Source organism: Pongo abelii, chromosome 1 (genome assembly GCF_028885655.2).
Source record: "Pongo abelii isolate AG06213 chromosome 1, NHGRI_mPonAbe1-v2.0_pri, whole genome shotgun sequence".
NCBI lineage: Eukaryota > Metazoa > Chordata > Mammalia > Primates > Hominidae > Pongo > Pongo abelii.
Window position 1 is genome coordinate 232,686,747 of NC_071985.2, and position 60,948 is coordinate 232,747,694.

The 60,948-nt window shown below is 55.0% G+C and overlaps 5 protein-coding genes and 1 long non-coding RNA gene across 21 annotated transcripts in view; 5 read left to right on the forward strand and 1 right to left on the reverse strand.

Moving 5' to 3' along the window:
• The window catches only part of LOC112135459 (uncharacterized), a 6,497-nt gene extending 676 nt beyond the window's left edge, over nt 1-5,821 (forward strand). Inside the window, exons 2-3 of the long non-coding RNA XR_002916752.3 lie at nt 330-838; nt 3,970-5,821. This is a non-coding gene — a long non-coding RNA (uncharacterized LOC112135459). The remainder of the gene's footprint in view (nt 1-329; nt 839-3,969) is intronic.
• Nucleotides 5,822-6,907: 1,086 nt separating this feature from the next.
• Nucleotides 6,908-9,233, reverse strand: TMEM88B (transmembrane protein 88B). The gene is made up of 2 exons (XM_002811613.3): nt 8,727-9,233; nt 6,908-7,247 (listed from the first exon to the last, which is right to left on the reverse strand). The coding sequence occupies exons 1-2, from the start codon at nt 8,979-8,981 to the stop codon at nt 7,014-7,016; spliced, it is 489 nt and encodes a 162-aa protein (XP_002811659.2). The 5' UTR covers nt 8,982-9,233; the 3' UTR covers nt 6,908-7,013.
• Nucleotides 9,234-13,313: 4,080 nt separating this feature from the next.
• On the forward strand, nt 13,314-17,888 carry ANKRD65 (ankyrin repeat domain 65). The gene is made up of 4 exons (XM_063724124.1): nt 13,314-14,024; nt 14,153-14,358; nt 14,562-15,096; nt 15,249-17,888. Exons 2-4 carry the CDS (start codon nt 14,153-14,155, stop codon nt 15,915-15,917), a joined length of 1,410 nt encoding a protein of 469 aa, XP_063580194.1. The 5' UTR covers nt 13,314-14,024; the 3' UTR covers nt 15,918-17,888.
• An 8,756-nt stretch (nt 17,889-26,644) lies between these two features.
• On the forward strand, nt 26,645-32,268 carry MRPL20 (mitochondrial ribosomal protein L20). Of its 2 annotated transcripts, XM_024255420.2 has the most exons (4): nt 26,645-27,065; nt 27,177-27,287; nt 28,302-28,379; nt 32,050-32,268. In XM_024255420.2, exons 1-4 carry the CDS (start codon nt 26,979-26,981, stop codon nt 32,221-32,223), a joined length of 450 nt encoding a protein of 149 aa, XP_024111188.1. In that variant the 5' UTR covers nt 26,645-26,978; the 3' UTR covers nt 32,224-32,268. The 2 variants fall into 2 exon arrangements, with proteins under 2 accessions (XP_024111188.1, XP_024111185.2); XM_024255417.3 differs by lacking the exon at nt 32,050-32,268 and having other exon boundaries at nt 26,879-27,065; nt 28,302-30,104.
• Nucleotides 32,269-32,403: 135 nt separating this feature from the next.
• CCNL2 (cyclin L2) lies at nt 32,404-57,892 on the forward strand. Of its 11 annotated transcripts, XR_010137056.1 has the most exons (14): nt 32,404-35,309; nt 35,676-35,750; nt 36,003-36,112; nt 38,840-38,960; nt 40,891-40,955; nt 43,471-43,570; nt 43,776-43,880; nt 43,968-44,109; nt 46,007-46,118; nt 46,203-46,295; nt 46,491-46,838; nt 56,695-56,876; nt 56,990-57,114; nt 57,409-57,892. XR_010137056.1 is itself a non-coding variant. In XM_063715881.1 (12 exons), exons 1-12 carry the CDS (start codon nt 34,617-34,619, stop codon nt 47,510-47,512), a joined length of 1,995 nt encoding a protein of 664 aa, XP_063571951.1. In that variant the 5' UTR covers nt 32,404-34,616; the 3' UTR covers nt 47,513-47,583. The 11 variants fall into 11 exon arrangements, 5 of the variants coding, with proteins under 5 accessions (XP_063571951.1, XP_002811661.3, XP_009234210.2 ...); XM_063715881.1 differs by lacking the exons at nt 56,695-56,876; nt 56,990-57,114; nt 57,409-57,892 and adding an exon at nt 47,482-47,583; XM_002811615.5 differs by lacking the exons at nt 56,695-56,876; nt 56,990-57,114; nt 57,409-57,892 and having other exon boundaries at nt 46,491-47,377.
• Nucleotides 57,893-58,178: 286 nt separating this feature from the next.
• AURKAIP1 (aurora kinase A interacting protein 1) lies at nt 58,179-60,391 on the forward strand. 5 transcript variants are annotated; one of them, XM_003775835.5, is made up of 5 exons: nt 58,179-58,285; nt 58,477-58,978; nt 59,341-59,426; nt 59,682-60,127; nt 60,225-60,391. In XM_003775835.5, the coding sequence occupies exons 3-5, from the start codon at nt 59,375-59,377 to the stop codon at nt 60,324-60,326; spliced, it is 600 nt and encodes a 199-aa protein (XP_003775883.1). In that variant the 5' UTR covers nt 58,179-58,285; nt 58,477-58,978; nt 59,341-59,374; the 3' UTR covers nt 60,327-60,391. The 5 variants fall into 5 exon arrangements, with proteins under 5 accessions (XP_003775883.1, XP_054414007.1, XP_063571963.1 ...); XM_054558032.2 differs by lacking the exon at nt 58,179-58,285 and having other exon boundaries at nt 58,935-59,090; XM_054558011.2 differs by lacking the exon at nt 58,179-58,285 and having other exon boundaries at nt 58,938-59,028.
• The last annotated feature ends 557 nt before the right edge of the window (nt 60,392-60,948 follow it).

Genomic DNA, 60,948 nt, shown 5'->3' on the forward strand with positions numbered 1-60,948 from the left:
CCAGGAGCTCTTGAGTCTTGGGGTCTTGGTGAGGCTCAGACTAGAGGTGGCTGGTTGCAGGGGTCGTCCTGAGGGACAGTGGCCCCCAGGGCAGATTTCCCCTGCTCGGGTGGGGCTGGGCTGGCAGTGTCCCCTGGACAGGAGAACCCCACCCCGGCCCTCCCTCGGAGTAGCCATGGCCCTCTTCCAGGGCCTCCTCAGCTCAGAGCTGGGGGGCGGGGAACGTGGGGGGGTGTCTGCCAGGATGTCCCCTCCTTCCCCACCCTCTCCTGGAGGATGCACCGCAGGAGAACGGATGGGGCTCCACGGGCTTCCTTCCTCCCTTTCAGGCAGGTGAGACACCGCGGGGCCATGCAGACGGCCAGCACTCGACTTTGCCTAAAAAAGGAAGCAGCAGGCTGAGTCTGAGGAGCTGGCGGCACGAACAAGGGAGAGCTGTGTCCCCGCCGGCGTCCCCTGCCCCCCCCCGCCAGGGATCTTGGCAGTGGAGGTGTTGGCTGGGCTCCACAGACCTCAGACCTTGGCTGGGACCAGAAATGCCTGCTGCTTCCGCCTGGGCCCGGTGGGGGGACTTTGGGTCCCCAGAGTGCCAGCTGTGCCACTTCGAGGGGCCTCAGACCTCGGCTGGGACCAGAAATGCCTGCTGCTTCCGCCTGGGCCCGGTGGGGGGGACTTTGGGTCCCCAGAGTGCCAGCTGTGCCACTTCGAGGGGCCTCGCCAGGCTCCCCAGCCCCGAGTACACAGGGGCTGCTGTGGAGATGACGCTCAAGGCCGCAGCCGCTGGAGGACCTGGGGTCTGACCGGAAGCTGGCTGCAGACCCTGCGGAGGCACGCCCAGGTAGTCAGGCAGGGAGCTGGGCCGAGGGTCCCCCACCCTGGGGAGGCTCACAGCCAGTGGCCCGCTTGTCCCCCACCCCTGCCCAGCAGGCAGGCCACAGTCACACCTCAGCCTGCCTTGCAGGGCTGACGGGGAAGTTTCCCTCACTTCTGGAAAAAGTGAGCGGGTCTTCTTGGCTGTGACTCAGGCCCTCAAGGAAGCAGCCGCCCTCCTCCCTTCAGCTCGCCATCAGCGGGAGAAGGCACAGGAGGCCTGGCCTCCACCCAGCCTGGGCCGAGCTCAGCCACCTGCCTTGCCCCCAGCCCTGCCTGGAGTCCCTCCAGCTAGGAGACCCTCCCCATCAGCTCTCCCCGTGCCCCTCAGTCTTCAGGACTCATTCTTGTGTCCTACCCTCCACCCGCTGTCTCCACCCCAGAGGAGGGACGTGGACAGAGGGTCCCAGAGAACATGGGGTCAGCCAGAGGTGCAGTGTCAGGGCCTGGGCCGGACTTGAGGCAGACACCGGAGGAAGCACAAATATAACAGCCGGAACCCTCCACTCTCCAGGGAGAAGGGCCCGGGGTAAGAGGCAGAGGCAAGGACAGGTCAGGCCAGATCACAGTGGGTCCTGGCCCCGAGCCCTCTGCCTCCTGCAGGCACAGCCCCTGTCTGATCCTGGTGGCCTGGGGCCCCATGGAGTGGGGAGCAGCCTGGTTTGGCTGTGGCCACCCTGCCCCCACGGTCTGGGCCTGGGCTGTGGGAGTCCCTGTGCCTCACTTCCCGGAGCCAGCCTGCCCTGCCGGTCTGTCTGCAGGCAGGTGGAGGGGGTTCCAGGAAGCTGGGGAGGCTGCTCTCACCCGGGCACCGCCCCTGCCCCCACCCGCCTTTGGGAATGCTCCTTCCTCCGCACAATCCAGGCTTCTGCAGAAGAAGAAGGGCCTTTTGTCCCCAGCTGGCTGTGGTCATGTTTGACCCCGGGGAAAAGGGCAACTCCTGAGGCCTCTGACCCCACCCCTGACCCGAGCTGAGAGCAGGACGCCCAGGCCCGCACCCGGCGCCTTTTGTTGCTGTTTTCACGTGTCTCACAAATGTACTCAAGCATACACAGGAACAGATAGACGGGGCGGTGAGGGGCAGCGGCGGTGAGGGGCAGCGGCGGTGAGGGGCAGCGGCGCGGGCCTGGGGCACTGCTCTGGGGTGTGCCTGAGCCCCGGGACCCCACCCCACAACAGTAAGTGGTGCAGAGCAGGGGTCACCAAGAGAGCAGGACCCACCTAGCTCCTAGACTCAACCTGCTCACTGGGGTGAAGGACAGGTCCTGGGGGCCTCAGGGGTCACTTTTCACTTCCCAGGAGCCCAGGCCTGCCCCTCTGGCCCCAGAGCTGACCCCACTCAGTCCCCCGTGCCAGCAGCAGCTGGGGTGGCGGGTAGACACCTGGCGGGTAGCAGCCTGGGTAGGGGCGGGAGCTGCACCATCTGCGTCTGTCCATCCATCCCTCGTCTGTGTGCCGGGCACAGCCGCACCCCAGCCTCAGTGCTGGGGACACACAGGCGCCGGGCCAGCACTGCCAGGCCAGGAGGGGTGGGCCGTGACCAGCTAGGAAAGATATGGTCTACTTGTTTTCCCTGTGAGAACAAGGGGTCACTGGGGACTCGCACGCAAGGGGTAGTCGAGGAAGAGCCTTCCAGGCAGAAAGAAAGAACCGCGAGTGCTGAGAGCAGCGTGGGGTTGGCAGGAGGCGTCTGCGTCAGGACTGCAGGGGCAGAGCAGGCTGGGGGCCTTCGGGAGGGGTGGCCGGGTGGAGGGTGTTACTGGCCTCGACAGGGGCAGCAGGTTCGTCACAGCGAGAACAGAGCCCAGCCTGGTGGGAGCCAGAGAGCAGCAGGCCTGAATGACGCAGGGTTTCCCAATAGCAGGGCCCCTTCCTTGTGTGGGTCCCCTCACTTTGCCTCTCTGCTGGGACATCCTTCCCTGAAAGGAAGAGGAGGACACATGCTGCCCCTTCCTCAGACACAGTCCAGACAGGCCCAGGCCACAGCCCTGGGCAGACCCAAAACTCCCAGGGGCCTGGACCGGGATAGGGAGGAGGCAGCAGGGAGGGACTGACCTATGTCCACACACCACGAGGGACTCCCAGAGGCGGGCAGGGCGGGGCTGGGAGCAGGGGCCTTAGCCCTCAGACCAGCCCACTCACCCTGCGGGGTTCCTGCCCCACAGCCTGCCCAGCTTACAGGCCTGGGGGCAGGGGCAGGCCAGAGGGACAGAGGGAGCCATATCTGAGGGGTCCCCCAGCTGCTCACACTGTCTGAGGCTGTGCTTGCCAACAACTCTGCTCCCAGGAAATATTTCGCAAATCAGGAAATGACACAAGGCAAGGTGGGAAGCTCACTGCATCCAGTGGGGTGGGGCCCCTTACTGCCCCCCTGCTCTGGCATGAGGCGTGACGGGGACGCAGATGGGACACACACAGCCACACACACACACACACACACACACACACACACTCCGGGCTCCCATTTGGGCAGGGCAGGGGCCCCAGCCACCGGGAAAGAACGCCAAGCGGAGGTCCCCACAGCCACCCTGCAGCTCGGCTCCACCCGAGGAGTTCAGGCCCCTGGGCCAGTGGAGAGCTGTGGTTGAGACTGCAGGAAGAGGGAGGCCGCTCCTGGCCCTCAGGCTGGGGGAAGGGGTGTAGAGGCACCCTCAGGGTGGGGGCGGGCCTGGGGACCCAGGGCCCCGAAGTGGAGGGGTTTCGGTCATGGACGCCATGCTGGGCAAAAGTTGGGAGAGACTGTGGGGTCCAGGTGGGGTCCTGCCCCGGCAGGGGCTAGAAGGGCTGGGCAAAGGCCAACTGTATACCTGGGGCCTTGAGAAGGGGAACCCTGGTCAGGGGCCCCACCTCCCCCTCATTTCATGGAAGCTCCTGGCTTCCCAGATGGTGGCCAATAAGGGAGCTGCTTAGGATCCATGAAAGAGGCCAGGCAAGAACCCAGGGGCCTCGACACGGGGCTCATTCTGTCCTACGAGGTGGGGCCCCTGCCTTCCAACGGGGGGCCTGTTCTGTCCTAGGGGGTGGGGGGGTGGGGGCCCCTGCCCCGGCACATGGGCTCTGGCCTTCCTGAATCACCCCTTCCTTGCTTCTCTTCCGCAGGCCAGGCCTCTGCTCTCCGGGGCTATGGCCTCCCACAGGCACGTTCCTACACCCCTCTGTGAACTGCCCACAGGCCCCCCCACAGGTGTTCCTCTGTGAGCTGGTCGGGCGGCTGGGGCTGGGGCCGGGCTTTGCCACTCAGTGCCTTCAACCTCCCTGGCGGTTTGGGGCCTCAGGGTGGGCCTGGGAAGCTGGAAACACCTTTGGAAACAGCCGTCTGAAGCAGCTGTGGACAGAAGACCCTGCCCAGCAGCCAAGGGAGCTGGCCTCTCCGCTCAGCCTCCCCACCCCCACCAGGCCCAGCTGTTGTTTTCATGGCTCCGGGACCAGGCGGATCCTCAGCCAAGAGCTTCCCAGGAGAGCCCTCATCTTCAACCCCTAGTGGCGGCCAGAGCCAGCCCAGGCAGGACGGGAAGGAAGGCAGCCGCGGCCCCGGGGAAGCCATCCTGGCAGCTTGGCCACTGGCCCGGCTCCTGTCTGACCAGGAAAGGCATCAAAGCCGGACTCGGATGGAGGCTGGAAAACCCCGAGACTTCTGCTGGACTCGACCCAGCCACACACCAGGCTGTACTCAGGGCCACGGAACAAGCCTCGACCCTGGCCCCAGACGGAGCCCAGACCTTGCTGGTCACGGGCTGAGCCCTGCTGGCAATATGATGTACTAGATCCCTTAAAAGGCCTTTCAGCAACAACCAACTTCTGGATGAATTACTATGAGCATACATTTTTAATAGACTGCTGTGTTTCCAAGAAGGTAAATATCTCTGAGGCTCCCCCAAAATTAAACAGCAAAAATAAATGAGGCCAGGTGGGGTGGTTCATGCCTGTAATCCCAACACTTTAGGAGGCTGAGGCGAGAGGATTGCTTGTGCCTAGGAGTTCGAGACCAGCCTGGGCAACATGATGAGACCCCGTCTCTACAAAAAATTTAAAATTAGCTGGGTGTGGTGGTGTACTCTGTAGTCACAGCTACTTGGGAGGCTGAGGCAGGAGGATCACTTGAGCCCAGGAGGGCGAGGCTGCAGGGAGCTAGGGAGCTCACCACTGCACTCAGACTGGGCGGCAGAGCAAGACTGTCTCTAAGTAAACAACAGAGTAGTGTGGAGACCTGGATGATGAAGGGAAGTGGTTGGGAAAGCAGATAACTCCCTGGACACACAGGGACAGAGAGCCAGCCTGCGGCCAGGGAACAAGTATGTCTCTGCCTAGGGGCTGCTAAACCAGGGGTCTCAAGGGTCACTGAGGGGGCCGAGGGTGGTCTCGCCTGGAAAAGGGGAATAATCTCTGGAGGGAAGCATCCCCAAGTGGGACCTCAGAATTGTCACAGATAACAGCTGACAATTAAACATTACCAAACGTTCAGAGAAACACCATGCTACTGATGAGAATCAGCAGAAACAATAGTCACAGATTTAGACCCCCAGAGACTAGGAAATTGGAATTATTTAGTACAGAATATAAAATAACTATATGTGAAATATGTTTAAGAAGTGGAAACTGTAATCTGAAAAGTAAGCATGTACCAAGAGACCATAAAAAATAATCAGACAAATCTAAAACAATGAGATGTAACTTTTAGATATGCTAACCCTTTTTTTTTTTTGAGATGGAGTCGATTCTTGTGCCTCAGCCTCCTGAGTAGCTGGGACTGCAGGTATGCACCACCATGGCCAGCTAATTTTTTTTGTTGTTTTTTTGTGTGTTTTTAAGATGGAGTCTCGCTCTTGTTGTCCAGGCTGGAGTGCAATGGTGTGATTTCGGCTCACTGCAATCTCCGCCTCCTGGGTTCAAGCGATCCTCCTGCCTCAGCCTCCCAAGTAGCTGAGGTTATAGGTGCCCACCACCACGCCCAGCTAATTTTTGTATGGTTTTTTTTTTTTGAGATGGAGCCTTGCTCTGTCGCCCAAGCTGGAGTGCAGTGGCGCGATCTTGGCTCACTGCAAGCTCCGCCTCCCAGGTTCACGCCATTCTCCTGCCTTAGCCTCCGGAGTAGCTGGTACTACAGGCGCCCGACACCAAGCCCAGCTAATTTTTATATTTTTTAGTAGAGACAGGGTTTCACCGTGTTAGCCAGGATGATCTGGATCTCCTGACCTGGTGATCTGCCTGCCTCGGCCTCCCAAAGTGCTGGGATTACAGGCGTGAGCCACCGCGCCCAGCCTAATTTTTGTGTTTTTAGTAGAGACGGGGTTTTGCCATATTGGCTAGGCTTGTCTCGAACTCCTGGCCTCAGGTGATCCACCCGCCTCGGCCTCCCAAAGTGCTGGTATTACAGACGTGAGCCACCGTGCCTGGCCTGCATATGTTAACATAATAATTTAAGATAAAATGAATGAGTTAATCAGATTAGACGGAAGAGAGTAATTTGATGAGGGGGTAAAAGAAAACGGTGAGGATATGGAGAAGGAATTCGTGGTGAAACTGGACATAATTGTTGAGGGATTTCTGGAGCTGATGAACGTTGTGGACCTGTGGCTTACACCAAACAGGGTGGGTGTGAGCTCGGCACAGCTAGGACGAGCTGGTGAGACCGAGGAACACCAAAGTCAGTGAGGAGATCTTAGTGTCATCCAGAGAGAGCCGACCGAGGCTGGCACATGTCTGAATGCGAGCCTGGCCATAGGCTGAGCCCTGCTGCCGCCACCCCTGGGCTTCTGGAACCCTGGGCTTGGCCGAGCGTGGGCGTCTTCTGGGAGCCCCAGAGCTCTGGACGCTGGAGGCCGGGACCTGGGCAGGTGCGGGATGCCTTGGGGCTGGGGCCTGCGCCCCTCCTCTGAGGGCCGCCTGCCGGGCTTTGCCCTGCCCTGCCGTCCCCTCCCCTCCCCTCTCTTCCCCTCCCCTCCCCTCCCCTCCCCTCCCCTCCCCTGCCCTCCCTGGCGGGGGCGGGGCTGCGGGCGGGGGAAGCCGGGGTCGGAAGCCGGGAGCGCTGCGCCCCCAGCCAGGAAGGGGCAGCGGAGGGCGACCCTCAGTTTTCCAGGCGGGGCCACGCAATGGGGTCGCGCGGGAGCTCGGAGGCCTCCCGGGGTTTCGCAGCCGCCGCCGGGTCACACCCAGGCGCAGAGTTGCTCGTCCCCGTCGGGGCGCCCCGGGGGGCGGCGGGGTCCGGGGGTCCCAGCGGGCGGAGGCAGCAGCGGGCGGAGGCGCCGGGCCAGGCGGGCGCGGACGGCCGAGGCGAGTACCAGCAGCGGCGGCAGCGAGAGAAGCCCGAACACGATGAGCGCCGCGGAGCCGTGGTCCGAGAACAGCGCGCGGCACCGGGGACCGGGAGCGGGGTGGACCTGGGGGCCGGGCGGGCCGTCAGTGGGGGGCGGGGCGGGATGATGGAGGGGAGGGGAGAAGAGGGGAGCTGGGCAGGGGAGGGGAGGGGGAGGGGCGGGGGGAGGGGAGGGGGAGGGGTGGAGAGGGGAGCGGCGGGATGATGGAGGGGAGGGGGAGAAGAGGAGCTGGGCAGGGAGGGGGAGGGGAGGGAGCGGGGCAGGGTGATGGAGGGGAAGGGGGTGGAGAGGGGAGCGGGCGGGATGATGGAGGGAAGGGAGACAAGAGGGGAGCAGGGCAGGGTGATGGAGGGGAGGGGGAGGGGAGCAGGGCAGGGTGATGGAGGGAAGGGGGAGGGGAGCAGGGCAGGGTGATGGAGGGGAGGGAGAGAGGAGGGGGGCAGGGCCGGGTGATGGAGGGGAAGGGGAGGGGTGGAGAGGGGAGCGGCGGGATGATGGAGGGGAGAAGGAGAGGGGGCGGGGCGGGATGATGGAGGGGAGGGGAGGGAGGAGGGAGCAGGGCAGGGTGATGGAGGGGAAGGGGAGGCGCGGAGGAGAGGGGGTGGGTGGGTCAGGGTGATGAAGGGGTGAGGGCCGGACGGTGAGGGATGGATGGGCGGGAGCAGGGTGGAGAGGGGAGGGGAGAGAGAGCGGGGTGGAAGAAAGGATGCAGGGCCGCGGCAAAGGGAGATGGAGGGGTGCAGGGCGGGAGAGACGAGTGGGCGATAGAGAAGATGAAAGAGCAGGGGCGGGGCGATAGAGGGGCCGTGGCGGGCTGAGCAGGGCGGGAAGAGGGAGGGGGGAGATGGAGGGATGAAGGATTAGGGCCTGGGCGACGGAGAGGCAGGGCAGGGAGAGGGGAGGGGGCGGGCCGCTGTGGGCCAGGCAGTGCTGAGGAGTGAACAGGAGATCCCGGATGCAGCAGGTAAAGGGCTGAGCAAGGTCCCTTGAGGGGAGGCTCAGAAAAAGCGCCCACTGCCGCTTCTGCCCTCCTGCGCCCTCCTATCACCAGCTGGCGCCAGCCCCCATGCCAGCAGAAAGGGGCCCAGGGCCATCTGCCTAAACCCGGGGCCCCAGACCAGGCCACAGCCCACTCTGAAGGTGGGGAAGCCCGGCGCTGGCAGGAGGGCCTGGGAGGGGCCTTGTGTGTTTGGGGAGGGGCTGGGGGCTGTGGGTTAGTGAAACTTGAACAACATTTTCATCTTCTTTTCCTGGAGCCCCGTTCTCTCCCCACCCCCACCCAGCTGTCCAGGCCCTGGTGGCCCCTGGTACAAGGCTGGGAGGCCTCAGGGAGGGGACAGAGCTGTCCCTTGGGTGAAAAACAAAAGCCCTTCTTTGGCTGTGGCTGGTGGGGGTGCTTGGGAGAAGGGGCTGCCAGGGAGGGGCACACGTGTCTCTGAGGACAAGGGGCAATTCTGGAAGGGGGCACAGTGCCTTCAGCCCCAGGGCACGCCCACTCCCCAGGACCCCAGCTAGTCCCCCGCCCACGGGGCACAGGCTCACCCTTGAGTGGCACAGGAATCCCAGGTAGACGACGGCCGCCGCGGGCAGGAGCACCAGCAGGAAAGCTGCGGCCGGCAGCAGGAGGTGCAGCAGGAGCCCGGCCAGCAGCCGGCCGGGCAGCAGCAGGGGCCCCGACCACCCTGGGCACGTCAGGGCTGAGGCCTGGTGGTCGGGAGGTCCCCAGGGCAGCATGGGCGCTGTGTCGGAAGCACCACCTCCCTCCTCCTCGTCTGTCTCCCTCCCCTGCTCACTCATGCTCCTGCCACTGCAGGCCTTCGGCCCGGGCGGTGCTCAGTGCAGAGTGGTGCTCCCCAGGGCCGCCCTAGAAGACCTTTAACCCCGCCCCATGTTGCAGCCAGTCCACATCCCCCAGCCAGACCGTGGACCCTGGCTAGGGAGGTCCTGCTCTGATGTCTGTCCCAGAGCCACACCCCCACCTCAGTTTCCCCTCTGCCAGGCAGCTGCAGCTCCAGCAGCACCAGTCTCCAGCCCCAGCCAGCTCCTGGTGCTCTGGGCAGGCCTTGCAGGGCCCTTCCCACCAGGGCCGCCTCCCTCCCTGTCCCGGGCGGGACTGCAGCTCCCCCACACAAAGACCTCATTTCAACGGGCTTGATTCTGACAGCTGCCCCATCAGTAGCCGCCACCTGGAGGCCAGCACCCCACCCCCTGTCCCAGCCCCAGCCCCGCTGCTCCCTCATCTGAACACCTTGTCGGTGTCCTCCGCCTGCGTCTCAGAGTGGATAAGAGGGCACCTGGGACGCACGTGAGCCGCAGGGTGTGGGGCCCTTACACGGCAGGCACTCAGCAGGCTGGGCGGGCACTCAGCAGGCTGCCAGGGACCACAGGCACCCTCGCGTCTGAACCCAGCCATCCCGAGCAGAGGAAAGGCAGATTTTCCGGGACAAGAACCTGTGTTCCATCTTTTTTTTTTTTTTTTTTTTTGGAGACAGTCTCACTTTGTCACCATGGCTGGAGTGCAGTGGCACGATCTCAGCTCACTGCAACCGCTGCATACCTGGTTCAAGTGATTCTCCTGCCTCAGCTTCCCTAGTAGCTGGGACTACAGGCACTCACCACCACGACCAGCAAATTTCTGTATTTTTTAAGTAGAGACGGGGTTTCTACTTAAACCCCTCCTGTGTTAGCCAGGATGGTCTCGATCTCTTGACCTTGTGATCCGCCCACCTCGGCCTCCCAAAGTGCTGGGATTGCAGGCGTGAGCCACCGCGCCTAGCCCATCATTTCTAGTCAGGGGCAAAACTTTTCCCATCCAAAACCCCAAGCAGTTTCTCCGAACGTTACTCCCGACTCTGACTTTTTTTTGAGACAGGGTCTCACTCTGTCACCCAGGCTGCAGTACAGTGGTTCAATCACGGCTTACTGCAGCCTTAACCTCCTGGACTCAATCAGTCCTCCCACTTCAGCCTCCTAAATAGCTGGGACTACAGGCACCTACCACCGTGCCTGGCTAATTTTGATATTTTTGGGGAGATGGGATCTTGTCACGTTTCCCAGGCTGGTCTGGAACTCCTGGCCTCAAGTGATCTGCCTGCCTGGGCCTCCCACAGTGCTGGGGTGACAGGCATCAGCCCCCGTGCCCAGCACAGTCCCTGATGTCTGTCCGTCTCCCAGGGCTTTATTGCACATCAGCAGTTCCAGCTCCATTTTGTTTTGTTTTGTTTTGTTTTGTTTTCTTTTTTTTTTTTTGAGGAGGAATTTTTTGCTCTTGTTGCCCAGGCTGGAGTGCAATGGCATGATCTCGGCTCACTGCAACCTCCACTTTCCAGGTTCAGGCGATCCTCCTGCCTCAGCCTGTAGAGTAGCTGGGATTACAGGTGCATGCCACCACGCCCAGCTAATTTTTGTATTTTTAGTGGAGGTGGGTTTTCACCGTGTTAGCCAGGATGGTCTCAAACTCTTAACCTCAGGTGATCTGCCCGCCTCAGCCTCCCAAAGTGCTGGGATTACAGACATGAGCCACTGCACCCAGCCTCCAGCTCCATGTTCATAATTAATTGACAGTAGTAGGTGTCTGTGAGCTGAGCCATTCCCTGTGAGGCCTTCTAGTGGGCTCCATCCCTTCCAACACGTTCCAGGCCTCTCCAGCTCACCTACTTCCTTCAGACGTGTGAACAGGAAGGAGAGTGGTACCATGTGGCGCGTGACGTCTAGCAGGGCAGCAGAGGCCTCCCTGCAGTGTCCCTACAGCGCCGGGCACGGTGGCTCACACCTGTAATCCCAGCATTTTGGGAGGTTGAGGCAGGTGGATCACTTGAGGTCAGGAGTTTGAGACCAGCCTGGCCAATTTGGTGAAACCCCATTTCTGCTAAAAATACAAAAATCAGGCCGGGCGCGGTGTCTCATGCCTGTAATCCCGCACTTTGGGAGGCTGAGGCGGGTGTATGACCTGAGGTCAGGAGTTCAAGGCCAGCCTGACCAGTATGGTGAAACCTCGTGTCTTAAAAATATATATATATAAAACTTAGCCGGGCCTGTAGGCACGTGCCTGTAGTACCTGCTACTCGGGAAGCTGAGACAGGAGAATTGTTTGAACCAGGGAGGAGGAGGTTGCAGTGAGCCGAGATCAAACCATTGCACTCCAGCCTGGGCGACGGAGCGAGAATCCATCTCCAAAAAAAAAAAAAAAAATTAGCCAGGCATGGTGGTGGGCGCCTGTAATCCCAGCATTTTGGGAACCTGTGGAAGGTGGATCACTTGAGGTCAGGAAACCAGCCTGGCCAACATGGTGAAACCCTGTCTTTACTAAAAATACAAAAATTAGCCAGGCATGGTGGTGGGTGCCTGTAATCCCAGCTACTTGGGAGGCTGAGGCAGGAGAATCACTTGAACCTGGCAGATGGTTCCAAGTGAGCTGAGATCACGCCACTGCACTCCAGCCTGAGTGACAGAGTGAGACTCCATCTCAAAAATACAAATAAAAAGTTTTAAAAAGTTGCAAAACCTCTGCTTTCTAAGTGCCCCCCAACCAGGTCTCTCGCTTATTTATTCAACGAACACTGCTGAACTGCTACTAAGTCCCAGGGACTGTCACCGGAAAAGGAGGTCCCGATCCAGACCCCAAGAGAGGGTTCTTGGACCCCACGCAAGGAAGAATTCGGGGGAGTCCACTGAGTAAAGTGAAAGCGAGTTTAATAGGAAAGTAAAGGAATAAGAGAAGGGCTGCCCCATAGGCTGAGCAGCGGCCTGGGCTGCTCCACCGAGAACACTTATTGTTGTTTCTTGATATGTACTAAGCATGGTGTGGATTATTCCGGACTTTTCCGGGAAAGGGGCAGGGAATTCCCAGAAGTGAGGGTTCTCCCCCTTTTAGACCATCTAGGGTAACTTCCCAGCGTTGCCATGGCAACTGTAAACGGTCCTGGTGCTGGTGGGCATGTCTCATGCTAATGTATTATAATCAGCACATAATGTGGAGTGAGGACTGGCTGTCTTGGTTTTGGTGGTTTGGGGCCGGCTTCTTCACAGCATCCTGTTTTATCAGCGGGGTCTTTGTGAGCTGTATCTTGTGCTGATCTCATCTTGTGACTAAGAATGCCTGACCTCCAGGGAATGCGGCCCAGCCGGTCTCGGCCTCGTTTTACTCAGCCCCTGTTCAAGATGGAGTCGCTCTGGTTCGAATGTCTCTGCAGAACCACTCCAGGTTCTTTGGATTCATGGCAAAGGGGCTTCGGCCTCTGCCCCTCCGTACCCCACTGTGTGTGGGTCCTACAAGCATTGCAGAGGCAGCTGTGGCTGCCCCCACTACGGTGGAACCCGGGAGGCGGGAGTCTTGGGAGGGGCCTCCTGGAGGTCCATTCTAGCCTCTGTACCTCTGGGAAGCTGGCGTGAGGTAGTTTCTGTGGCTCCCTGGCCCTGATGAGTACAGGACTTTCCACCCGGCCCCCAGAGCTCCTCGCTTCTTTCCTGATCAGCCTTACAGAGCTTTCCTTCTAGAAGAGGAAGGCAGACATTTAAATGAACACATAGATACTTTCCTGTAGTGATACATGCTAAGAACAAACTAAAACAGGGTTAGAGTCGCACGTTGCCTCAGATCCATCTGTGGTCAGGATCTGGGAAGGTGACGGATGGAGTAGCCTGATGAGGTTTGCGGGGCAGGGTCTGTGTGGCTTGGGGTGCGGTGGGATGGGGCCCCTGGTCCCTTGCCTGGAGACCCTTTGGGCCCTTGGAGAGGCAGTCCTCTAGGGAGTGGGGGAGGCCAGGCCAGGGCCCTCAGGAGACCCTGTCCTTGGGGACCTGGGAGGCTGAAGGAGGCTGGGGTGGGAATGGGCAGCCCCCATCACCTTTCCCGTGCAGCCGCTGGAGGGGCCGGGCTGCTGCAGCCACCCCAGAAAGCCAGGCTCCCTTCTCCTGCCTGGCGCCAGGTACTGGGAGACAGGAAGATGCCCTCAGCACCAGCCCCACCCACCCTGCCCCAGGCCCTCAGGATCCCGCTGCCCCAGGCCTTGCTGGGGCAGAGCTGCTTTTCCAGATGCAGACACACCCTAGCAGGGATTCTCCCCACACTCCCCCCCGCCCCCCGACCCATGCCCCCACCTGCCCAGGCATCTGTCCCTTCCCTGGCTCCAGACTTGCCCCAGCCGGTCCCCAAAGGGTTTTCGTCCCTACCATGCCAGCGCCACCCTCTTCTCCAGGCCACCTGCCTGGAGTCCTTGGTGAATCTTTTGTCCTGTCCAGCATTTACAGAAAGGAAGGCCAGAACCTCGCCCTGCTCTCCTCCCCAGCCTGGAATCGGGAGGAGGGGCGGGCACCCACCCCTGGGTGGGCTTAGCATGGACAGAAGTGGGTGAGGGGGCTGCCTGACGGTGGGCCCCCTGGAGAGGCCTGTGAGGTCTTCCAGGGGCACATCGGGGCACATCCAAGGCTGTGCTTCCTGGGGGAGGTGGCATCTGAACAACTTTTGTCCACAAGCATGTTCCTGCTTGTCCTCCCCAACCGCCCTGGCCTTTATTCCCCAGGAGGGCAGCCGAGCTGGGGCCCTGGCAGCCAGCAGGGGAGGGAGTATGTTGGACAGGGGCTGTGCCCAAAGGCAGGGCCTTCCTAAGTGGCTGAGTAAACAGCGTCAGGTGGCCTTAGCCTGGCCCAGGAGACCAGCTGTGTTCTCCCACCCCCTGCAAGGCTGAAGCTGCCACCTTTCAGCTTTTCAGCAGCAGATGCTCCACCCCAAAGCCTGCAGAAGGGATTCTGTGAAGAGGGTCACCAGGCTTAGCCTCGGCCAGAACCCGTCTGCAGAGGACCCCCAGCCAGAGCAGAAAGCTCCTGAGCCAGCTCCCTTGGGTAATGGAGCCAAGCCCCTCTGAAGGCTAAGTGGTAACTGGAATGGGGGGCTCCAGGTTGGCCTGGGACACTGGGCTGGGGGCAGGCCAGAGGCCTCCACAGTGGATGTAGGAGCCCTGCTCCCCCAGATGGACTCCCAGAGGCCTGAGCCCAGAGAAGAGGAGGAGGAACAGGAGCTGCGGTGGATGGAGCTGGACTCTGAAGAAGCCCTGGGAACCAGGACAGAGGGGCCTAGTGTCTTCCAGGGCTGGGGGCACCTGCTCCAGGCCGTGTGGAGGGGCCCTGCAGGCCTGGTGATGCAGCTGCTGCGGCAAGGGGCCAGCGTGGAGGAGAGGTGCACCTGGGCTGGGGGGTGAAGGGGTCCGTTCTCTGGGTGGGGCAGGATGGGGGTCCCAGCACTGGGTGGGTGGAGGAGTCCCTTCTATGGATGGGGTAGGACGGGGTCCCAGCGCTGGGTGGGCGGCAGGACGGGGTGGGGCAGGGCGGGGTTCTGGTCAGTGGTCCACCCCCGCGCCGACGCCCTTGCCCCCTCCTCAGGGACCACGCAGGCCGGACCCCGCTCCACCTGGCCGTGCTGCGGGGCCACGCGCCCCTGGTACGTCTCCTGCTGCAGCGAGGGGCCCCGGTGGGCGCGGTGGACCGGGCGGGGCGCACCGCGCTGCACGAGGCCGCCTGGCACGGGCACTCGCGGGTGGCCGAGCTGCTGCTGCAGCGCGGGGCCTCGGCGGCAGCGCGCTCCGGGACGGGCCTCACGCCGCTGCACTGGGCCGCTGCGCTGGGCCACACGCTGCTGGTCGCGCGCCTGCTGGAGGCTCCGGGCCCGAGACCGGCGGAGGCGGAGGACGCGCGCGGCTGGACGGCGGCGCACTGGGCGGCCGCGGGCGGGCGGCTGGCGGTGCTGGAGCTGCTGGCGGCCAGCGGCGCGGGCCTGGACGGTGCCCTGCTCGTGGCTGCCGCTGCGGGGCGCGGGGCGGCGCTGCGCTTCCTCCTGGCGCGCGGGGCGCGGGTGGACGCCCGGGATGGCACGGGGGCCACAGCGCTGGGTCTGGCGGCCGCCCTAGGCCGCTCCCAGGTACGTCCCGCCCTCCGCCCGGCAGTGATGGGAGGGAGCGCGGGGCCAGAAGCCCCAGAGACGTGCCCCCGGGGCAGCTGGAGTCGGGCTGGGGGACGGTGTCCGGGCACGAAGGCCCTGAGCGCGACCCCGGCTGTGCCCCTCCGGTGTAGCCCCGTCCCGTGGAGACCAGGGCGGACCCGAGGCCCGGGGCTCGGCTTCATGCTGGTGGCAGCAACAGACTCTCCACCAGCGCCGGGCCTGTGCCTGAGTCCCGCGTTCCCGGGCAGCGGGCAGAGTGTTGGCTGCAGATCCTTGGATTTGCCCTAAGGACCCTTAGGGGGAAAAGTGGACGTTTCCAAGCAGGCCAGCCTTGGGTTCGGCCTCACTTACAACATGAGGAAGTGGTGTCAGGAGAGTCAGGCCACTGCAGGGACGGAAGAGGCCTGGGCTGGGCAAACGCCTGGTGGCTCTGCCCCTCGCCTGCCGGGCTGAGGCCGGCCCCTGCTCTTCTCTCCTCTTCTAGGACATTGAGGTGCTGCTGGGCCACGGGGCAGACCCAGGCATCAGGGACAGGCATGGCCGCTCTGCTCTGCACAGGGCTGCTGCCCGGGGACACCTGCCCACCGTCCAGCTGCTGGTCACCCAGGGGGCCAAGGTGGATGCGCAGGACACCCTGGGCCTCACACCCCTGCACCATGCCTCTCGGGAAGGCCACGTGGAGGTTGCCGGCTGTCTCCTGGACAGGGGTGCCCAGGTGGATGCTATCGGCTGGCTCCGAAAGGCCCCCCTACACCTGGCTGCAGAGCGAGGTCATGGCCCTACCGTGGGGCTTCTGCTGAGCCGAGGGGCCAGCCCCACCCTGCGGACACAGTGGGCCGAGGTGGCCCAGATGCCTGAGGGGGACCTGCCCCAGGCGCTGCCTGAACGTGGAGGGGGGCAGAAGGAGTGTGAGGGCACAGAGTCCACGGCTGAGCCAGACAGCAGGCTCCAGGCTCCACCGCCCCAGCGATTTCCAGGCTCTCTGGCTGAGGCTGCCTGCCTGGAGGGGACATCAGGGGAGAGGCTTCCGGAGGAGGGGGTTGGAGAAAGCAGGAGATGTGGCTTGAGCCGAAGTCACAGGCCTTGGCTGGACCAGGGATGGCCCCCAGCTCCCAGGAGGGCCCACCGACCCTGCAGCTCCAGCCTTCTCCGTACCCCAGCAAAGAATGAGTTGTGGTAATGAGGGAAGAGAGAGACCTTCTCATATTGTTTTATACTCAGTACCTGTTTTAAGAAAAAACAACAAGGAAGTAAAACCAAGGACAGGCAGCCCGGTGCCAGGCCCGAAACCAGGCCTGGGCCTGCCTGGCCTAAACCCAGCGGTTAAAAATCAATTCATAACTTAGAAACTGATGTTATTCATAGATTCCAGACACTGTATAGAAGAACACTGTGAAACACCCTGCCGTCTTCTGTTGCTCTCTGACCACCGGTGCATGCAGCCCCTGTCATGTACCGCCTGCTTGCTCGAATCAATCACGACCCTTTCATGTGAAATCTTTAGTGTTGTGAGCCCTTAAAAGGGACAGAAATTGTGCACTCGGGGAGCTTGGATTTTAAGGCAGTAGCTTGCCGATGCTCCCAGCTGAATAAAGCCCTTCCTTCTACAACTCGATGTCTTGAGAGGTTTTGCCTGCGGCACGTCCTGCTACATTTCTTGGTTCCCTGACTGGGAAACGAGGTACCTGACAGACGACCGAGGCAGCCCCTTAGGCAGCTTAGGCCTGCCCTGTGGAGCATCCCTGCGGGGCACTCCAGCCAGCCTGAGTGACGCGATCCAAAGAGCGCTCCTGGGTAGGAAATTGCCCCGATGGAACACCTCGCCAGAGCAGCACATAACGGGCCCCCGCGGAGGATTAACACAGTGGCTGAACACCGGGAAGGAACTGGCACTTGGAGTCCGGACATCTGAAACTTGGTAAGACTAGTCTTTGGAACTTGCCCCACTCCACCTGAGTAGATGCGTGGCCTGATCACCCATGGCGTGCCTGCATTGGCACCTTTGTTCTGGTTTTGACTTGAAGTAGATTGCGTGATACTTTGGTTTTGGTTTTGACCTGGCTTGGATTTCTGGATACTCTCATTTTGATTTTGATTTTGGTTTGGTGTAAACTGCAAAAGTGTGTGTGTGCCCTTTTTACCTGTTTTTTGTTTTGTGGTGTGCGTGTGGTGTGAGCGTGATGTTTTGTCTCGAAGAAGCGTGGGTCAGGCACAAATAAGCCCACCCCACTAGGAACTATGTTAAAAACAATTTTTCAAGCAAGAATTTAAGGGAGATTATGGTGTTACTGTGTCACCAGGAAAAATTAGAACTTTGTGTGAAATAGACTTGTCAGCATTAGAGGTAGGTTGGCCATCAGAAAGAAGCCTGGACAGGTCCCTTATTTCAAAGGTATGACACAAGGTAACCTGTAAGCCAAGGCACCCAGACCAGTTTCCGTACATAGACAGTTACAGTGGGTTTTAGACCCCCTTTCCCCCCCACAGTAGTTAAGAGAACAGCACCATAAGTGGCTGGCAGAGGCAAGGAAAGACCAGCAGAGAGAAAAAGAGGCCATCTATACCAATTCTAAGTTAATTTAGACTAAACAGGGTCTTATTAATAGCAAAAGATAATTGAAATCCCAAACTTACAAGGTTTTCAACAAAAGTGAAGTTTGCTAAAAGTTAACAGTGTAACATGTTAATGGTAACTTCTAATCTTGTGGCCTCAGACAGTCTAGTCCAAAGACATAAAAAAAGTTTGCTTTAAAAAAGAAAAAAAAAAGGGGGAGGCGGAATTTATGTAAAAAGAGTGTTACGCGGTAAATTCTTGTCCTGAAATAAATTAACTGGTTGTTAAAAAAAAAAAAAAAGTTTGTAATAAGGCAGAAAGTTGAGACATGTTGAAGAATTGTCGGCGAAAGTTGTAAAAGAAAAAATGTTATAAAAATTTATGCAAAAAATGTTGTATAATTTAAAAGTAATAAGGTCTCCTGAGTACTATTTTTTTTTTTTTTTTTTTTTTTGAGACGGAGTCTTGCTCTGTCACCCAGGCTGGAGTTCAGTGGCGCAATCTCTGCTCACTGCAAGGTCTGCCTCCTGGGTTCACGCCATTCTCCTGCCTCAGCCTCCCAAGTGGCTGGGACTACAGGCGCCTGCCACCACGCCCGGCTAATTTTTTGTATTTTAAGTAGAGACGGGGTTTCACCGTGTTAGCCAGGATGGTCTCGATCTCCTGACCTCATGATCCGCCCACCTCGGCCCCCCATAGTGCTGGGATTACAGGCGTGAGCCACCGTGCCTGGCCCCTGAGTACTATTAAAAAAAAACAGTTTATGTGCAAGGTGTACAAGAAAAGTAAAATATACCTTTGGTAAAAAAAATTATAAAGGGGCATAAAAATATGGATTTTTATCTACATTAAAAGGTTAAAAAATTATTGTTTTAAGAGTTTAAGCAAGTTTTAAAACGTAAATTGTAAAGAAAATTCTGTGTGTAAACATATTAACTAAAGTTAAAAAGGTATCATCCAGTTTTTTTGTGAACTGGACATTAAAGTAAAAATGCAACAGGTTTTTCTTAAAGCATCAACCTGCTCTTTAACAAAAATTATAAAAGGTTAAAAAGAGTGTATAAAATCTTACCTTATGGTCAAACATGAAAAATTGGATAAATATGTCTATAAGGTTTTATTAAAATTAAGTTTAACATTAATAACACTAATATAAAGGTAAAATTTAGCTTATCTGGTATAAAAATCATACAAGAAGCATTATTAAATATAAAATGGTGTTTAGCTTTCTTTGGTCTAAAAACTAATAAAAATAGGTGCTAAAGGAAACATTCATTTTACTAGAGGATCATAGAAGTTTAAGACTTAAAACAAACTTTGGCAATTAAGACAGCATGCCAAGATGCAAAATGCCTGGTTGAAATGGATCAGATATTCCATCTGACGTTAAACAAAAGCAATTGTTATGCTTGTGCACATGGCAGGCCAGAGGCTGACTGTCCCCCTTCCACGAAGGTGGTCCCCCAGTCGACCAGGCGTGGGCTGCACGGTAGCTCTTTTCCAGGATTCTACGGCCTGGAGCAGTAAGTCATGCCAAGCCCTCCCTGCTACATTCTGAAGTCCCTGCGGGTCAGCCCCCGAGGGCCATCCAGCTTCCGTCTCCCAAAACTAAGTTCACTTCGTGTCTCTCACAGCAGGGAGGAGACTTAGCAGTCCTTGGAGACCTGAAGGGATGCAGTGAGCTTAAGAATTTTCGAGAGCTTATCAATCAGTCAGCCCTTTTTCATCCCTGAGCGGATGTGTGGTGGACCTTTACTGGGCACTCTGCCGAATAACTAGAGTGGCACTTGTACTTTAGTCCATTTGGCTAGGCCTTTCACCCTGGCATTTCATCAACCAGAGGAGAAAAAAAAAAAAAAAGACATCGTAAAGCAAGAGAAGCCCCTTATGGGTCTTTCAACTCTCACATCTATTTAGATGCAACTGGAGCCCCACAAGGAATACCAGATTGATTTAAAGCCCGAAATCAAATAGTTACAGGATTTAAGTCAATATTTTGGTAGATGATAGTCAACAAAAATGTAGATTAGATAAACTACATCTATTACAACCAACAGCAACGAGCTTTTCATGAGTTAAAAAGAAAAACTCATGTCGGCCCCAGCCCCGAGGCTACCTGACCTGACAAAACTCTTTACACTCTATGTGTCAGAAAGAGAAAAAATGGCAGTTGGAGTTTTAACCCAGACCATAGGGCCCTGGCCAAGGCCAGTGGCCTATCTCTCAAAACAACTAGATGGGCTTTCCAAAGGATGGCCCCCATGTCCAAGGGCCCTGGTAGCAACGGCCCTGTTAGCACAAGAAGCAGATAAGCTAACTCTTAGGCAAAACCTAAAGTCCCCCCATGCTGTGGTGATTTTAATAAATGCCAAAGGACATCATTAGCTAATGAATTCTAGACTAACTAGATACCAAAGCTTGCTCTGTGAAAATCCCCACATAACCATCGAAGTTTGCAAAACCCTAAACCCCGCCACCTTGCTCCCGGTATCAGAGAGCCCAGTGAAACATAACTGTAGAAGTGTTGGACTCAGCTTATTCTAGTGGGCCCAACCACCGAAACCATCCTTAAACATCAGTAGACTGGGAGCTGTACGCGGGTGGGAACAGCTTCGCCAACCCCTGCAAAGTGACTCTGAAGAAGACGACAAGCCCTGCTCCAGTCACACCCGGAAGCTGACTGGTCCACGCACGGCCGAAGCATGAGGAAACTCATCGCGGGACTCATTTTCCTTAAAATTTGGACTTGTACAGTAAGGACTTCAACTGACCTTCCTCAGGCTGAGAACTGTTTCCAGTATATACATCAAGTCACTGAGGTAAGACAAAAGATTGCTACAGTTCTATTATTTTATGGTTATTTCAAGTGTACCAGGACTCTAAAAGAAACTTGTTTGTATAATGCTATTGTTTCCAAGGTATGCAGCCCAGGAAATAACCAACCTGATGCGTGTTATGACCCATTTTAAGCCTCCCATGATCACAGGACTGGTCCTTTTCTAGCTGACACAAGTAAGGTAATAGCTAGAACAGAAGAAAGAGGGGTCCCCAAAAATGTAACCTTAAAATTTGAGGCTTGTGCCGCTATTAATAGTAAGCAGCATGGAATAGGATGCGGTTTTCTAAATTGGAAAAAAAGTTACACAGTAAAAAAAAATAAGTACATCTGTCAAGAATCATATTATGTGAGATGTGTCAATACTGGTCTTGTGTCATTTGGGCTACTTGAAAAGAAGATAAAAAAGATCCTGTTTGGCTCCAAAAAGGAAAAGTCAGCCCCTCCTGCACGAGTGGGAGCTACAACCTTTTAGAATTGATAATCACAAACCCTTCAGACCCAAAGTGGACTAAAAAAAAATGTAACATTAGGCATTGATAGAAAAGGACTAGATCCTAGTGTAAGCATCCTAATAAAAGGAGAGGTTCAAAAGCGCTCTCCACAACCAGTATTTCAGACTTTCTATGATGAACAAAATGTGCCAGTACCTGAGATTCCAGGAAAAACTAAAACTTTGTTTTTGCAATTAGCCGAACATGGAGCCCAGTCTCTGGAAGTCACCTCATGCTATGTTTGTGGAGGAACCGTAACAGGAGATCAATGACCATGGGAAGCCCGAGAATTAGTTCCTACAGACCCAGTTCCTGATGAATTCCCAGCCTAAAAGAATGACCCTGACAATTTTTGGGTTCTTTTTTTGAGACAGACTCTCGCTCTGTCGCACAGGCTGGAGTGCAGTGGCGCAATCTCCGCTCACTGCAAGCTCCGCCTCCCGGGCTCACGCCATTCTCCTGCCTCAGGCTCCAGAGTAGCTGGGACTACAGGTGCCCTCCACCACGCCTGGAGAATTTTTTGTATTTTTAGTGGAGACGGGGTTTCACCGTGTTAGCCAGGATGGTCTCGATCTCCTGACCTCGTGATCCGCCCGCCTCGGCCTCCCAAAGTGCTGGGATTACAGGCGTGAGCCAACGCGCCCGGCCAATTTTTGGGTTCTAAAAGTCTCAATTATTGGACAGTATTGCACAGCTTGAGAAGGAAAAGGATTCACTCATCCTGTAGGGTGGCTTGGTTGTCTTGGGCAAAAGCTGTATGACGGTACCACAAAAACAGTTACATGGTGGAGTTCCAATTACACAGAAAGAAATCCATTCAGTAAATTTCCAAAGTTGCAGACTGTTTGGGCCCACCCAGAATTCCACTGGGACCGGACGGCCCCCACTGGGTTATACCGGATATGTGGACACAGAGCTTATGCTAAGCTGCCTGATCAGTGGACAGGTAGCTGTGTAATTGGCACCATTAAGCCATCTTTCTTCTTACTGCCCGTAAAAACAGGTGAACTTCTGGGCTTCCCAGTCTATGCTTCCCGTGAAAAACGAAACATAGCCATAAGTGATTAGAAAGATGATGAATGGCCCCCTGAAAAAATCATACAATACTACAGACCCACCACTTGGGCAGAAGATGGCTCATGGGGATATCGAACCCCCATCTACGTGCTCAACCGAATCATATGGTTGCAAGCTGTTTTAAAAATTATTACGAATAAAACCAGTCAAGTCTTGACTGTTCTTGCCCGGCAAGAGACTGATGAGAAATGCTAGCTCTCAAAGTAGACCAGCTCTTGACTACTTGCTAGCAGCTGAAGGAGTTTGTGAAAAATTTAACCTTACCAATCGTTGTCTACACATAGATGATCAGGGGCAAGTAGCTGAGAATATAGTTAAAGATATAACAAAACTGGCACACATACCCATGCAAGTGTGGGACAGACTCAATCCAGGAGCCATGTTTAGAAATTAGTTCCCAGCAATAGGATTTAAAACTCTTATAACAAGAGTAATAATAGTAATAGGAACCTGCTTACTTCTCCCTTGTCTGATACCTGTATTTCTCCAAATGATAAAAAACTTAATCGCTGCCTTAGTTCACCAAAATGCTTCAGCACAAGCATACTATATAAATCACTATCAATCTATTGCACAAAAAGACATAAGTAGCAAAAATAAGAGTGAGAACTCCCACTAATAAAAAGTGAGAGTCTCAAAGGGGAGAATGAGGGAAGAGACCCTCTCATATTGTTTTATACTCAGTACCTGTTTTAAGAAAAAACAACAAGGAAGTAAAACCAAGGACAGGAAGCCCGGCACCAGGCCCGAAACCAGGCCTGCACCTGCCTGGCCTAAACCCAGTAGTTAAAAATCAACTCATAACTCAGAAACCGATGTTATTCATAGATTCCAGACATTGTATAGAAGAACACTGTGAAACTCCCTGCCCTGTTCTGTTTCTCTCTGACCACCAGTGCATGCAGCCCCTGTCATGTACCCCTTGCTTGCTCAAATCAATCACGACCCTTTCATGTGAAATCCTTAGAGTTGTGAGCCCTTAAAAGGGACAGAAATTGTGCACTCGGGGAGCTCGGATTTTAAGGCAGTAGTTTGCTGATGCTCCCAGCTGAATAAAGCCCTTCCTTCTACAACTCGCTATCTTGAGAGGTTTTGTCTGCAGCTCGTCCTGCTACAGCAACTGATGCAACTGAAACCTGATGATGGTTGGCGGCACGCACCTGAGACCTGGACGGACCTGGACAGACCTGAGACCTGGACAGACCTGGGACCTGGGACCTGGACGGACCTGGGACCTGGATGCACCCGGGACCTGGATGGCACCTCTGTCTTCCCTTCCTTCCCTGTCTGCACACTACTGGGGAGCCCTTTTCAGTTGCTCTCTGTAGGCCGGGGTGTTCCAACTGTGTTTTCTTAGATTTGTATATGTCACTTTGACAACCATGAATTACATGGCCAAACTTATGGCCACGGCTGTTCTCCTCCCCACTTCCATCCAGAGCCCGTACCCTGACCCACTTCCTCATCTAACTCCTGCACAAGCCGATATGTCCCCTGCCCTGAGTCGCCCAGGGCCAGGAACAGGCGAGAAGGACAGCCCTTGTGCACCAAGGCCAGATGGCATTTTTCTTTTCTTTTCCTTTTTTTTTGAGGCAGAGGCTCGCTCTGTCCCCCAGGCTGGAGTGCAGTGGCGCCATCTCGGCTCACTGCAAGCTCCACCTCCGGGGTTCACATCATTCTCCTGCCTCAGCCTCCCGAGTAGCTGGGACTACAGGCGCCCGCCACCACGCCCAGCTAATTTTTTGTATTTTTAGTAGTGACAGGGTTTCACCGTGTTAGCGAAGATGGTCTCAATCTCCTGACCTCATAATCTGCCCATTTTGGCCTCCCAAAGTGCTGGGATTACAGGCACGAGCCACCGAGCCTGGCCTTTCTTTTCTTTTTTAAATGGAGTTTCACTCTCATTGCCCAGGCTGGAGTGCAATGGCGCAATCTCAGATCACTGGCAACCTCTGCCTCCTGGGTTCAAGCAATTCTCCTGCCTCAGCCTCCCGAGTGGCTGGGATTACAGGCGCCTGCCACCACGCCTAGTTAATTTTTTGTATTTTTAGTAGAGATGCGGTTTCACCATGTTGGCCAGGGTGGTCTTGAACTCCTGACTTCAGGTGATCTGCCTGCCTTGGCCTCCCAAAGTGCTGGGATTACAGGTGTGAGCCACCGCGCCCGGCCAAGATGGCATTTTTCAAGCTGGCCCATTCTGAGCTGCTTACCCCGCCTTCCCTACAGAATCCCCAGCCAAGGCTCTGGCCTTAGCTTTCTCCCCTCTCTCTGCCTCCTGACAAAACACTGGGGCTTCTCATGTTGCCCTACATAGTGTGAGTGTCCCCATCGCTCAGGAAACGGGAATAATAAAAATCTCCAATAACATCAGCTTCTCCATGTCTCCACTCAGTCATGTCCATAAACTGAAAATCCTGCAAGTAGGTCAGTTGTGACTGTAATCCCAGCACTTTGGGAGGCCAGTTTTGAGACCAGCCTGGGCAACATGGTGAAACTCCGTTTCTACCAAAAATACAAAAACTGGCCAGGCATGCACTTGTGGTCCAGCTACTCAGGAGGCCGAGGTGGGAAAATCACTCAAGCCCAGGAGGCGGAGGCTGCAATGAGCTGAGATGGCGCCACTGCACTCCAGACTGGCTGAGAGTGAGACCATATCTGAAAAAAAAAAAGTAGTTTTTCTTCTTCTTCTTGTTTTTTAGACGAGGTCTTGATCTGTCACCCAGGCTAGAGTGCAGTGGTGCGATCTTGGCTCACTGCAGCCTTGGCCTCCCGGGTTCAAGCAATTGTCCCACCTCTCTGGGATTACTGGGGCCCGCCACCACGCCCAGCTGCTTTTTGCATTTTTAGTAGAGATGGGGTTTCACCATGTTGGCCAGGCTGGTCTCGAATTTCTGACCTCAGAAATTCCACCTGCCTCGGCCTCCCAAAGTGTTGTGCAGAGCCACTGCACCCGGCCTCCTCTTTTTTTTTTTTTTTTTGAGATGGAGTTTTGCTAGTTTCCCAGGCTGGAGTGCAACGAATGGCAGGAGCTCGGCTCACCGCAAACTCTGCCTCCTGGGTTCAAGCAATTCTCCTGCCTCAGCCTCCTGGGTAGCTGACCATGTTGGTCAGCCTGGTCATTTAAGGTCAGGAGTGCGAGACCAGCCTGGCCAACATTGTGAAATCCCATCTCTACTAAAAATACAAAAATTAGCTGGGAGTGGCGGTGCACGCCTGTAATCCCAAATACTCAGGAGGCTGAGGCAGGAGAATCGCTTAAACCGGGAGGCAGAGGTTGCGGTCAGCCGAGATCACACCTTTGTGCTCCAGCCTGAGCGACAGAGCGAAACTCCGTCTCAAAAACAGAAAAAAAAAAAAAAAAGACACAACAACAAATGCAGTGCGTCATCCTGGACTGAATCTTCAACAGGGAAAAAAAGGTATAAAAGACATTCGAGGCGAGTTAAATCTGGACTGTGGGCTGGGTCCGGATTTTGATCATTGTACTGTGTGGTTCCTAAGAGTAAATATACAGCAAAGTGTTTAGGTATCTCCAACTTCTCAAATGGTTTAGGAAAAAAATCCAGTATGTTTATATTTATAGAGAGAATGATTCAAAAATGTAGCAAAACGTAACAGTAGGTGAATTTGGTTCGAGAGTATTAAACAAATGGAACAAATGAAAACAGCTGGCACATTTTGGTAGCGAACACTAGGGAGTTTTCCTTGTACTAGTATTCCAACTTTTCTACGATTTAAAAAATATCCAAGTATAATAAAATGTTATAAAGAAACTGCACACCTCCCACCAATTTTTCGGTAATATAGCAGAAATATAAAATTACACATAATATAAAACTTTTTTTGGGGGGGGGGGGACAGACTCTGGCTCTGTTGCCCAGGCTGTTGTGCGGTGGTGCCATCTGAGTTCACTGCAGCCTCTACCTCCAGAGCTCACGCGAGCCTCCCGTCTCAGCCTCCTGAGTAGCTGGGACCTCAGGCGCGCGCCACCACCGCTCCCGGCTAATTTCTTTTTGATTTTTTGTAGAGATGGGGTCTCACTATGTTGCTCAGGATGGTCTTGAACTCCTGGACTCAAGTGTTCCTCCCCCCTTGGCCTCCAAAAGTGCTGGGATTACAGGCATCGGCACCATGGCGGTCACATTTACCATTTCGAAGCTTAGAATTTCGACGCCTGGCGCGGTGGCTCAGGCCTGTAATCCCAGCAGAGGCCAGGAGTCCGAGAGCAGCCCGGCCAACGCAGGAAGACGCCCCCTCTACAAAAAACACTAAAAATTAGCCGGGCGTGGCGGCGCGCGCCTGACGTCCCAGCTACTAGGGAGGCAGAGGCCGCGGCGTGCCGAGGTCGGGCCGCTGCACCCCAGCCAGGGCGACCGGGCGAGACCCCGTCTCAAAACGAGTAAGAAAACAAAGTGCAAGGTTCAGAGGCAACGGGCACTTTCACAGCGATGCGACCATCTCCACCTCGGTTCCTTAACATCCTCGTGGCCCCGGGGGGCGGCCTGGCCCTCCCCGGCCGCGGGGACCCCGACGCGGGTCCGCTGCCCTCACGGCGCCCTCGGAGCCACAGCTGCGGCCAGGGCCGTGCTCCGGAACGGTTCGCGCTGCGCTGCGCTGCGCTGTTGTTTATCCGTCGTCCGCGGATGGCCACCGGCGCTGCGGCCCCGTTCTCCTTTCAGTCCCCGCCGTGGCCCTACATCCGCTTCCCAACCCAAGCTACCACCGCGAGTTCTGAGGCGCAACCCGGCACCCGCGGGTTGACGGGAGGCGACCTTCGCCCCGGAAGTCATCGCAGGCGCTGACCCGGAAGTGCTCGTGACCACCATTTCCGACCCGAGCAAGATGGCAGCGACGCGGCGCGTGCGTTGTTGAGTATCCGGGACGCCGGCCTGCAGGCGCCATGGTTTTCCTCACCGCGCAGCTCTGGCTGCGGAATCGCGTCACCGACCGCTACTTTCGGATCCAAGAGGTGCTGAAGCACGCCAGGGTGAGTGCCGCCCGCCCGGCCTGGGCACTGGGCGCCCGGGGGATCCCGCGGGCCAAGGGGCAGCCGGGGCGGGCCCCGTTGACAACCCTGGTTTCTCGTTTTCTGACCCAGCATTTCCGGGGGAGGAAAAATCGTTGCTACACGTTGGCGGTCAGAACCGTGATTCGAGCCTTTGTGAAATGCACCAAAGCCCGATACCTGAAGAAAAAGAACATGAGGACCGTAAGCGTGGACCCGGGACACCCGCCGGCCAGCGCACTCGCGTCCCCTCCGTCTCTGCCCCGCGACCCACCTAGTGTGCAGCCGCCCGGCCACCCTTAGCTCCTTGCTTTCATACCTCGCTTCGAAACTCCGACAAATTATGTCGCCCCGTAGGCAGACTGCGGGACATCCGTTCTCCCGCCCCCCCCCCACCCCCACTGTCACCCCCTGCTCCAGCCCCTCGCCCGGGCCACTGCAGCCGCCTCCTTGCATCACCAGCCACCGCCCTAGTCGCTGCTGCTCTCATCCTTCCGGTGGCTTCCCTTCTCTCTGGCAGCTGAAGTCAACCCAGCCCCTTGCCAACCCTCCAGGGCTACTATCTGCTGCTGTGGTCCTCTTTGAAGAGACCACGCCTGCTGCCAAGCTCTGCACACCCGGAAACCCCCGCATTTCCGGGAGGCTGGCGCCTCCACTCTGTCCACGTGCCACCTCATTACTGCGCCTCACCGCTCCCGCCTCAGCCTCATGAACCTAGCATCTAACGTACCCCGTTTTTTTTTTCTTACCCCGAGACGGAGTCTCGCTCTGTCGCCCAGGCTGGAGGGCTATGGCGCGATCTAGGCTCAATGCAACCTCCGCCTCCCGGGTTCAAGCGATTTTCCCGCCCCAGTCTCCCAAGTAACTGTGACTGCAGGTGTGCACCACCAAGCTATTTTTTGTATTTTTAGTAGAGACCGGGTTCCGCCATGTTGGTCAGGCTGGTCTCGAACTCCGGATCTGAAATGATCTGCCTGCCTTGCCCTCCCAAAGTGCTGGGATTACAGGCGTGAGCCACTGCACCCAGCCTGGTTTTTGCTGTTTTTAATTTTGAAACAGGGTCTTGATTTCGCTCAGGCCAGAGTGTGATGGCACCATCATAGTTCACTGACTTTGCTATTTACTTTTAGAAAAACATTCTTTAGATCAATTAGAGGCTTTGCTGGGACATAACATCCAGAAGTCATTTTTAAGTATTTTCATGTTTTCTTATTTCAGCTCTGGATTAATCGAATTACAGCTGCTAGCCAGGAACATGGACTGAAGTATCCAGTGCTCATTGGCAATTTAGTTAAGGTATGGGTGAGTATGTGGGCCCCACTGAAATTCTGGACATCTGCAGAAACCATCATGCAGGACGTGGCGGTGCTTCCTGCAGCCCCAGCTAATCAGGAGGCTGAGGCCAGAGGATCCCTGGAGACTGACTTCTGGGCTGTAGTTTGCTATGCTGATGGGGTGTCCATGTTAAGTTTGGTATCAATATGGTGACCTCTTGGGAGCAGGGGACCACCACGTTGCCTAAGGAGGGGTGAACCAGCCCAGGCTGGAAACAGCAGGTCACAATTCCCATGTTGATGAGTGATGGGATTGTGCCTAGGAATAGTGCCAGCAACAGCCTGGGCAACCTAGTGAGACCACTCTACAAAAATATAAAATTTGCTGGGTGTGGTGGTACAGACCTGTAGTGTCAGCTACTAAGGAGTCTGAAGCAGGGGGATCACTTTGAGCCCTCAGGAGTTTGAAGCTGCAGTGAGCTGTGATGGTAGCACTGCACTCCAGCGTAGGTGAGAGCAAGACCCCATCTGACAGAATAAAGAAAGCCATGGCTGGGCGGGGTGGCTCACGCCTGTGATCCCAGCACTTTGGGAGGCTGAGGTGGATAGGAGATGGAGACTAGCCTGGCCAACGTGGCGAAACCCTGTCTCTACTAAAAATACAAAAATTATCCAGGCGTGGTGGCGGGCACCTAGAATTCCAGCTACTCTGCAGGCTGAGGCAGGAGAATCGCTTGAATTTGGGAGGTGGAGGCTGCAGTGAGCCGAGATCACGCCACTGCACTCCGGCCTGGGCAACAGAGCAAGACTCCATCTCTAAATAAATAAATCAAACCCTCCCATCAGACCTGGCGCAGCCTGGTAGCGGTCCATGCGGCAGAGGCGAGGGGTGCCACTCCAGCTGCACTGTAGCTGCACTCTGTCTCGGTGTGGGGTTCTGGCATGACTGGGAGCTTACCACACTGGCTGGCAGCAGAGCAGAATTGGAAACAGGGCATGTGTTTCTGGGATGTAAATCCTGATGTTTCCCCATTAAGAAAAAAGAGGCCGGGCACGGGGGCTCACAACTGTAATCCCAACACTTTGGAAGGCCGAGGTGGGCAGATCACGAGGTCAGGATATCGAAACCATCCTGGCTAACAGGTGAAACCCCATCTCTACTAAAAATACGAAAAATTAGCCGGGCATGGTGGCCGGCGCCTGTAGTCCCAGCTACTCAGGAGGCTGAGGCAGGAGAATCGCTTGAACTTGGGAGGCGGAGGCTGCAGTGAGCCGGAGGCTGCAGTGAGCCGGAGGCTGCAGTGAGCCGGAGGCTGCAGTGAGCCGAGTTCACGCCACTGCACTCCAGCCTGGGCGACAGAGTGAGACTGTCTGAAAAAAAAAAATTGTGTAGAAAAACTTGACTTTAACTTCAAAATTTAATTTAAAAGTTTAAACAGGCCGGGCGCGGTGGCTCACGCCTGTAATCCCAACACTTTGGGCGGCTGAGGCGGGTGGTTCACAAGGTCAGGAGATCAAGACCATCCTGGCTAACACAGTGAAACCCTGTCTCTACTAAAAATACAAAAAAATTAGCCAGCTGTGGTGGCAGGCGCCTGTAGTCCCAGCTACTCGGGAGGCTGAGGCAGGAGAATGGCGTGAACCCGGGAGGCGGAGCTTGCAGTGAGCCGAGATTGCGCCACTGCACTCCAGCCTGGGTGACAGAGTGAGACTCGTCTCAAAAAAAAAAAAAAAAAGTTTAAACAATGAGGCTGGGTGCGCTGGCTCACACTTGTAATCCCAGTACGTTGAGAGGCAGAGGCGGGCTGATCACCTAACGTCAGGAGTTTGACACCAGCCTGGCCAATGTGGTAAAACCCTGTCTCTACTAAAAATACAAAATTAGCCAGGCGTGGTGGTGGCATGCGCCTATAATCCCAGCTACTCGGGAGGCTGAGGCAGGAGATTGGCTTGAATCCAGAAGGCAGAAGTTGCAGTGAGCTGAGATCACACCAGTGTACTCCAGCCTGGGCGACAGTGCGTGACTGTCTCAACAACAACAAAAAGTTTTAATAATGAGTGATTTCTGATGACATAGCAGGTGAAATAGGAACTTACAGAAAGGAAGGGGAATGTTTTGGAGTAAACGGATGGTTTATGCAAGTGTAGTAAAATCTTGGTGATTACTGAATCTGGTCATTATGCTAGTCCCTCTGCTTTTGTGTACGTTAAGTTTTTCCTAAAAGGTTGAGGGGTTGGGCATTTTGCAGAAGGCAGTCTTTGGTGCTTTACAAAGATCTTCAGGGTAGGCTTAGGAGGTTTGACTTTCCTATTTTACTCAGGGAAGTGTAGTTAAGAAAGGAGACAGACTTGGCCGGGCATGGTGGCTCACGCCCGTAATCCCAACACTTCGGGAGGCTGAAGCGGGTGGATCACAAGGTCAGGAGATCGAGACCATCCTGGCTAATATGGTGAAACACCATCTCTACTAAAAATACAAAAAATTAGCCAGGCGTGGTGGCAGGCACCTGTAGTCCCAGCTACTTGTGAGGCTGAGGCAGGAGAATGGCATGAACCCTGGAAGTGGAGCTTGCAATGAGCTGAGATCACACCACTGCACTCCAGCCTGGGCGACACAGTGAGACTCTGTCTCAAAAGAAAAAAAAAAGAAAGGAGACAGACTTTGCACAAAGCATACAGGTCACAGGTAGTACAGTTAGGCCACTTTGTCCTTGATAGCCGATTTTGTGGGGTTTTTTTTTTTTTGATACAGTCTCACTCTTGCTCAGGCTGGAGTGAAGTGGCGCAATCTTGGCTCACTGCAAGCTCCGCCTCCCGGGTACACACCATTCTCCTGCCTCAGCCTCGTGAGTAGCCGAGACTACAGGTGACCACCACCATGCCCAGCTCATTTTTTTGTATTTTTGGTAGAGACAGGGTTTCACCGTGTTAGCCAGGATGGTCTTGATCTCCTGACCTGGTGATCCGCCCGCCTCAGCCTCCCAAAGTGCTCAGACTACAGGCGTGAGCCACCGTGCCTGGCCTTGTGGTTTTTTTTTCTTGTATTTTTTAGTACAGACGGGGTTTCTCCATGTTGGTCAGACTAGTCTCGAACTTCCAACCTCAGGTGACCTGCCTGCCCTGGCCTCCCACTGGGATTACAGGCGAGACACCGTGCCCGGCCTTGGTAGCTGAATTTAATGCTCAAAGAGATGGCGCCCCTTCTTTTCTGCTCCTTAAACTCTGGCATTGTTCACTAGCTTCTGAAATCCTCTGCAGTTCTTAGCTCTCTCGAGACAGCCCCCGTTTCTGCTCCTTAAACTCTGGCATTGTTCACTAGCTTCTGAAATCCTCTGCGGTTCTTGTGGGCACTTCCAGGTTGGCTTAAAGGGTTACCCTAGGCCAGCAGTCAGCTCAGTCAGGGTGGTGACCAAGGACCCTGAACAAGGTGTTTGGTTCCCTGGGCTGACATCAGGACTGGACTCCAGCCTCCCTGCAGATTCCACAGGTGCCTCCCTCACCCTTATCCACATTTTTCCTTCAGCATCCTGCCTGGAAGTCCTCTGCTGTGCCACCCAGATAGGATTCTCCTAGGCCTTCCCTCCCCCCAGGCGAGTGTGCAGCTGGGTTCTTCCTGAGCCAGCGCCGCGACCACACAGAGCCGGAGTGTGTGTCTCACACTGACTGCAGGTTCTGATTCATTCTTTTCCCAGTGCCAGGTGGAGCTCAACAGGAAAGTCCTAGCGGATCTGGCCATCTACGAACCAAAGACTTTTAAATCTTTGGCTGCCTTGGCCAATAGGAGGCGACACGAAGGATTTGCTGCTGCCTTGGGGGATGGGAAGGAACCTGAAGGCATTTTTTCCAGAGTGGTGCAGTACCACTGAGAACTGTTGCTGTATTGATTAGGAAAAGACACAGAGTAATTTGCAGTTTGTTTGATTTGTACTTTTGTTTATCTACATCCCAATAACAGACATGAGGATGGCCCGGTCTCTCTGGGACAGAGCCTCACAGATGACGTCCATGTTTTGTGTGAATGAAACTCAAACACTCTTTAGTTTTTAGAGTCATTTTCTGGTATCGAGCGAGCACACCACGGAGCGCACCCTGCTTCCAAGGCTGCTGCCTTCTGCACACGGTGGGGGATCCCCACCCTGGCTCCTCTCAAGGGCTGCGTGCACAGTGCCCGCTTTCCAGTTCCCTGACCCACCCTGAGTCCCTACTCCACTCTGCTCAGGGCTGACCTCAGACATCCCCTGTGGCTCAGCTCTGTCACCACTCAGAACGCCAGCCTCAGCTTCCCTATGTCCCCCAGATTCAGCAGCCCAGCAGGGATTGGGGGAAATGCTCCCACATCAGGTGGGTGGTGGCCTGGTCCCTGCAGACTGGACTGGCTTTTCAGCCATCTCCAGGAAGGAACACCTAACAGACAACTGTCCCTTAACTCCAAGGGTGATGCACACCTCTCCCCTGGTCTTTCTGCCCTAGGAAGGCTCTTGAGACACTGGTTATCAGCTGCTGTCTACCTCCTGATGCCCCCTACATTTACACAGCAGTGCACAGACCCCTGCCGCAACCTGCTTGTCTTGCTGACCCTGCTGTAGGAACGTCTAAACTGAGTGCCCATCTCCCCTGGCTTGCATCCTGTGGGAACGTGCCCTTCACCCTTTGCCAGCAGTTGCTGGGGAGTCTTTCTGGCCCCTTTCTCAGACTCACCACCTACCTTCTACCTGCACAGAACAATCAGCGTCCTGGCCATTTGCTAGAGATGTTTTCAGGCGGACCACTCCATCCTCACTGCAGGCCTTCATTCTTTCTGGCTTCCATCACTGCATGGCCCCCTAAGAGGTCCCCCTCCTGGCCCTCGTCACTGTGCCTCATGACAGCCACTACGCCCTAAGCCTTTGGAAGCCAGGGACCAAGTCTCGTTCACTGTCCTTTCCGCTGCACGAGTGCAGTGTCTGGCTATGTGCACGGGGCACTCAGTGCCTGTCAGCCCTTGGTAAACAGTCCTGGACAACAGGGGTCAAGGACAGAGCCCTGGGCGGCCACATTCTGTGCGTGCTGCTGTGCTGTGGCAAAGCTGCCTTTTCTGCATTTCATGTGAGTGAAGGAAGACACGGATGCGGCAGAGCACTGTGGGTTGCTCCCATCACTAACTCGGTTTGTGCCATAGTCCTGTTCCCAGGCAGTCCCAGGGCCTGCCCCTGATGGGCTGGAGGCACCACCAACCTCCCACTCCTCTGGCAGTCACAGCTCAGGGAATGGGCAAGCACCACCAATGAGAAACCAGCTGTGTGGTGGGGTGTCCAGAGAAGAGGAAATTCCTTTTTTCCTGGAGAGTGTGCAGCTGTAACTCACAGACAAGACATCCCTGAGCTACCAGCCTGGGGACAGAGGACATGAGTAAAGCTGTAACCATACCGTGTTACCCATAACAGGCGGTGAGGAGAGTGGGTTTTGGTTGGCACTGTTTGAGCTGCAGTATCAAGTCATGGCAGAGCTAGTGGACAGCTGACCTGGGGGTGGGAGTGAGGAGCAATGGTAGCTTCTGAATTTGAGCCCGTTTGAGCTGGGCAGTCACTGGCAGCTCAGTGTGTGAACCTGCAACCACTCAGGCCTCTGCTGCCCTTCCCTCTTCCTCCTGCCTCACCGTTCCCTGCCCCACGCAGGCTTCCCCACCATCCTCACTCGTGGTCCTGTACTAGTCCTGGCAAAGGTTCCGGTAACTGCAGCAACAGATACCTCCTGCACAGCTGTGGTCGATCGCAGGACAGCCGCAGGTGATGAAAAACCGTGAACCCAGGACGGGCAGGGCGTGAGACCGCCTGCGGGAGGATCAGCGATGTCAAGACGTTACAAACGCACGAACCCCCTCACCGTCTCCCTGGCGTTTGTGGGGTCCTGTTCAAGCTCCTTCACACGTAGAGCACCGGGCCTCGCTCCTCCGACTCCTTCCGTGGGCCTGAACCTTGAGGTACTTAGGCCTCCCCACGCTGGAGGGGCTCTGTAGGGACGTCGAGGCCACGTTTCCAGTCATCCCTCCACCCGTCTTTCCCCAGGAGCTGAGTTTTGAAGGCAAGACTTTGCGGGAGTCTGGCGTTAATACGCATCCCCAAAGTCTGGAGTCGATAAGGACTAAAGACACGACGCCGACGGCGGCCGGGGGACAGCGGGCACGCTCGTCTCATCCAGGGCGAGGCCGAGCGGAGCCTCTGATCCTGCCCCGCGCCCAGGGTTCAGCAGTGGGGGTCGTCCCGCCCCAGATCCCACCGAGATGGCCCCCCTTGACCCACAGGCCTTTCGAGACGCGAGCTTCCGCGATCCGGGGTCTCTGTGCGAACGTGGGCGTCTTGGAAGAGTTCCAGCCCCGCTCGGGGGGCATAGGCAGCCGCTCTCAGCACGGCACCAGCGCCTCCGCGGTCGACAGACATGCTTCCGGATCGGCCGGCACCGCGGAGCCCCCTGGGTAACGAGCCCGCCCCACCCGCGCCAGGTTCCGGCGTCGGCGTTAGGCGCGTTGCTGACGGGCAGGTTGCGTAGCCAATTGCGGCTAGGCGGCGTCGCGCTTGTCGCGGGCCGAACCAATGGCACGCGACGGGGCGGGGCGGTGGCGGCCGTGGAGCTTCGCGGGGAGCCGCCCTGCGGGAAGAAGCCGAAGGGGAGTCGGCGGCACAAAATGGCGGCGGCGGCGGCGGCGGCGGCTGGGGCTGCAGGGTCGGCAGCTCCCGCGGCAGCGGCCGGCGCCCCGGGATCTGGGGGCGTACCCTCAGGGTCGCAGGGGGTGCTGATCGGGGACAGGCTGTACTCTGGGGTGCTCATCACCTTGGAGAACTGTCTCTTGCCTGACGACAAGCTCCGTTTCACGCCGTCCATGTCGAGCGGCCTCGACACCGACACAGAGACTGACCTCCGCGTGGTGGGCTGCGAGCTCATCCAGGCGGCCGGCATCCTGCTCCGCCTGCCGCAGGTGAGGGCGCGGCCGCGAGCCTCGGTCCCAGGTAACCGCTGGGTCGGCAGCCGCCCTTTGTTGGCGGCGAGTCGGGCCCGCACCGCCCCCGCCCAGACCCCGCCAGCTCTGCCCCGACCCCAGCCCGGGCCCCAGTCCCCAGCCAGCCCATGCCCCAGTCCCCAGCCAGCCCATGCCCCTGACCCGGGGCCTCCCCGCCGCCAGTGCGCTGGATCCCGAGACGGCGGGACGCGAAGAGCCTTTGTGGACGTGGGAAGCGTTTCAGTGTTTGGTTCTGCGTGGGGAGTCCCACGTTACTCGATGACTTTTGGCCGCGAAGGCTTTGAATGGTGCGTTTGAAAATACACAAACTTTCTTCTACTCTAGGTGGCCATGGCTACCGGGCAGGTGTTGTTCCAGCGGTTCTTTTATACCAAGTCCTTCGTGAAGCACTCCATGGAGGTAAGGCTTCCTCCTGCACTTCATTCCCAGCGAAGTATGTTGAGGGTAAAACGGTTTGTTACTTTGCCCGGTTACTCAGGGGAGTGAGTACTTGCCCCCCAGTCTGAGTCTGTGCCGGAGGGTTCTGTTTCTTGACTTTTTTTTCCCCTGGGTGCACTTCCGTTTTGGTCTGAATAGCCCTCAAGCTTTGGCGGCCGTCAGGACGCCGTGGCTGGGGACAAACATGGGCGTGTTGCAATGCTTCCGCTTCAGCATGTATCAATGGCCTGTGTCCACCTGGCTTCCAAGATAGAAGAGGCCCCAAGACGCATACGGGACGTCATCAATGTGTTTCACCGCCTTCGACAGCTAAGAGAGAAAAAGTGAGTCGGTCAGAGCTGTCTAGTCTGTCATAGATGTCTATTTCTTTTTTTCTGATTAAGCTACAGTAAGGCGTGTATAACACAAGTACAGGCCTGAGGTTCTAAACCTGTGGGATGTTCATGAGCACATTCTCAAGTTCCACGAACAGGGCCTGCTCAGAGGCATCGGCAGATGCTGTTTAGTGATGGCAGGGGCTCCAGTGAGGACAGTGCACTGTGGCGGGTCGCGCTGGGGCTGGCTTCCTGCTTTACCCATGTCAGTGCACGGCCCTATTGCTGCTTCTGTCCCACAAGTTTCTGAGCGCTCTAGAGCAGGGAGTCTTAATCTCAGCACTATTGACATTTAGACTGGATAATCTTTTTTTTCTCCTGAGACAGGTTTCCTGTTGTCCAGGGCAGAGTGCGGTGGTATGATCATGGCTCACTACAGCCTCAACCTCCTAGGCTCAAGAGTTTCTCCTGCCTCAGCCTCCTGAGTAGCTGGGATTATAGGAGCACGCCAAACATGCCAGCTAATTTTTATTTTTTATTTGGTAGAGATGGGGTCATTCTGCGTTGCCCAGGCTGGTCTCAAATTCCTGGGCTCCAAGGATTTGCTGGCCTTAGCCTCCCAAAGCACTGGGATTACAGATTTCAGCCACAGCATCTGGCTGGGTAATCTTTAGTTGTTGGAGACTCTCCTGTGTGTTGCGGGATTCAGCAGCATCCCTGGTGTCGACTGACTGGATGACAGGAGTACCCGATGACAGGAGTGCCCACCTTAGACGTGACAGCCAGAAATTCTCTCATACCAGGTGCGGTGGTTCACACCTGTAATCTCAGCACTTGGGAGACTGAAAAAGGAGGTTTGCTTGAGGCCAGGAGATTGAGGCTGCAGTGAGCTGTGATGTCACCACTGCACTCCAGCCTGGACGACAGAGTGAGACCCTGTTTACAAAAAAACCCAAAAGTCTGTTGATGTTGCTTCATGGCCCTGGAATAGTAAAATTTCTCCAGCAGAGAACCGCTGCCTCCGACCTTAGCTCAGGGTTTATGCACCTGAAGTGAATGGAAGTCCTTTAGAAAACACAGCCTCTGGCCGGATTGGCCTGTAATCCCAGCACTTCGGGAGGCCTAGGCAGGTGGATCACGAGGTCAGGAGATCAAGACCAGCCTAACCAACATGGTGAAACCCTGTCCCTATTAAGAACACAAAAATTGGCCGGGCACGGTGGCTCACGCCTGTAATCCCAGCACTTTGGGAGGCTGAGGCGGGTGGATCACGAGGTCAGGAGATCGAGACCATCCTGGCTAACATGGCGAAACCCTGTTTCTACTAAAAATACAAAAAAGTTAGCCAGGCGTGGTGGCGGGTGCCTGTGGTCCCAGCTACTCGGGAGACTGAGACAGGAGAATGGCGTGAACCCGAGAGGCGGAGCTTGCAGTGAGCCAAGATCATACCATTGCACTCTAGCCTGGGCGACAGAGCAAGACTCTGTCTCAAAAAAAAAAAAAAAAATTAGCTGGGTGTGGTTGCAGGTGCCTGTAATCCCAGCTACTTGGGAGGGTGAGGCAGGAGAATCCCTGGAACCGGGGAGTTAGAGGTTGCAGTGAGCTGAGATTGTGCCATTGCACTCCAGCCTGGGCAACAAAATGAAACTCTGTCTCAAAAAAAAAAAAACAGCCTTGCCGAGTGCGGTGGCTCACGTCTATAATCCCAGCACTTTGGGAGGCCGAGGCGGATGGATCATCTGAGGTCAGGAGTTCGAGACCAGCCTGACCAACATGAAGAAACCCCATCTCTACTAAAAATACAGAATTAGCTGGTCGTGGTGGTGCATGCCTGTAATACCAGCTACTTGGGAGACTGAAGCAGGAGAATTGCTTGAACCTGGGAGGTGGAGGTTATAGTGAGCCAAGATCACACCACTGCACTCCAGCCTGGGCAACAGAGCGAGACTCCATTTCAAAAAAAGAAAAAGAAAACATGGCCTCATCGGCCTCCCAAAGTGCTGGGGTTACAGGTGTGAGCCACTGCACCCAGCCCCTTTTTTTTTTTTTTTTTTTTTTTGGAGATGGACTCTCACTGTGTCTCACCGTGTCACCCAGGCTGGAGTGCAGGGATGCGATCTCGGCTCACTGAAACCTCCGCCTCCTGGGTTCCAGTGAATCTCCTGCCTCAGCCTCCTGAGTAGCTGGGATTACAAGCACCCGCCACCACGTCTGGCTAATTTTTGCATTTTTTTAGTAGAGACAGGGTTTCACCATGTTGGTCAGACTGGTCTCGAACTCCTGAGCTCAGGCAGTCTGCCTGCCTCGCCTCCCAAAGTGCTGGGATTACAGGTGTGAGCCACCACACCTGGCCCATCTGTATTTAAATAATTGTGCTTTCATTGGTTCTATGGTTATTGAACCGTGAATATGTACTTCCCTATCGTGAGTCACATAAAGTGCTTTTAGCATTTGTGCCATGAGATTCTAAAACTTGCTGTGTTCGGTCTGTGCTTGTGCACCAGAAGCTGTTGATCTATAAGGAAAAGCAGGGAGGGATCGTTGGGAAGGGATGAGTAGGTTGGCACTGGGCTGTGGGGAGCGGTTTGCAGTTTTGTTCATCAGAGGATGTGGACTTCGTAGCGATGTTGTGTTGTGGGGTTTGCGTTAGGTGCTCTTAATTGGAGGTAATGACGGGATCTCAGAAGCCGTGCTCTGCTTGACTGTGATGCAGACCCTGTGCTCTCTCTTTGGCAGGAAGCCCGTGCCTCTACTACTGGATCAAGATTATGTTAATTTAAAAAACCAAATTATAAAGGCGGAAAGACGAGTTCTCAAAGAGTTGGGTTTCTGCGTCCATGTGAAGCATCCTCATAAGGTGGGTGTGTGGCTCCTGCCCTGTGAGCCTGCCTAGGCCGCTGCTCCAGCCTGGCCGCCTCTCTCCGCCTCAGTGCAGTTGAAGGCTCTGAAGAGGACTGAGTGCATCTCTGACTTGGCTTCCCAGTTTCTATCTATAATCTCAAGAGTAGTTCTTGACTCATTTGTAGTGTCAGCTGTTTATTTTAGTAACACATTTTTAGGAGTTTTGGAAATGGCATTATTTAAGTTTGGGCTTTCAAAAATAGTGGTGAGTTTATAAAAGTTGAATTTTAGTTTATGTTTTCCTTTCTCAACAGTTAATTTTTTTTTTCTTTTCTTTTTTTTTTGAGATGGAGTTTCACTCTGTCGCCAGGCTGGAGTGCAGCGGCACGGTGGCAGTGGCAGTGGAGGCACAACCTCCACCTCCCGGGTTCAAGCCATTCTCCTGCCTCAGCCTCCTGAGTAGCTGGCACTACAGGCACGTGCCACCACACCGAGCTGATTTTTGTATTTTTAGTAGAGATGGGGTTTCACCATGTTGGCCAGAATGGTCTTGATCTCTTGCCCTCGTGATCCTCCCACCTCGGCTTCCCAGAGTTCTGGGATTACAGGCGTGAGCCACCGCGCCTGGCCTTTTTTTTTTTTTTTTTTTTTTTTTTTGAGACGGAGTCTTACTCTGTCATGCAGGCTTGGAGTGCAGTGGTGCAATCTTGGCTCACTGCAACCTCTGCCTCCCAGGTTCAAGTGATTCTCGTGCCTCAGCCTCCCGAGTAGCTGGGATTACAGGCGTGTGCCACCACGCCTGGCTAATTTTTATATCTTTAGTAGAGTCGGGGTTTCGTCACATTGGCCAGGCTGGTCTCAAACTCCTGATCTCAGGTCATGCACCCGCCTCGGCCTCCCAAAGTGCTGGGATTACAGGTGTGAGCCACTGCACCCAGCCTCGACAGTTAGTTTTCTACAGTTGCTTTAGTGATAGCTTTACTTCCTCTTATGGAGAAATTAGGGGAATTCTGGCCCCTTTAGTCTGAAATGACTGGCGAGTTTTGCGGCATGTACTGACTGAGGACCATGGCCGCGACACGGTCCCTCACTCCCAGCGTTGTGGGTGCCTTCTGTGTTACACGGAAACAAAGCACTTGTTTTCCCAAACAGTTGTTTCCATCTTTGATTCGATCTCCTTTTTATTGGTGGGTTTCCTCATTTGCTTGTTCGACTTTCTGCCATCTGTTCAAATTGTCCATAAATTGCCCACCACAGATTGAAGTGCTTTTTTTCTTCTTTTTTTGAGATGGAGTCTTGCTCTGTTGTCCAGGCTGGAGTGCAATGGCGCAGCCTCAGCTCATGCTGCCTCCGCCTCCTGGGTTCAAGCGATTCTCCTGCCTCAGCCTCCTGAGTACCTGGGATTACAGGCATGCACCACCATGCCCGACTAATTTTGTATTTTTAGTAGAGACCGGGTTTCTCCATATTGGTCAGGCTGTTCTCGAACTCCCGACCTCAGGTGATCTGCCCGCCTCAGCCTCCCAAAGTGCTGGGATTACAGGCATGAGCCAGTGTGCCTGGCCTGAAGTGTTCTCTGTTTGCTGAAAGTATGTTCATATTGTGTTTTGGTGAGTTGTTAACTGGGGTACAGGGACGTGTAGGACAGGCCAGCCTCACTGGTGGAAAGGCATTGAAGACGAGAATGAAACCAGCCCCGTGAAGAACGAGGCCTGTGCCATGGGTTGTGTGGCTGGGCTCACGGGCATGCATCCTGCCTGGCTGCCAAGGCAGACAGCAGGCGCATCCACAAAGCTCCTTCCAGCCGAGCCGTCCGCCAGACGTGTGGCCAGGAGCCACTCCTGGGATCTAGCTTGAGGCTCTTGTTTGCTGCATGGACACCCACAAGATCTGAATTCTGGGCTCTTAAGGTTCTTGGTAATAACTGCCTGACCCGTATCTTCCAGATAATCGTTATGTACCTTCAGGTGTTAGAGTGTGAGCGTAACCAACACCTGGTCCAGACCTCATGGTGAGTTGAGCTTCCTTGTTTTATGAGACCAGCAAGGGCAGTGCAGGAATGTGTTGACTTGAGGCACTTGGGCAGTGGGTAGGCAGCCCAGTGACTTGGTTGTGGGCTGGAGTTGTCCGAGTGCCCAGTGCTCCTGCTGTATAAATTCCAATCAGACTCCCATAATGGGCACTGGCAGTCAACGGTAGGTGGCCTGTCCCCTCCCTGCAAGCCTGGACTTCCTGTGTCCCCCACCCTGAAGAGAGCAGTCAGTGGGCTTCCTCTGGGAGCTGTTGACTTGGCGCAGGGGGACCTTTTCCCGGGGAAGGTGGAGGGACAGGCTAGTGTAGACTTAGTCTGTTTCTCCGCTGACATTGGGAGAAGGGCAGAGAAGGTTCTGGGGCCGATTTTAGCAATGCATGTGCTAGAAAGGAACCCTAAAGTGCAATTTAGTATTTGGGGGATTCTGGGGATTCTGGTGAATTTTTTTCCCATGGAGTTAAGTCTGTAAGGGTCATATTTTTGCTGACTGAATTGTCTGGTGCTATGACATGTTTAATAGAGAACCTATTTTGACTTTTCTTTTCTGTACTCTTTCAATCAAAGGGTAGCCTCTGAGGGTAAGTGACTAAGACTTCTCCTCTGCTGTCCAAGCGCTTTGGTGCAGGGACAGCGGCGTCTTCAGCCAATCCAGTGCAGGCTCTCCACCGAAGGCTGGCTCTAGACTGGTGGTACGCACATAGCATAGCCATGGCCGACTCCTGCTGTGGTTCTCTGATGATTGTGCTTCTTGTTAATCCTCTGTCGTGCTTTGGTAATTGTATTGATTAGAGTTGATAACTGTCTTGACTTGAATTTTGTCCCTTTAAAACTGCTGTACCTGTATGATAAAGATGCAGTACCTTTCTCTTAAAAAAAAAATGGTATGGAAAGCTGTGAGAATTGAAGAGACAAATTGGCTGTGTCAGTGTGGGGTTATGTCATGATTTCTAGAAGCCCTGAAGTTGCTCTTTTCAGCAGCTTTGCGTGACACGCTCTAGTAAAAGGTGTGCATCTTTAAATTATTTCATGAATACTTTAAAAAATATTGTATCATTTCAAATACAGCAATAAGTTTATATGTTCTCAAGATTTCATTTGTTTTTAAGAATTTAAAGTTCATGGATTAATATCACTACTTTTGAATACTGAAAGTTGTTGATTAGACACCGAAAGGTTACTGATTGTGGAGTGTATCTGTGTTAGAGCTGTGCACTGGCACGCTTGCATCAGGGGGTGCTGCCACACGGCCGCCACACAGATTCCCCTATGATGCCTGGAGCTGCTTCCAGAGCCAGGTGCCTCCAAGAGGCACCTGTAGGACTTCCCATTTAGAAATCACTGAGTGGGTTTGTATGTTACCTTCTCTAAGGTTTATTTAGGACAGAGATATTGCGGGAGGGTCGTGGGTCAGATTCCAACACGACCCACCTTGTCTGCGGGTGCAGCCCCACTCCAAGACTCACCGTTATTGGGGTATGTGAGGAGCAGTAAATATAAAACCAGTTCACCTGTCCTCATGGAATTACCCTTTCTGTTTTTGCAGTGTTCATAAAGCTAGTATAAGGTTTGATTTTAGTCTATTAAATCTTAGAGATCTAAAGGAAATGCTCAAAATGTAGCCAGGTTTTAAATGCTTTAACTTTTAAAAAATGTAAATTTTTGTATATTTATAGCTTCTAAATATGAAAGTTAATGTACTGTGATGAAATGTTCAGTATTGTGTTGCTTCTCAGTATTGTGTTGCTTCTCAGTATTGTGTTGCTTCTGATTCTATGAATGTTCATTTTAAGACTCCTTTTTGAAATGGGACAGTTGGCAGCGGCTCTGGTGAGCCCGAGAAGAGGCCTGCCCTTGGGTGCGGAGCCTCCCTCCGCACGATGCTCCCACGCGTCCAACTTGCACCCAAGGGGCTTTTCCCTCTTCCAAGTGGACTCCTTCAAGGAAGCTGCAGCTCGGTCAGCAGAGAAGGGGCCTGCCGCCAGCGCCCTGGAGGAAGAGGAAGAGGAACCCAAGAGGATGGCTTGTCTCCCAGCAGCCACACCGGCTTTGTGCTCAGCCAGTTCATTTGAGTTTGCATGTTTCTCTGCACTATGGATTTTGAGCATTTAGATTTCTTTAATCAAAAGCGTTTTAGTGACTCCAGTAGACATTTTCTTTCTGAGGCATCGTGCTTTGCATGAGAGCAGGTCAAGGTTGAGGGGAAAAGTAAAGTTAAAGTCGGTTCTCTTTCATAGCAACACGTATTGTCTGACATTCAGCCAGCTTTTTTTTTTTTTCTAATAATTTCTGTGCCTTCCTGTCCTGTATTTAGAAAAAGCAGCTAGAATATTTCTCCATTAACTCTTGAGATTCACAGGACTGTCTAGCTCTGAGTCCTAGCAATAGACTCCTTAGAGGAGTAGTAAATTTATCTAGACTTTCTCTAGATAATGCAGGCGGAAGACCTGTGTTCCCGGGGTGGGGCATTGCAGTTTTTCCTGTGTTTGGTTTCCAGGAATTACATGAACGACAGCCTTCGCACCGACGTCTTCGTGCGGTTCCAGCCAGAGAGCATCGCCTGTGCCTGCATTTATCTTGCTGCCCGGACGCTGGAGGTCAGTGTGTTGCTACTATGGAGAGATTCTAGTCTGATTTTTTTTTTTCTCCAGCCTCCAGTAAACTTTACTGTGTTATTCTTCAAATTACTCTAATCTGGACCAAAGCATTTTCGTGACCAACAGGCTGTTTTTTTTATTGTCCTGAGTCTTGCTGGCTGTGAAGTTGAGGAAAGTGTAACGATGATGGTGTTTGTTTTTACAGATCCCTTTGCCCAATCGTCCCCATTGGTTTCTTTTGTTTGGAGCAACTGAAGAAGAAATTCAGGAAATCTGCTTAAAGATCTTGCAGCTTTATGCTCGGAAAAAGGTTCTTTGGCATTTTTTCATGTAACGTATGCGTTTGTGTTTGGTCAGAAACACCTGGTTCTGAACGGACGTCTTCTGGCTTTTGCAGGTTGATCTCACACACCTGGAGGGTGAAGTGGAAAAGAGAAAGCACGCTATCGAAGAGGCAAAGGCCCAAGCCCGGGGCCTGCTGCCTGGGGGCACACAGGTGCTGGATGGTACCTCGGGGTTCTCTCCTGTCCCTAAGCTGGGTGAGTCTGTTAGAGTGCAGGAATCCACTCCTCACAAAGGCAAAGACTGGTGACTCTCCCATGCCTTCATTCTGGGGTATGTGCTCCTTCCAGCCTTTTTTTTTTTTTTTTTGGGAGACAGGGTCTCTGTCACCCAGGCTGGAGTGTGGTGGTGTGATCGTAGCTCACCGCAGCTTCCAATTCCTGGATTCAAGTGATCTGCCCGCCTCAGCCTCCCAAAGTGCTGGGATTACAGGCGTGAGCCACCGCGCTGGCTGTGCTTAGCTAATTCTTTATCTTTTTAGTTGAGTCTGGGTCTTGTTATGTTGGCCGGGCTGCTCTTGGATTTCCTGGCCTCAAGTGATTGTCCTGCCTCAGCGTCCCAGAGTGCTAGGAGCATAGGCACCTGGCCTTTCTGTTGATTAGCAGGGAGTATGACAGGCTATCTGAAATGCTTTTGTTTACCCTGCTGCCCAGGTAGCTTGTCATCTGATGAAGGTGTTACAGTGTGGGGCCATAGATGATATACGTCATCAGACCTAGAGTTGAGTGTGATGCAAAGGGCCTGTCTGCAGTTCTTTTTTTTGAGACAGGGTCTCGCTCTGTCGCCCAGGCTGGAGTGCAGTGGCGCAATCTCGGCTCACTGCAAGCTCCGCCTCCTGGGTTCACACCATTCTCCTGCCTCAGCCTCCCGTGTAGCTGGGACTACAGGCGCCTGCCACCATGCCTGGCTAATTTTTTGTATTTTTAGTAGATATAGTGTTTCACTGTGTCAGCCAGGATGGTCTCGATCTCCTGGCCTCGTGATCTGCCTGCCTCGGCCTCCCAAAGTGCTGGGATTACAGGTGTCAGCCACTGCACCTGGCCTGCATTTCTTTTTTTTTTTTTTTTTTGAAACAGTTTCTCTCTTGTTACCCAGGCTGGAGTGCAATGGCACTGTCTCAGCTCACTGTAACCTCCGCCTCCTGGGTTCAAGCGATTTTCCTGCCTCAGCCTCCCAAGTAGCTGGGATTGCAGGCACCCGCCACCACACCCAGCTAATTTTGTATTTTTAGTAGAGATGGGGTTTCTCCATGTTGGTCAGACTGGTCTTGAACTCCTGATCTCAGCTGATCTGCCCGCCTCCCAAAGTGCTGGGATTACAGGCATGAGCCATTATGCCCAGCTTTTTTTTTTCTGAGTCAGAGTCTTACTCTGTTGCCCAGCCTGGAGTGCAGTGGCGCTATCTGGGATCACTGCAAGCTCCGCCTACGAGATTCTGGTGAGTCTTGTGCCTCACCCTCCCAAGTAGGTGGGATTACAGGCGCCCACCACCACATAATTTGTGTGTGTCTATATATATGTATATATATGTGTGTATATATATGCGTGTATATATATGTATATACGTGTATATATACATATATATGTATATATATAGACACATACACGTTTTGGGGTTTTTTTGTTTTGTTTTGTTTTTCTTGAGACGGAGTCTCGCTCTGTTGCCAGGTGAGTACTGTGGCGTGATCTCGGCTCACTGTAATCTCCGCTTCCCGGGTTCAAGCGATTCTCCTGCTTCAGCCTCTGGAGTAGCTGGGACTACAGGTGCGCGCCACCAAGCCCAGCTAATTTTTGTATTTTTAGTAGAGATGGGGTTTCACCATGTTGGCCAGGATGGTCTCAATTTATTGACTTTGTGATCTGCCCACCTCGGCCTCCCAAAGTGCTGGGTTTACAGGCATGAGCCCCAGCGTCCAGCCCCATCTGCATTTCTGTGATGTCTTTGTAAGTTCTGGGTCCCAGGCTGGGAGCCGGAAGTTACAGTCTGCTTGCGTCGCTTTTCGACCTGTAGAGGGGACTTATCTTGCTCTACAAACTTTTTTCTTATTGGGAGAGTTTTTTGTGATTGGCTTTTAACCTCTTGTTCTGCTTCTAGTGGAATCCCCCAAAGAAGGTAAAGGGAGCAAGCCTTCCCCACTGTCTGTGAAGAACACCAAGAGGAGGCTGGAGGGCGCCAAGAAAGCCAAGGCGGACAGCCCCGTGAACGGGTAAGATCCCAGGGCTGCCTGGGTGGCTGTCGGGGTTGGCTGGAGGGACTTCTGCTCTGTAACTGGCTCCTGTCCTGTTCACAGCTTGCCAAAGGGGCGAGAGAGTCGAAGTCGGAGCCGGAGCCGTGAACAGAGCTACTCAAGGTCCCCATCCCGATCAGCGTCTCCTAAGAGGAGGTATGTGCCTCGGGGCGCACCCGGGAGGCCGATAACCGGGGTGGGGCTGTCCCTCGGGGTAATCATTCTCACCCTGAGGTGGTTTCTGGTTTCTCTAAACCTAGAGCTTGTGTGTCTTGTCTGAGCTCCTGTGGGTGTGTGGGGCCCGGCCGGGCCAGATAGTCACACGTGTGGTGGTGCTGTTCTTCCTCCCAGGAAAAGTGACAGCGGCTCCACATCTGGTGGGTCCAAGTCGCAGAGCCGCTCCCGGAGCCGGAGTGACTCCCCACCGAGACAGGCCCCCCGCAGCGCTCCCTACAAAGGCTCTGAGATTCGGGGCTCCCGGAAGTCCAAGGACTGCAAGTACCCCCAGAAGCCACACAAGTCTCGGAGCCGGAGTTCTACCCGTTCTCGAAGCAGGTCACGGGAGCGTGTGGATAATCCGGGAAAATACAAGAAGAAAAGTCATTACTACAGAGATCAGCGACGGGAGCGCTCGAGGTCATATGAACGCACAGGCCGTCGCTATGAGCGGGACCACCCTGGGCACAGCAGGCATCGGAGGTGAGGCGGGGTTGCAGTGACTGGCGGCCGCAGGCCCTTCCCTGGGGGGTACCTGATGGCTGCCCTTTGACCCCTGGGTGTGCTCTCTCAGCGCAAGTGGCCCTAGAGCAGGATTCTTTTTGGAAATGTCTGTCGACTGGACCTTGGTGGATTTGGAAATGGAACTGAGGGACCGGTGACACGTGCTTCAGACCGGGTTGGGGTGTGGCGCACACCTGGGCCCGTGCAGGGCCCAGCTCGGCAGCAGCTCTGAGGGCAGCTCAATGAAATAGTGAATGCACACGCCCTTGTTGGTGTGGCCTGGCATGGCCTGGCGTGGCCTGGTGCTATCGGCAGCCGCTCTCCACTCCCTGACTGATACTCAATTACGTGAAGCCAAGAAAGACGATCTTTAGAACCTTTGCCTATATTAGGTTGTACTTATGTACATATTTTGCAGTGTTTCACAGGAGAAAATGGCCTTAATTGCCCCTTATTCTCTCTCCACGTTGTAAATAAACATGTGTTTAATACAAGTTAAAGCTATATATGAAAACTCAGAACTTGAATCCTGTCAGCTTAAAACTTGTGTAGGGAATCCTGACTTTTAAAATGTGAGGGTATTTGGATCTGTGTTGAAAGTCATATATTTTTATCTGTGCAGTGCTGAGTGCAGGCCACCAGCTCCTAAATAGAGGTTCCCTAAATGCGCGTATGACATGGTGAATAAACACAACTCTCTCCACTCAGGACATCTGGAACGTTATGGACATGGTAGGTGGTCGTTCTGTGTGCTTGTGAAAGTGTCCAGGCGTGTGCACAGCCAGTGCGCCCACTCTAGGGCTCCTTGCTCCCTGCTCTACTAGAGTTTTGGATTTTGCATCCAATCCTGTGTGCCTGCCCTTCTGCTGAAGGCTTGTGAGGGGCCTGAGTCCTCTGCCCATCAGGATGACAGGCTCCTTCCTGCAGGGCCATAGGAGGGAAGTTTTGGAAACATAGAATGATTCCAAAGTGCTCTCGTTCCTGAGGGGGACTGGTTTGTAACCCATGACATCTGTGGGCGTGAGAGGCAGCTGGGAGCAGGACACTTGGAGGGTCACCCCATGGGGGTGGCACCTGCACTCTGAGTGCCCCCCACTGTCATCAGCTGCCTCTTACCGTGGACACAGGTTTGGTTTTGGGGACTAGGGGGCACCACTCCTGGTGGTACGGTTTGGACTTACTAGGGCAGTGGGGCATATAGGCCGGGGCTAGTGGGATAACGGGGAGTTGTGCCTGATGACTTTTTTGATGGAATCCTGCATTACAGAGCTGGTGGGACCCCCCCTCAGAATTGGGGAACTGAGGAGACTCCAGGGAGGGTGTCCTTCCAGGGAGAACAGCTGTGAGGGGCCCCCTAGCTTCCTGTGCCTGGAAGTAAGAGAACCGGTAAAGGGCCATACACGCCTGTACCCAAGAGACTGCTCTCCATTTGCTTTCTTTTTTATTGAATAATTGTAAAATATTATTATGACATAAAGAACCATTTAAGGCCAGATTTTATGTTCTCCCAATTTGCACTGGGCCCAAATGGTGTTGCAGTAGAAAATGAGTTTTGGCTGGGCGCAGTGGCTCATGCCTGTAATCCCAGCGCTGTGGGAGACTGGGTGTGGTGGCTCACATCTGTAATCCCAGAACTGTGGGATTCACTTGTCTTCCCTTTCAGATCCCCACTTTCTGCAGAGAGGTGTGAATTTGGGTGGCACAGAAGTGGATTAGAAGCATTTGTCCATGGATGGAATACAACAACAAAAGAAGAACTTTTTTCTCTTTTTTCTGTTTTTTTTTTTTGAGACGGAGTCTTGCCCTGTTGCCCAGGCTGGGGTGCAGTGGCGCAATCTTGGCTCACTGCAACCTCTGCCTCCTGAGTTCAAGTGATTCTCCCATCTCAGCCTCCTGAGTAGCTGGGACTACAAGTGCCTGCCACCATGCCTGGCTAATTTTTTTTGTATTTTTAATAGAGACGGGGTTTGACCACATTGGCCAGGCTAGTCTCGAACTCCTGACCTTGTGATCCACCCACCTCAGCCTCCCAAAGTGCTGGGATTACAGGTATGAGCCACCGCGCCCGGCCCTGTTTTGTTTTCTTTTTTTTTTTGAGACTGGGTCTTGCTCTGGTGCCCAGGTTGGAGTGCAGTGGTGCAGTCACGGCTCGGCTCACTATAACCCCACTCTGGGCTCAAGCGATCATCTCACCTCAGCCTCCTGAGTAGCCGGAACTACAGGAGTGTGCCACCACACCCAGCTAGTTTTTCTATTTTTTTTTTTTTTAGAGATGGGGTCTTGCTATGTTGTCCAGGTTGGTCTGGAACTCCTGAGCTCAAGCAGTCTACCTGCCTTGGCCTCCCAAAGCATTGGGATCACAGGTGTGAGCTGCAGCACCTGATCACAAGAAGTACTTCTATTAAGCAAAGTGTAGAAGGGAAAGCATAAAGTGACTATAAGAAGGGTAAAGCTGGCCCGGGCACGGCGGCTCACGCCTGTAATCCCAGCACTGTGGGAGATCGGGCGCGGCAGCTCACGCCTGTAATCCTAGCACTGTGGGAGGCTGGGCGCGGTGGCTCACGTCTGTAATCCCAGCACTGTGGAAGGCTGAGGCAGGTGGATCACGAAGTCAGGAGATGGAAACCATCCTGGCCAACATGGTGAAACATCGTCTCTACTAAAAATACAAAAATTACAGTGCTGCATCCCTGGAATCCCAGCTACTCAGGAGGCTGAGGCAGGAGAATCGCTTGAACCCGGGAGGCAGAGAAATTGCAGTGAGCCGAGATTGCGCCGTTGCACTCCAGTCTGGCGACAGAGCAAGACTCCATCTCAAAAAAAGAAAAGGCTGTTACCAAAAGCTATAATTTTAGGTTTTAGGGCAGTAAGCAAGAAAAGGCAAGAATAAGAATCCGCTAGGGTGTGCCTCCAACCTGCAATCTTAGAAGAAATGTCAGTGCCAAAACCTGGGCCATCCAGAGGGTGACCAATAACACGAAATGCCAAAACCCTGGGGTTCCCAAGTGTTGGCCAATGAGGGTCCACACACCAAATGCCAGAAACCCCAGAGCAGGTGGAAGGCAGCCAACAGTGTACCCCAAAGGCCAAGCTGGGGCCACAGAACGTGACTCTGGCATCCCAGGGTCAACACAACAGGACCTCTCACAGCCAAGTGTCCTGCCTTAAACAGTTGCCCTAATACAGTTACTGGGGAGTAAGAGCAAAAACCATGAATGAAGCGTACATTTCAGGACAGAAAATAAAATGGGCTGGGCACGGTGGCTCACACCTGTAATCCCAGCACTGTAGGAGGCTGAGGTGGGTGGATTGCTTGAGCTCAGGAGTTTGAGACCAGTCTGGGCAAAATAGTGAAACCCTATCTCTACTAAAGATACAAAAAAATAAAGGGCTGGGTGCAGTGGCTCACGCTTATAATTCCAACACTGTGGGAGGCCAAGGTGTGTGGATCACAAGGTCAGGAGATCGAGACCATCCCGGCCAATGCGGTGAAACTGTGTCTCTACTAAAAATACAAAAATTAGCCGGGTGTGGTGGCGCATGCCTGTAGTCCCAGCTACTCAGGAGGCTGAGGCAGGAGAATCGCTTGAACCCAGAAGGCGGAGCTTACAGTGAACCGAGATTGCGCCACCGCACTCCAGCCTGGGCGACACAGTGAGACTCCGTCTCAAAAAAAAAAAAAAAGACAGCAAAGGGGTGAGCAAGAGGCAGGGAGATGGAAGATGGAAGTGGCTGGCAGCGGAAGCAACATGAGACGGCGAGACGTGCCGCAGTGGGCGATCAGCGCTGCCACACGAACCAGAGGCTCTTTTCAGAACCATCCTCTTTCCGGGCCTGTGGTGGAGCCGAGCAGTGGGCGACAGGCACAGCACCGCCACCTCCTGTGAGGTCCGTGCTCCGGCCAGGTCCCAAGTCCGAGGGCCTGTTCTCTCACAGCAGCCAAGTAGTGGATTTGGATACCCAATTGCTTGGCCACCCTGGACAGAACCACATGCTTCTCATCCTTTCTCTTGGTTGATTCTCCTCTAACCCCAATTTATTTTTGTCAGCCATTTTACTTTATTTCTGAGACAGTCTCTTATCCAGGCCGGAGTGCAATGGCAATCCCGAGTAACTGGGACAACAGGCACCCGCCACCACGCCCGGCTAATTTTTTGTATTTTCAGTAGAGACGGGTTCGCCGTGTTAGCCAGGATGGTCTTTATCTCCTGACCTCGTGATCCTCCCGCCTCGGCCTCCCACAGTGCTGAGACCACAGGCGTGAGCCCCCGCGCCCAGCCTCCCACAGTGCTGGGATCACAGGCATGAGCCCCCGTGGCCAGCAAGCCCCCAAATTAGGGCCTAGCCCACGAGGGTTCTTGTCTTCACCCAGGGAAGAACGCGGGTGGTGGTAGACAGCAATCTTTTTTTTTTTTTTCTTTTTTTTAATCGGAGATGGAGTCTCACTTTGTTACCCAAGCTGGAGTGCAGTGGCACAATCACAGTTCACTGCAACCTCTGTTTCGCAGGCTCAAGGAGTCCTCCCTCCTCACCTTCCCTCTTGCTGGTGGACATTGTGGGAGTCCACTACTGCACCTGGCCCACAGCAATCCAATAGTCTTGCTCTGTCGCCTGGGCTGGAGTGCAGTGCTGCAATCTCAGCTGATTGCAACCTCCTCCTCCTGGGTTCAAGTGATTCTCCTGCCTCAGTCTCCCGAGTAGCTGGGATTACAGTAGTCTGCCACCATGCCTGCCTAATTTTGGTATTTTTAGTAGAGATGGGGTTTTACCATGTTGGCCAGGCTGGTCTTGAATTCCTGACCTCAGGTGATCCGGCCACTTCGGCCTGTGCTGGGATTACAGGTGTGAGCAACCGCACCTGGCCCACAGCATTCCTTTTATTGAACTGGAGCTAGTTCTCATGGGGCAAGGATAATGCGTAGACAGTGGGCCCAGAGCTGCACTTGAGGGCTGTTGGCAACTGTATTTATATGCACGTTTACTTACATTAAATTAAGGGATGAGTTACCAGGACTTCCTGCGAAAGGGGTGGTAATGTCTGAATTGTTACCGGATTGTTTGGAAAGGGGTAGTAATGTCTGAGTTTGGAAAGGGGTGGTAAAACCTCTGGGTCGTTGCCATGGGCTTTGTAAACTGTGAAGGCACTGGGGGGACAGCTCATACCAGTGCGCAATGAGGGCCCCCAGGGATCACCTTCCTGGCCATCTGCCCCTTCCTTCTGGTTTCTTTACTTCATTCTGTCTGGACTAGGAAGACCGTCCTGCAGGTCTCTCGTCTCCCTGCTGCAGTGTGCCGATGGGACCAGGGGATCCCTGGTGGTCCCCAGCTGGAGACTGGCTGGCTTAGGAGAGGGCACGTGGTGGCTGCCTCCAGTGGTTCCCCAGGAGCCCCAGCATGGTGGGCATCTCCTTGCAGTCACCGCTGCAGAGACGTCCAAAGCACTGACCCGCCCTACCCTGTGTGAAGGGTCGTTTCTGCCTGTCCACGAGATGACTGGCCCTGCAAGGCTGCCAAGAGGGGGAGTGCAGGCATCAGGGTAGCCCGTCCCTGCGACTCCATGCTGCCTGCGTCTCAGCTTCTGGGCCACCATCTGGAGGAAACTGATGGGTGCTCCGGGGGATCAGGCTAGGGGGACACGGCGGGGGTCTGAGCTCAGGACGCTACTCAGCACGCTGAGTGCACAGGACAGTTCCCAGGCGTCAGCTGTGCCAAGGTGGAGAAATGTGTGTGGGGAGAAACGTGTGTGGGACACGCCCCAGAGGACACAGACAGGGCCCATTGTCCCCCAGAGCCTCCAGTCCCACAGCTCTGGCAGTTCCCAGCTTCCACGCAGAGTGCCTCTACTGCCTGAGGCTTTCCGGAGCCCATTCTGGAGAAAACCAGATGGGTGGGCCAAAGTGAGGGTCTGCCCCAGGTCCTTTGAGGGTCCACGGTAGCTGCGGGGCCCCACAGGCTCATTTCTGCCTAGGGACACAGCAAGGGGCACGGCGCCAGCTCCTGGCACGGGTGCCCCGGAGCTCTGGCAACTGGAGCCTGGTTCGGCATCCGGAAAGTGAGGGTCGCCAGCCACAAGGCAGGGATGGGTTCGGCCTCTGCTCCCAAGTGGCTCAGGTCCCGGCCTCGATCCAGGAGCGTTGACTGAGGGTAGGGGTCCTTGCCCACCAGACCGGGGGCTCCCCCGTGCCACAGAATCCATGGCTCTCCCCTGCCTGCAGCAAGGCCAGGCCCAGGGGTCACTCCAGCCCTGGGAGTACCTACGGGAGGAACCCACACAGGGAGGCGTCTGGCGCGGTGGGTGGGCACCTCCCTGGCAGCCCCCAAGGTCGCCCTGGCACTTGGGGCGACTGCAGGTCTTGCCCCGTATCTCGTCTTCCCAGGGGAGGCAGGCAGTGGGGGGCTGTCCAGCATCCATGAGGCCACCGTCCCTGCCTCCTTGAGATTTGCCCTGTGCGGGGACCAAAGGAAGGAGGGGCATGCGCCACTGTCATCCCACGGAAGCCCCGCTCCACCTCCTCAGGCCCAGCCCTGGGGGCTGCTTCCATCCTGCCAGCACCTGCATGGCTGCACGGGCAGCTGCGTGAATGGGGGGACTGGGCACAGGCAGGGCTGGGGCCCTGCATGGGGTGCACCCCAAGTTCCTTGCAGGGCAGGGCACCCACACAGAGCAGCTGCTGTGTCATGGAGCTGCTGGGCTGGCTTCGCTGGTGGTGGCCCGGCTGGAGTGTCACAGCCCAGGGCACCCCGACCCTGAGAGGACACACTTGGCAGAGAGGCCATTTTGCCATCAGCAGGGGGTGCAGGCCCTACCACCCGGGACAGCTCACAGTGGTGCCCAGGCCCGGGCATCTAGAGCCAGACGCACTGTTCCTGTTCCCTTAGCCTTGTGTGAGGGTGCCTGTCTCCTGGGAAGCCCTGTGCCTGGAGCACTGGTGAGCATTTTAACTAGCACCTCTGAAAAAAGGGTAGGCCCTCGTATTTCAATTTTTGGGGTGTAAATACTTCCTTCATGGCCAATTTTATTTATCTGAGACAGAGTCTCGCTCTGTTGCCCTGGCTGGACTGCAGTGGTGCGATTTTGGCTCACTGCAACTTCCACCTCCCAGGTTCAAGCAGTTCTTCTGCCTCAGCCTCCCAAGTAGCTGGGATTACAGGCGCCTGGCTAATTTTTGTATTTTTATTAGAGACGGGGTTTCACCGCGTTGGCCAGGCTGGTCTCGAACTCCTGACCTCAGGTGATCTGCCCGCCTCGGCCTCCCAGAGTGCTGGGATTACAGGTGTGAGCCACTGCACCCAGCCCGGCCATTATATTCTATTGTCTTTGTCGCCCAGGCTGGAGTGCAGTGGTGTGATCTCATGGGCTCAAGCGATCCTCTCACCTCAGCCTCCCAAGTAGCTGAGACCACAGGCTCACGCCTCCACGCCTGGCTGATTTGTTTTTAATTTTTTTTTCTTTTTTTTTTTGAGACAGAGTCTCGCTCTGTCACCCAGGCTGGAGTGCTGTGGCACGATCTTGGCTCACTGCAGGCTCCGCCTCCCGGGCTCACGCCATTCTCCTGCCTCAGCCTCCCGAGTAGCTGGGACTACAGGTGCCTGCCACCACGCCCGGCTAATTTTTTTTGTAGTTTTAGTAGAGACGGGGTTTCACCGTGTTAGCCAGGATGGTCTCGATCTCCTTCGATCCACCCGCCTCGGCCTCCCAAAGTACTGGGATTAGAGGCGTGAGCCACCGCGCCTGGCCTTAATTTTTTGTAGAGATGGAGCCTCACTATGTTGCAGGCTGGTTTTCAACTCCTAGGCTCAAGTGATCCTCCCACCTCAGTCGCCTGAGTAGCTGGGACTACAGGTGTGAGTCACCACGCCCAGCTAATTTTTGTATTTTTTGAAGAGACAGGGTCTCGCCATGTTACCCAGGCTGGATATGGACAATTTCAAGTGCCAACAACTTCTTTCCATGCAGTAGCCATTATACAGCTTTTCCTTCATCACTCACCGTGGCAGGGCCTTGGCTCACTCTGCCTCCCATGTTTAAGTGATCCTCCTGGCTCAGCCTCCTGAGCAGCTGGGATTACAGGCATGTGCCACCACGCCCGGCTAATTTTTGTATTTTGCATAGAGACGGGGTTTCGCCATCTTGGCCAGGCTGGTCTCGAACTGACCTCAAGTGATCTGCCTGCCTTGGCCTCCCAAAGTGCCGGGATTACAGGCGTGAGTCACTGCACCCGGCCCACAATACTTAAAAAAAAAAAAAAAAAGATTGATAGACCATTTATTTAAGCAAGAATACATACAGTCGTCATTGCCAGATTTAATATGAGTTGTTAAACGTTTGATCCAATTTTCCTTCTTGGATAAGTTTTTTGAAAACAATACCAGAAAAAGAGGGTCCCCATTCCATACAGAGCTCCCAAGAGTGAGTTTTTAGGAGTGAGTCTAAAATTAGGGTAGACATTTTGCTAATCTTGCGCAGATCCTATGAATCAAGGCAGGATCTTGATGAGTCCTTGGCGGTTAGGGACATCGTACTGAAGCAGGTGCTCCCGTTTAAGCCACGCTCTGAATGGCCAACGGCTGGGCTTGTGCCCGCCGAGTTTCTGGAGATATGTCCTGTTTGGCTGCGCCGAGGGCAGAGGCCAGGTGCGACGGAGTATATACTTGGGGAGCGACATCTCGGCGACCCAGCACACACCTGCCTATAGTATTCAGTCATCTTAAGATCATTCTCCAGAGGTAGGAGAATCGCTTGAGACTGGGAAGTGGAGGTTGCAGTGAGCTGAGATTGCGCCATTGCACTCCAGCCTGGGGACAGAGCGAGACTCCCTCTCAAAAAAAAAAAAAAAAATGTTGGGTGTGGTGGCTCACGCCTGTAATCCTAGCACTTGGAAAGGCCGAGGCAGGTGGATTGCCTGAACTCAAGAGCTCGAGAGCAGCCTGGGCAACACAGTGAAACCGTCTCTACTAAAATACAAAAAATTAGCTGGGTGTGGCAGCGTGCGCCTGTATTCCTAGCTACTCTGGAGGCTGAGGAAGGAGAATTGCTAGAACCCGGGAGGCAGAAGTTGCGTGAGCCAAGATCACGGCACTCCAGGCTGGGTGACAGAGCAAGACGGCTCCGTCTGTTTAAAAAAAGAAAGAAATAGAAACTTCAGAATTTTTAGGAATGTTGTATCTCTGGCTCGGAGGTTGGAGGGGCATTAAAGGCGGCGTGGCCGAGGGTGGACCCAGGCTGGAGCTCCGGCTGTGCCCTGAGCTGAGGAGCCCCGAAGTCTTGGGGCAAAAGCTGCAGACAGGCAGGTCCCTGATGCCTTGTCAGAGCCTGGCGGTAGCTTGTGGGAGCCAGTGCGGGCCAGGGCACAGTGGGACCGCTAGCTGTTTAGCTTTCAGGAGTTTTGTACACCAGCTGCTACACAGCCATTGTTTATAAATCAGATACATTTACAGTTAAATTATGCTAATAAAAGGAAATACTGAAAACCTATAGTTTTGTATTTTAATAAGATCACTATTATCCATGATCTTAAGGTTATCTAACTATTATAGGCAGGTGTGCCCTGGGTCACCAATATGTCTTTCCCCCAGTATACTCTGTCACGTCTGGCCACTCTGCCCTCGACCCAGTCCTGAGGAGCTGGGACTACAGGTCTGTGCCACCATGCCTGCCTTTTTTTTGAGTCAGAGTCTCGCTCTGTCACTCAGGCTGGAGTGCATTGGCATGATCACTGCAACCTCCACCTCCCAGGTTCAAAAGATTCTCCTGCCTCAGCTTCCAGAGTAGCTGGGACTACAGGTGTGCACCACCACACCCAACTAATTTTTTTTTTTTTTTTGGTATTTTTAGTAGAGACGGGGTTTCACCATGTTGGCCAGGCTGGTCTCGAACTCCTGACTTCAGACAGTATGCCCGCCTCGACCTCCCAGAGTGCTGGGATTACAGGCAGGTGTGAACCACTCTGCCCGACCAAAATTCTGAAGTTTCTAAAAAATTTTCCTGAAGACAAATGGGTATTTTGGGGAAAACAGGTATGTGCAGTAACTGTGTACTTTCCTTGAGACTAGAGTTCCTTTGTTTAAAAATTAGGAATCATAACCCATGCACCCTCCCCAATTCTTGAACTGCATTTTTTCTTCCTCAGATGTTTGTAAAGGATTGATCTTCCTAGTCTAGTTCCAGCTCATCTAGCTTGGCAGCTCTGCTCACACAAGCATCTGGCACTTCCAACAAGTGTTCCTGCCACTCCTGTGGGCGGCAGCCAGTCAGGTCTGGCCTGGGCATTCATTGGGGTGGCCACGGTCTGCAAGCCTCCTGGGCCGGCTCCATGCAGCTCTTGTAGCTGAATGATAATTCCCCAGCCTTGTAGCAGCTGGGTCCTGCTCTAGCTGGGACCTTTCCCTTTTGGCCTGGAGCCTATTGGGTACAGGGACCCCAACAGACTGGTCTTCCTCACTTCACCTCCCTGAAATTACTTCCTGAGAGGGGGAAGGACACCCTGGTTCATCCTGCCCCTCAAGACTTTCTCAGACTGAAATGTCCACATCGTGTTTCTTCTACCAGGTCCCTAACTCTGGGGAGGTACTTTTATCTGCACCTCAATGCCTCAGAAGCCTGAAGGCCAAGGTTGCCAGCCCAGGTTATTCTGGTTCTTCTCAACATGCTCACCTGTCTCTGATGGATTCTTTGCATCTCCCTGGACCCCGGCCGGGTGAAGACAAACACAGGGGCACCAAGGCGAGGGCTGCTCTGGAGGCACCACCCTGCTCATTTACGACCAAATCCACTAGGGGAAGCTGTGCAGCAGGGGTGAAGGGCGGGCCCGCAAATAACGTTCGTAAACCTTCCTGCTTGGAGTCCCAAGTAGCCCCTCTGAGGGGTAACGTAGAGTCATCTGGGGACCTCAGTTGTAGAGCTGGGCCTGGAGCCTGAACTTTCTGTTCTCACACTGGCCTATCCTACCTGTCACTCACTGCTTAGCCAGGCTGGGCCCAGCGGATAACCTGGCCTTTCCACTTCCTGCTAAGCGTCCCTGGAAGACCCTCCTGCAAGGCAAGTCTCCCAGCAGGCCCAGCAGGCTCTGCTCCACACCCCCCTCCCACCAGGCGCCCCTGCAAGTCCATGCTGGGGTCTCTATCTTAGCCAACCTCAGGGAGGTCAAAGGGGCCTGTCTGGAGTAGAAAGGTGAAGCTACACGTTGGCAGCGCCTACTCTGGGGAGCATCATTAGGGGCTCGGCCAAACCCAATCCTCCAGAGAGGCTGCTTTTAGTTCTCAGACAAAAAGTGTGAGTCTGATTTTATTTTATTTATTTATTTTTTTGAGACAGGGTCTATGTCACCCAGACGAGTGCAGTGGTGCGATCTCGGCTCACCGCAACCTCTGCCTCCGGGGCGCAAGCGACTCTCTTGCCTCAGCCTCTCGAGTAGCCGGGATTACAGGTGCCTGCCACCACGCTAGGCTAATTTTTGTAGTTTTAGTAGAGACAAGGTTTCACCATGTTGGCCAGGATGGTCTCGAACTCCTGACCTCAGGTGATACACCAACCTCGGCCTCCCAAAGTGCTGGGATTACAGGCCTGAGCCACCGCGCCCAGCCTGAGTCTTATTTATTTATTTTTTTTTAACCCCAGGAATGAGGAGTCGGGGAGGCCCGGTACCGCAGGCTCAGCGCTTGCTCCAGGTCCTTGGTCTCTAGCCAAAACAGGGGAAATAGCTCTAGACGCTTCCGCCTTCCACGTAACTCCACTTCCGTCGCCGGATACGTCACTTCCGTAGTCTTGAGCCCGCTTGGGAATCCGGCCCCTGGGTGGTCCGGAAACGATTCTGGACATGCGGGCATATCCAGGGCCCGCACCCCCTGGGATTGTGGGAAATGTAGTTTTTAGCCTCCGTAAGGGACTAGGCGGAGCTGAGGAACCGCGCGAGGACTGGGACCGTGATTCCTCTAACCGGAAACCGTCGCCTTTCGGGCCCGGTGGGACCTGAGCCAATGCAGATTCGGGGGCCGCGAAGACGCCAGGGGGCGCTGTGTGTAGGAACCGCCGGGTGGCCGCTGTCGATCGGGGCCGTCTTGCGGACGGACCGGAAGTGCCCGAGGGCGGCCGCGGAACGGTCAATTTGAGCCGCGCCGAGGTCGGGCCTGGGAAGGGTCAGCGGGAGGCCTGAGGGCGCCGGGCGCTGAGGCAGGCGGGCGCGGGGTCCAGCCGAGAGGGTCCCGGCGCCAGGCAACGCGATTCGCGCGGGGGTGAAGCCGGGGAGGGGGTTGGCCTCCCGTTCTGGGACCTTTCGGCGCATCAGAGCGCGACACCGCACGCGTCGGGGGCTTGGGAGTCTCGGGGCGCGAGCTGTGTTGGAAGCGAAGTCCTCCTTGTGGGTTGGGGTGGCGGAGGGAGAAGGGAAGCGGGGGTCGCGGCGGGACCAGACGCCCCAGTCCTGGCCCGCCCGCGGCTACTGAAGGCGCTGCCGCCTGACCTGAACGGGCACCTGTGTTCCAGCTCCCCTGGGACCTGGGGCCGCCGCCCACAGACCATGCTCCTGGGGCGCCTGACTTCCCAGCTGTTGAGGGCCGTTCCCTGGGCAGGTAGGAAGCCCCGCGGGGGCGGATGGGAGGATACACGCCTGATTAGGAGTGCGGGTCTCAGCAGCTCCGCTGGGGCAGGGCCCGTGGCCACACACTCTTTCCCCTCTAAGCTTCCGATGCTCACAGAGGGAACCTCAGGGGTTCAGGCCAGGAATGAGGTGCGGGGGATCCTCGCTGGGACGAACGTGCTGCTCCCCAACCCGACGGGCCTGTGTGGTCTCGCGAGCGGTGACCGTGGCGTCTGGTTTTCTGCAGGCGGCCGCCCGCCTTGGCCCGTCTCTGGAGTGCTGGGCAGCCGGGTCTGCGGGCCCCTTTACAGCACACCGCCGGCCGGCCCAGGTAGGGCGGCCTCTCTCCCTCGCAAGGGGGCCCAGCTGGAGCTGGAAGAGATGCTGGTCCCCAGGAAGATGTCCGTCAGCCCCCTGGAGAGCTGGCTCACGGCCCGCTGTTTTCTGCCCAGACTGGATACCGGGGCCGCAGGGACTGTGGCTCCACCCCAGTCCTACCAGTGTCCGCCCAGCCAGATAGGGGAAGGGGCCGAGCAGGGGGATGAAGGCGTCGGGGATGCGCCTCAAATTCAGTGCAAAAACGTGCTGAAGATCCGCCGGCGGAAGATGAACCACCACAAGTACCGGAAGCTGGTGAAGAAGACGCGGTTCCTGCGGAGGAAGGTCCAGGAAGGACGCCTGAGACGCAAGCAGGTGAGCGGCCCCATGCTTGGACCTGGGAGGGCAAAGTGCTGAGAACACGTTTCTTTGCCACGAATTACTTGGTGGTCCCTCCCTCTGCCCCTTGCAGATCAAGTTCGAGAAAGACCTGAGGCGCATCTGGCTGAAGGCGGGGCTGAAGGAAGCCCCCGAAGGCTGGCAGACCCCCAAGATCTACTTGCGGGGCAAATGAGTCCGGCGCCGCCCTTCCCGCCCTTTGCTGCTGTGATCCTTAGTAATAAACTCTCAGAGGACTCAGCCTTTCCTGCCGGCCTGGAGCTCCATTTGCCGGGTGTGAGGTCTCTCAGGATTGAGGCTGGTGCCAGTCCCAGGTGTTGTAGAAGACCCGGGCAACAGGGTGGCAGATTGGCCGTCCCTCTCTCTAGCTGGCCCTCAACTGCCGTCCAGAGGGTGCTGGGCCTGCGGGAGCCCCAGCCTCGCTGTGAGCAAATGTGTGCTGTGTGCAGTTCAGGCTAGGTGCTGTGGGATCACTGTGAACAGAACCCATAGCCCCTCCCTGAGCGCCACATTCCCTGGGGGAGGCCGACCCGGATGGCAGTACAGGAGAACAGGACTGGGGTTTAGGGAGCATCCAGAATGCATGCGGTGACTCAGGTGTATTTCATGAGTGGAGGGTCAGAGTGGGCCTCACTGGGAAGGCAGGAAAGGTTCTGGTACCACTGGCGGTAGTGGATGATGCCCGCCAGTCTCCGTGGATGTGATCCTCCAGTGGCCCTCCAAGCCTTCCAGCTACAGGGCCAGGGTGTTGGCCTTCCCAGGTATGTCTGCCATCTTCTGGGGCCCTGAGTGGATGT

Coding starts and splice junctions, on each gene's coding strand:
- MRPL20 (XM_024255417.3), top strand. CDS start 26,979: ATGGTTTTCCTCACCGCGCAGCTCTGGCTGCGGAATCGCGTCACCGAC. Junction 27,066..27,176: donor AGGTGCTGAAGCACGCCAGG/GTGAGTGCCGCC, acceptor TTTCTGACCCAG/CATTTCCGGGGGAGGAAAAA. Junction 27,288..28,301: donor AGAAAAAGAACATGAGGACC/GTAAGCGTGGAC, acceptor TTCTTATTTCAG/CTCTGGATTAATCGAATTAC.
- CCNL2 (XM_063715881.1), top strand. CDS start 34,617: ATGGCCCCCCTTGACCCACAGGCCTTTCGAGACGCGAGCTTCCGCGAT. Junction 35,751..36,002: donor TCGTGAAGCACTCCATGGAG/GTAAGGCTTCCT, acceptor CTTCCGCTTCAG/CATGTATCAATGGCCTGTGT. Junction 43,881..43,967: donor AGCTTTATGCTCGGAAAAAG/GTTCTTTGGCAT, acceptor TGGCTTTTGCAG/GTTGATCTCACACACCTGGA.
- AURKAIP1 (XM_003775835.5), top strand. CDS start 59,375: ATGCTCCTGGGGCGCCTGACTTCCCAGCTGTTGAGGGCCGTTCCCTGG. Junction 59,427..59,681: donor GAGGGCCGTTCCCTGGGCAG/GTAGGAAGCCCC, acceptor GGTTTTCTGCAG/GCGGCCGCCCGCCTTGGCCC. Junction 60,128..60,224: donor GACGCCTGAGACGCAAGCAG/GTGAGCGGCCCC, acceptor TGCCCCTTGCAG/ATCAAGTTCGAGAAAGACCT.
- ANKRD65 (XM_063724124.1), top strand. CDS start 14,153: ATGGACTCCCAGAGGCCTGAGCCCAGAGAAGAGGAGGAGGAACAGGAG. Junction 14,359..14,561: donor GGGGCCAGCGTGGAGGAGAG/GTGCACCTGGGC, acceptor CCCCCTCCTCAG/GGACCACGCAGGCCGGACCC. Junction 15,097..15,248: donor CCGCCCTAGGCCGCTCCCAG/GTACGTCCCGCC, acceptor CCTCCGGTGTAG/CCCCGTCCCGTGGAGACCAG.
- TMEM88B (XM_002811613.3), bottom strand. CDS start 8,981: ATGAGTGAGCAGGGGAGGGAGACAGACGAGGAGGAGGGAGGTGGTGCT. Junction 7,248..8,726: donor GATTCCTGTGCCACTCAAGG/GTGAGCCTGTGC, acceptor CCCGGCCCCCAG/GTCCACCCCGCTCCCGGTCC.